Source organism: Salmo trutta, unplaced genomic scaffold, assembly GCF_901001165.1.
Source record: "Salmo trutta unplaced genomic scaffold, fSalTru1.1, whole genome shotgun sequence".
NCBI classification, from domain to species: Eukaryota; Metazoa; Chordata; class Actinopteri; order Salmoniformes; family Salmonidae; genus Salmo; species Salmo trutta.
Window position 1 is genome coordinate 8,201,396 of NW_021822911.1, and position 72,089 is coordinate 8,273,484.

Genomic DNA, 72,089 nt, shown 5'->3' on the forward strand with positions numbered 1-72,089 from the left:
GCTTGAGGCGTCACTACAGACACCCTGGTTCGAGTCCAGGCTGTGTCACAACTGGCCGTGATTGGGAGTTACAGTGAGGGAAAAAAGTATTTGATCCCCTGCTGATTTTGTACATTTGCCCACTGACAAATAAATGATCAGTCTATAATTTTAATGGTAGGTTTATTTGAACAGTGAGAGACAGAATAACAACAAAAAAATCCAGAAAAACGCATGTCAAAAATGTTATAAATTGATTTGCATTCACTGTTTGGGGCATCGCGACTGGTTACCTATTTTGATGTGATATGAAAGTATTATTTGAAATAATTTTGATGTGATATTTAAGTATTGTGTGAAATTATTCTGAATTGATATGAAAGTACAGCGATTTATGTTTCTAGAAACGTATCGCAATTGAGAATCGATTCACATTTAGATGGAATATTTGACTATTTTAGCTGCCAGAGCCAGTCTACCTCTGAAAATAACATACAGTCCTTGGACCTTGAGGAGTAACGGGGGCAGCAATCAGCAGTAGAAACAATAACAAAGCGTACTCCCTGCCCGTTTCGGTAAAAAGCTGAGGGATGGGGATGGAGAAATACAACCATCCATGATATCAACATTATAGTTTTAACCATGTTTTGAGGATATACAGTGTTTGTTTATATTTACTGACAAACATTGGAGTAAATAAATGCTTATATTTTGGGTTCTGATGGGGTACGACAGTTGAACTAAGCTCATGAGGCATTTATAAGTGATTTATTCAGGAAACAGTGGGTACATATCATTAATGTATAAGTCCCAAAATGGATGTAACAACTGCAGATTGTCCCTTTAAGAGAACATATTGGGCTACTCTAATAGGAGATATTGAGGACTACAGTATTTCAGGCATTGTCATTGGATGCATTTGATCAATTGTTAACGTTTTGTTGATGGTCCACTCTTGATGTTCTACACGTTACAGTGTAGCTTCAGCCATTCCTACAGAACAACATTAAAGTGTAGAACCCCTTTACTGCATATTGGTTCAACGACTGCAGAGACGGTACTTACTGGTATTAAACAGATCTCCAACCTCCTCTTCTTCCTCCAATGTGACAGTCATCTCCCCCTCCTCCTCTTTCACTCCAAAAACTGCATCCTCCTCTTCCTCATCTTCTTTTACTGTAACATCCTCCTCCTCTTTCACTGTCTTCCTCTTCTTTCACTGAAACGTCTTTCTCTTCTTCTTTCACGGTAACAGCCTCACCCTCTACTTGTTTTTGTATTGTAACATCTTTCTCTTCCTCCTCCTCTTTCACTAGAACTTCTTTCTCCGTCCAGCAGACCTCCTCTTCTTTAACAGGAGGAGAGTAGCTTAGTGAACTCATGGTCGGGGATGTTAGCTAGCTAGCATTAGCGACTAGCCTAGTTCTAAGCTAACTTAGCAAACCAGCTAGCTGACAAACAACGTAAATATATAATTAAATGGGCCAACAAGTACATACAACAGAAGTGTGTTTAATACACAGCGACTAATAAACACCAAAACAGTGTAAAGAGCGTGAATGTTGTAGCTATGTTTGCTAGAAAGCTACCGAGGTGTCTGACTAGCTGTTGTTGTTGAAGGAGCGTCCCGTCCACTAGATTATACGTCACACTGGCAGCATCGCCTGAACCTAAAAGACGCACATCGCCATCTGCTGACTGGAGGGGGCAACGCAGTTGAGGAACCAAACGTTTATTTTTCATTTATTTCAGAAAAGGTTAATATTATATTAAGTCGTTCAAAGAGAAGCATGTGTTGATTGATTTGTGTTTAATAAGTGAGAATTGAAAACAAACTTTACACCCACTACATATTTGCGTTGAACCATACTTCTGACATGGATCATTTTGACCCCAGAGGCATATCTTTTATCATAGCCAAAATGTGGTTTATTCAATTCTTCCAAATTTTCATGACTTTGTCAATCAACTTGTTCTTAAGAAATCTATATCATGGTTTAGTGTTTCTGTATCAATATGGACTTTTAACAAATTCAAATCCTTTGGAGTCATTTTGACTCCAGCCAAAAGCATCTTTGATAAATAGGACGTTTATTTCAAATCAAAATCACATTTTATTGGTCACATACACGTGTTTAGCAGATGTTATTGTGGGTGTAGTGAAATGCTTGTGTTTCTAGCTCCGACAGTGCAGTAATATCTAATAAGTAATATCTAACAATTTCACGACATATACCCAATACACACAAATCTAAGTATTTGAATCTAGGTTTCTCTGTTGACATGATCCATCCCACCAGAGGGTGGAGGGGCTCCTGTATCAGTGGTTTTGACCAGATAGACACCTGCAGACACACATTATAGTGCCTCTCATGTACTCTCCTAAGATTGGACTCTTCTATACCACGTATCACATGACTGTGTACAAAACTGCAAGGGGTATACAGTGCATTCATTAAGTATTCAGACCCCTTCACTTTTTAAACATTTAGTTACATTACAGCCTTATTCTAAAGTTGAATAATTTTATAATTGAATAATCAATACCCCATAATGACATCACAATAACCCATAATGACAAAACAAAATCATTTTTAAAAACATTTTTACAAATGTATTTACTTAAGTATTCAGACCCTTTGCTATGAGACTCGAAATTGAGCTCAGATGCATCCTGATTCAATTGATCTTCCTTGAAATGTTTCTACAACTTGGAGTCCACTTGTGGTAAATTTAATTGATTGGACATGATTTGGAAAGGCACACTACTGTCTATATAAGGTCCCACAGTTTACAGTGCATGTCAGAGCAAAAACCAAGCCATGAGGTCAAAGGAATTGTCCATATTGCTCTGAGACAGGATTGTGTCGAGGCACAGATCTGGGGAAGGGTACCAAAAAATGTCTTCAGCATTGAAGGTCCCCAAGAACAAAGAGGCCTCCATCATTCTTAAATGGAAGAAGTTTGGAACCACCAAGACTCTTCCAAGAGCTGGCCGCCTGGCCAAACTGAGAAATCGTGGGAGAAGGGCCTTGGTCAGGGAGGTGAACAAGAACCTGATGTTCACTCTGACAGAGCTCCAGAGTTCCTCTGTGGAGATGGGAGAACCTTCCAGAAGGACAACCATCTCTGCAGCACTCCAGCAATCAGGCCTTAGTGTAGCAATGATTAAATTGTCAAAATTTATTTCAATGGACAATTCAGTGAACTGTTCTGTGAAAGGTGTTGGCTAGAGATGACATGCAGGAGCTTGCAGGGATTTGTAGTCTTGCATGTCATCTACTTTGATGCTAATTAGCATTTTAGAATCCGAGAGTAAAGAGACACAAATATATTGATACAAGTATTTGTATTGATTATGGATCCCCATTAGTTCCTGCCAAGGCAGCAGCTACTCTTCCTGGGGTTTATTATGGATCCCCATTAGTTCCTGCCAAGGCAGCAGCTACTCTTCCTGGGGTTTATTATGGATACCCATTAGTTCCTGCCAAGGCAGCAGCTACTCTTCCTGGGGTTTATTATGGATCCCCATGAGTTCCTGCCAAGGCAGCAGATACTCTTCCTGGGGTTTATTATGGATCCCCATTAGTTCCTGTCAAGGCAGCAGCTACTCTTCTTGGGGTTTATTAAGGATACCCATTAGTTCCTGCCAAGGCAGCAGCTACTCTTCCTGGGGTTTATTATGGATCCCCATTAGTTCCTGTCAAGGCAGCAGCTACTCTTCCTGGGGTTTATTATGGATCCCCATGAGTTCCTGCCGAGTATGGTTAGGGAGCGTGCCAGCCTGCCTGAACCGCCCCTGAATTAACAGGTATAAATGATGGGTTATGAATTAACAGGTATAAATGATGGGTTATGAATTAACAGGTATAAATGATGGGTTATGAATTAACAGGTATAAATGATGAGTTATGAACTAACAGGTATAAATGATGGGTTATGAATTAACAGGTATAAATGATGGGTTATGAACTAACAGGTATAAATGATGGGTTATAAATTAACAGGTATAATTGATGGGTTATGAACTAACAGGTATAAATGATGGGTTATGAATTAACAGGTATAAATGATGGGTTATGAACTAACAGGTATAAATGATGGGTTATAAATTAACAGGTATAAATGATGGGTTATGAACTAACAGGTATAAATGATGGGTTATGAATTAACAGGTATAAATGATGGGTTATGAACTAACAGGTATAAATGATGGGTTATGAATTAACAGGTATAAATGATGGGTTATGAACTAACAGGTATAAATGATGGGTTATGAATTAACAGGTATAAATGATGGGTTATGAATTAACAGGTATAAATGATGGGTTATAAATTAACAGGTATGAATGATGGGTTATGAATTACCACATCCCCTGCGAGCCCAGGCATTTCAATACCTTCAGGACTTCTTACGGTCCATGTGCAATGTATATGGTTATCTCTGTCTCTCTCTCCATCTCTTCTTTAACAAGCAGCCATGTTGTTGTCATTCCACTAGGGACCTGTTTTCAGCATTTTAAGTCTCCAGTCAATAACCGGTGCACTGGAATTATCCCTCTACACATGTACTGCACTGGAATTATCCCTCTACACATGTACTGCACTGGAATTATCCCTCAACACCCTCTACACATATACTGCACTGGAATTATCCCTCTACACATGTACTGTACTGGGATTATCCCTCAACACCCTCTACACATGTACTGCACTGGAATTATCCCTCTACACATGTACTGTACTGGGATTATCCCTCAACACCCTTTACACATGTACTGCACTGGAATTATCCCTCTACACATGTACTGTACTGGAATTATCCCTCTACACATGTACTGCACTGGAATTATCCCTCTACACATGTACTGTACTGGAATTATCCCTCTAAACCATTTACACATGTACTGCACTGGGATTATCCCTCTACACATGTACTGTACTGGAATTATCACATTGGCTGGCAGAAACGTACTGTTTTTTTTATTGGGCCATCGAAGCTGTCTCAGTGAGAGACTAGTTGATTATGGACTAACAGTTTAACAGCTTGAAGGTCACAACTCATGTTATTCTGGTTAAACAGAGAGAGACCAGTTGATTAAGGACTGGGGATTTTTTGACAATTAGGAAATAATGTGTCATGTTTTACTTGTACCTCAGCCAGCATTGTGAATGGTTAGGAAATAATATGTCATGTTTTTCTCGTACCTCAGCCAGCATTGTGAATGGTTAGGAAATAATATGTCATGTTTTACTCGTACCTCAGCCAGCATTGTGAACGGTTAGGAAATAATATGTCATGTTTTACTCGTACCTCAGCCAGCATTGTGAACGGTTAGGAAATAATAGGTAATGTTTTACTCGTACCTCAGCCAGCATTGTGAATGGTTAGGAAATAATAGGTAATGTTTTACTCGTACCTCAGCCAGCATTGTGAATGGTTAGGAAATAATATGTCATGTTTTACTCGTACCTCAGCCAGCATTGTGAATGGTTAGGAAATAATATGTCATGTTTTACTCGTACCTCAGCCAGCATTGTGAATGGTTAGGAAATAATAGGTCATGTTTTACTCGTACCTCAGCCAGCATTGTGAATGGTTAGGAAATAATATGTCATGTTTTACTCGTACCTCAGCCAGCATTGTGACTGGTGTCTGATGCAGTGACATACTAGACCATGGTAGTAAATCTAATACTTAGGTGTTTTTAGTGATGCATGAAAGGTCTGGGGTGGTTCTGTGGTTATAAGTTACTGACCTTGGAATACATTTCTGGCCATGCTGGCAGGGTCTGAATCAAACCCAATGTCCACCTGGTACACCGGCAGGGTCTGAATCAAACCCAATGTCCACCTGGTACACTGACAGGGTCTGAATCAAACCCAATGTCCACCTGGTACACTGACAGGGTCTGAATCAAACCCAATGTCCACCTGGTACACTGGCAGGGTCTGAATCAACCCAATGTTAATAAGGGGAGGGAAGATTGGTCAAGAGGGTGATGATTATTGTTGTTCTACTGCCTGATTGTTATGCAACAACACTGTTTACAAAAGCTTTGTTAAATCAGCACAACCATTTCTTTGTGGATGTTGATGTGTCTTGCTGGAAGACCCACTTATGGCCAAGTTTCAGCCTCCTAGCAGAGAGGTAACCAGGTTTTGGGCTAAAATATCCTGGTAGTGGGTAAAGTTTATTTATTTATTTTATACAGTCATTTTTGCTCATCTTTATCAAGGGTATCAATAACTAGGTGCTTATTTTGATATCTAGTTATTTCACTGAATCAGAAATACAGATGTGGAGTAGATGTAGAGTTTAGTTCAGATTTTTTATGAGAATTTAAAACAATCAAACAACACTTGTTGCTCTTTGTACGTGTTGATATAATATTGTTATTTAATGGAGAGGAAAAAAACGTTTCCCTAAACTGCTTTATAATATTATAATTCAATGAAGAAGAAAATAGTTTTCCCTCCTCAACTGCGTTTCCTCCCTCCAGACAGCAGATGGCGATATGTGTCTTTCAGGCGATGTTTCTAGTGTGACGTATAATCTAGTGGACGGAACTCTTCTTCAACAACTGCAGCCACCTCGGTAGCTCGCTAGCCAACAAAGTCGGAACATTCAAGCTGTTTGGACAATTTCGTGGTTTAATTGCCACTGTGATTTAAACATAGTACTACATTTTATGTAATATTTACGTTGTAAGTCAGCTAGCTGGCTGGTTAAGTTAGCACTAGTCTAGTCGCTAATGCTAACTAGCTATTATCCCCGACCATGAGTTCACTAAGCTACTCTCCTCCTGCTAAAGAAGCGGAGGTCTGCTGGACAGAGAAAGAAGGACTGTGGCTGAACGTTGTCGTGAAAGAGGAGAAGGAAGAAGAGGATGTTACAGTAAAACAAGAAGTAGAGGGTGAGGATGTTACAGTGAAAGAAGAAGAGAAAGACGTTTCAGTGAAAGAAGAGGAAGACTCGTTCAGAGTGAAAGAGGAGGAGGATGTTACTGTGAAAGAAGAAGAGGAGGAGGCAGTTTTTGGGGTGGATGATGAAGTGAAAGAAGATGAAGACGTTTTTGGAATGAAGGATGAAGAGGGGGAGATTACTGTCACATTAGAGGAGGACGAAGAAGAGAAGACTGGAGATCAGATTAACACCAGTAAATACAGTGAGTACTATCTAATAAAACAGGGACATTGATCTGATTAACAGCAGTAAATACAGTGAGTACTATCTAATAAAACAGGGACGTTGATCTTTTATTTAATTTTTTCTTTATTTCACCTTTATTTAACCAGGTAGGCAAGTTGAGAACAAGTTGTCATTTACAATTGCGACCTGGCCAAGATAAAGCAAAGCAGTTCGACAACATACAACAACACAGAGTTACACATGGAGTAAAACAAACATACAGTCAATAATACAGTAGAAAAATAAGTCTGTATACAATGTGAGCAAATGAGGATAGATAAGGTAAGTTAAGTGAAATAAGGGAGGTAAAGACAAAAAGGCCATGGTGGCGAAATAAATACAATATAGCAAGTAAAACACTGGAATGGTAGATATGCAGTGGAAGAAAGTGCAAAGTAGAAATAATGGGGTGCAAAGGAGCAAAATAAATAAATACAGTAGGGGAAGAGGTAGTTGTTTGGGCTAAATTATACATGGGCTATGTAAAGGTGTAGTAATCTGTGAGCTGCTCTGACAGCTGGTGCTTAAAGCTAGTGAGGGAGATGAGTGTTTCCAGTTTCAGAGATTTTTGTAGTTCGTTCCAGTCATTGGCAGCAGAGAACTGGAAGAAGAGGCGGCCGAAGGGGGAATTGGCTTTGGGGGTGACCAGAGATATACCTGCTGGAGCGCGTGCTACAGATGGGTGCTGCTATGGTGACCAGCGAGCTGAGATAAGGGGGAACTTTACCTAGCAGGGTCTTGTAGATGACCTGGAGCCAGTGGGTTTGGCGACGAGTATGAAGCGAGGGCCAGCCAACGAGAGTGTACAGGTCACAGTGGTGGGTAGTATATGGGGCTTTGGTGACAAAACGGATGGCACTGTGATAGACTGCAATTTATTGAGTAGGGTATTGGAGGCTATTTTGTAAATGACATCGCCGAAGTCGAGGATCGGTAGGATGGTCAGTTTTATGAGGGTATGTTTGGCAGCATGAGTGAAAGATGCTTTGTTGCGAAATAGGAAGCCAGTTCGAGATTTAACTTTGGATTGGAGATGTTTGACAGTCTAACCAGACACCTAGGTATTTGTAGTTGTCCACATATTCTAAGTCAGGACCGTCCAGAGTAGTGATGCTGGACGGGAGGGCAGGTGCAGGCAGCGATCGGTTGAAGAGCATGCATTTAGTTTTACTTCTATTTAAGAGCAGTTGGTGGCCACGGAAGGAGAGTTGTATGGCATTGAAGCTCGTCTGGAGGGTTGTTAACACAGTGTCCAAAGAAGGGCCAGAAGTATACAGAATGGTGTCGTCTGCGTAGAGGTGGATCAGAGACTCACCAGCAGCAAGAGCGACATCATTGATGTATACAGAGAAGAGAGTCGGCCCAAGAATTGAACCCTATGGCACCCCCATAGAGACTGCCAGAGGTCGGGACAACAGGCCCTCCGATTTGACACACTGAACTCTATCAGAGAAGTAGTTGGTGAACCAGGCGAGGCAATCATTTGAGAAACCAAGGCTATTGAGTCTGCCGATGAGGATGTGGTGATTGACAGAGTCGAAAGCCTTGGCCAGGTCAATGAATACGGCTGCACAGTATTGTTTCTTATCGATGGCGGTTAAGATATCGTTTAGGACCTTGAGCGTGGCTGAGGTGCACTTGCTGTTTGAGGTGAAGAAACATTTGCTTTGAGAACCTCCACAACTCATTAGTGGTGGTGCATTAAGACAATCAGAAATACTATCAGACATCCCCAAATGGGCACATTTTATAGGCCTACATTTGCACACAGGCAAGGTAGACTAGTCCTACTTCTATATGGGTAATTAGGTGTGCTTCCTTACTCAACATTGACAGGAGTGTTTCAAACAAAATAAAATGAATAAATTGACAAAACTGACACGTCTTGAAGAAGTCAGGTCTGGGTGGTCTGCCAGGGGCCGTTTCATTTAGTGTCCGTTTGGGTCAGTTGGGGAATGATTGTATTTCCCCATAGTATGTTGTACCGAAGTTGACCGACTGAAAGGGATGACTATTGTTGGATTCTAAACTTTGAACATATTAAAGACATGATAGATCAGACACAGAGTATATAAAGGAGTGAGATCTGTAGAAAGACAGAGTGGCTGTGGAATGTGCTGGGTGGAGATCACAGGATTGCTGTGGATTAGGCGAAGGAGGGGTTGAGTTCAGGAGGTCAGGCCAGATCCCCTGAAGGGAGTAATAAGGGTTTAGTATCCTGTTACCCTCTTCCTGTTGAACCAGAAGATGTAAGGATTGGAGAGAAGGAGGCCTGTCCAAAGTGGGGTATATATACTTGTGATGGTGAGAACATGTTTTTGTCTGAATTACAGCTGTAACGACCCTTTGGGAAGAATTAAACTTGGTTAAGCTTCTCTAGTGTCCGTGAGTTATTTACTCTGAAAAATTACAACCTAACACTATAATTAGTGTTCCTTGAAGGAGGGAAACGAGGTACAACACCTGTTTGACCCCACCCCTTCCTGGGTCGGTGAAGAGCGGTATTAAATTTAAGGAATAAATCCGAGCCTCACGCTCATCACCTGTGGAAGGCGGGGCTTCCAGCGAGGCGAGGATTTAATAGTATGTTGTACCTAGTTTCCCTCCTTCAGGGAACAGTAGTTATAGTCATAACATGTGGATTTAATAGTATGTTGTACCTAGTTTCCCTCCTTCAGGGAACAGTAGTTATAGTCATAACATGTGGATTTAATAGTATGTTGTACCCAGTTTCCCTCCTTCAGGGAACAGTAGTTATAGTCATAACGTTACGCTTGTCATATGATGAACTTCAACTTAAATACGTGATCTTGCTGTTGGACAGTTTTTTTGTATTCTGAAATGCACTCAACTATGTATAATTTAGTGGCTCCTTATGTTACACTGGAAAAACAGTTTTCGTGGGCACAGAAATACTAAACTCAGTTAAAAACCATTGGATTTAGCAAACTCTAAAATTATTTAGTATTTCTGTGCCCACGAAAACTGTTTTTCCAGTGTAACATTTCAGAGTTTGCTAAATCCAATGGTTTTTAACTGAGTCATCTTGTAATCCAAGATGGCGTAGCAGTAAGACGTGTTTGTTGTTGTAAATGTTTTTTTTGTCTTTTTTTGTATACAGTTGAAGTCGGAAGTTTACATACTCTTATGTTGGCGTCATTAAAACTCGTTTTTCAACCACTCCACACATTTCTTGTTAACAAACTATAGTTTTGGCAAGTCGGTTAGGACATCTACTTTGTGCATGACACAAGTACTTTTTCCAACAATTGTTAAGAGAGATTATTTCACTTATAATTCGCTGTATCACAATTCCAGTGGGTCATTAGTTTACATACACTAAGTTGACTGTGTCTTTAAACAGCTTGGAAAATTCCAGAAAATGTCATCATGGCTTTAGAAGCTTCTGATAGGCTGATTGACATCATTTGATTCAATTGGAGGTGTACCTGTGGATGTATTTTAAGGCCTACCTTCTAACTCAGTGCCTCTTTGCTTGACATCATGGGAAAATCAAAAGAAATCAGCCAAGACGTCAGAAAAAAATTGTAGACCTCCACAAGTCTGGTTCATCCTTGGGAGCAATTTCCAAACGCCTGAACCGAAACAAAATGGCTGTCCAGAGACTTGGTTTGGTAAACAGCTGAGGGATGGGGGCTGGAGAAATGTAACCACTCTCAAATTCATAGAGGAAGCTATTGTATCAACCTTAATCCAAAACCTAGCGACCTTGTCAAGAAGTTCAGACATCTTGGTGTAACAGTTATAAGATGTTGGCTTGACAGTTGCTGGACCCAGGTTTGAGTCCAGCTCAGGGCTACCGCCTGAATTGACTACACTATAAATACAAGGACTGGCCACCCATGAGGTCAAAATTATAGTTTTAACCTGATTTCAAGGCTATATAGTATATTCTATAATTGGCAGTTAAGATTTGCTGTGGGGGTCAAATTGTTGTCAAATTGGAAGTTTACATACACTTATGTTGGCGTCATTAAAACTCGTTTTTCAACCACTCCACACATTTCTTGTTAACTAACTGTAATTTTGGCAAGTCGGTTAGGACATCTACTTTGTGCATGACACAAGTAATTTTTTCAACAGTTGTTTACAGACAGATTATTTCACTTATAATTCACTGAATCACAATTCCAGTGGGTTTGAAGTTTACATACACTAAGTTGACTGTGCCTTTAAACAGCTTGGAGAATTCCAGAGAATTATGCCATGGCTTTAGAAGCTTCTGATAGGCTAATTGACATCATTTGAGTCAATTGGAGGTGTACCTGTGGATGTGTTTCAAGGCCTACCTTCAAACTCAGTGCCTCTTTGCTTGACATCATGGGAATATCAAAATAAATCAGCCAAGACCTCAGTCTGGGTCATCCTTGGGAGCAATTTCCAAACGCCTGAAGGTACCACGTTCCACTGTACAAACAATAGTACGCAAGTATAAACACCATGGGACCATACAGCCATCATACCGCTCAGGATGGAGACACGTTCTGTCTCCTTTTTTGGTGCGAAAAGTGCAAATCGATCCCAGAACAACAGCAAAGGACCTTGTGAAGATGCTGGAGGAAACGGGTACAAAAGTAATCTATATCCACAGTAAAACGAGTTCTATATCGACATAACCTGAAAGGCCGCTCAGCAAGGAAGAAGCCACTGCTCCAAAACCGCCATAAAAAAGCCAGACTACGGTTTGCAACTGCACATGGCGACAAAGATTGTACTTTTTGGAGAAATGTCCTCTGGTCTGATGAAACAAAAATAGAACTGTTTGTCCATAATGACCATTGTTATGTTTGGGGGAAAAAGGGGGAAGCTTGCAAGCCGAAGAACACCATCCCAACCGTGAAGCACTGGGGTGGCAGCAGCATGTTGTGGGGGTGCTTTGCTGCACGAGGGACTGTTGCACTTCACAAAATAGATGGCATCATGAGGAAGGAAAATGATGTGGATATATTGAAGCAACATCTCAAGTCTTCAGTCAGGAAGTTAAATCTTGGTCGAAAATGATTCATCCAGATGGACAGTGACCCCAAGCATACTTCCAAAGTTGTGGCAAAATGGCTTAAGGACAAAAAAGTCAAGGTATTGGAGTGACCATCACAAAGTCCTGACCTCAATCCTATAGAACATTTGTGGGCAGAACTGAAAAAGTGTGTGCGAGCAAGGAGGCCTACATCCTGACTCTGTTACACCAGCTCTGTCAGGAGGAATGGGCCATAATTCACCCAACTTATTGTGGGAAGCTTGTGGAAGGCTTCCCGAAACGTTTGACCCAAGTTAAACAATTTAAAGGCAATGTTACCAAATACTAATTGAGTGTATTTCTGCCTTCTGACCCACTGGGAATGTGATGAAAGAAGTAAAAGCTGAAATAAATCATTCTCTACTATTATTCTGACATTACACATTCTTAAAATAAAGTGGTGATCGTAACTGAGCAAAGACAGGGAATTTTTACTAGGATTAAATGTCCGGAATTGTGAAAAATGTAGTTTAAATGTATTTAGCTAAGGTGTATGAAAACTTCCAACTTCAACTGTATATTGCAATATATTTCAATCTCTTTTTCCATTTTTAAATTAAATATTCCTTCTGGCAACCCGCCTCACCCAATGTGATACGGATCTGCTATTTTTTTAGACCTTATAGCTAGAACCTCCATCAGAAGCTAGCCTTCAGAAGCTAACCAGCTAATTAGCTACTAGCTATTTAGTCATTGTTAACCACTGCTAGCGGCCTTTACCATTTCAGCTCAGACACCAGCCGCTTTTAGCCTGGAAAATACCTGCCAGTCTGCACAGCGCGATATCAGCCCTGAGCATAACGGACTGTTTTTCTCCACTACATCACCATATTCCTGCCGTAAGCTCTGGACCTTTGCACCGGATTGGCTATAGTGGCTAACGCCCTTGTCCCGAAGCTAGCACCAGTTAGCCTCGAGCCAGGCACATCTCCCGGCTAGCATAGTAATGACTACCTAACGGCTTCCCTGGTTCATATATTGCTGTTCACTGGACCCTATGATCACTTGGCTACATAGCTGATGCCTGCTGGACTGATCATTAATCACGGTACTCCATTTTGTTTATCTGTCGGCCCCAGCCTCGAACTCAGGCCCTGTGTGTAGTTAACTGACCCTCTCTGCCCATTCATCACCATTTTACCTGTTGTTGTTGTCTTAGCTGATTAACTGTTGTCTTACCCGATGTTGTCTTAGCTAGCTCTCCCAATCAACACCTGTGATTGCTTTATGCCTCGCTTTATGTCTCTCTAATGTCAATATGCCTTGTATACTGTTGTTTAGGGTAGTTATCATTGTTTTATTTTACTGCAAAGCCCCTAGTCCCACTCAGCATGCCTCAGAGAACTCTTTTGTCCCACCTCCCACACATGCGGTGACCTCAGCTAGCATAACTGGTGCCTCCAGAGATGCAACCTCTCTTATCGTCACTCAATGCCTAGGTTTACCTCCACTGTACTCACACCCTACCATACCCCTGTCTGTACATTATGCCTTGAATCTATCCTACCACGCCCAGAATTCTGCTCCTTTTATTCTCTGTTCCCAACGCACTATACGACCAGTTCTTATAGCCTTTAGCCGTACTGTCATCCTACTCCTCTGTTCCTCAGGTGATGTAGAGGTTAACCCAGGCCCTGCAGCCCCCTGCACCACTCCCATTCCCCAGGTTCTGATAGCCTTTAGCCGTACCCTCATCTTACTCCTCTGTTCCTCGGGTGATGTAGAGGTTAACCCAGGCCCTGCAGCCCCCAGCACCACTCCCATTCCCCAGGTTCTTATAGCCTTTAGCCGTACCCTCATCCTACTCCTCTGTTCCTCAGGTGATGTAGAGGTAAACCCAGGCCCTGCGTGTCCCCAGCACCACTCCCATTCCCCAGGTTCTTATAGCCTTTAGCCGTACCCTCATCCTACTCCTCTGTTCCTCGGGTGATGTAGAGGTTAACCCAGGCCCTGCGTGTCCCCAGGCGCTCTCATTTGCTGACTTCTGTAACCGTAAAAGCCTTGGTTTCATGCATGTTAACATCAGAAGCCTCCTCCCTAAGTTTGTTTTACTCACTGCTTTAGCACACTCTGCCAACCTTGATGTCCTTGCCGTGTCTGAATCCTGGCTTTGGAAGGCCACCAAAAAGTCAGAAATTTCCATCCCCAATTACAACATTTTCTGTCAAAATGAGAGGAGTTGCAATCTACTGCAGAGATGGCCTGCAAAGTTCTATCATACTTTCCAGGTCTAAGCCCAAACAGTTCGAGCTTCTAATTTTAAAAATGTATCTCTCCAGAAATATGTCTCTCACTGTTGCCGCCTGTTATAGACCCCCCTCAGCTCCCAGCTGTGCCCTGGACACCATATGTGAATTGAATGCCCCCCATCTATCTTCAGAGTTCGTTCTGCTAGGTGACCTAAACTGGGATATGCTTAACACCCCGGCCGTCCTACAATCCAAGCTAGATGCCCTCAATCTCACACAAATTATCAAGGAACCCACCAGGTACAACCCTAAATCCATAAACATGGGCACCCTCATAGATATTATCCTGACCAACTTGCCCTCCAAATACACCTCTGCTGTTTTCAATCAGGATCTCAGCGATCATTGCCTGCATCCGTTATGGGTCCGCGGTCAAACGACCAACCCTCATCAGTGTCAATCGCTCCCTAAAACACTTCTGCAAGCAGGCCTTTCTAATCGACCTGGCCCGCGTATCCTGGAAGGATATTGACCTCATCCTGTCAGTAGAGGATGCCTGGTTGTTTTTTAAAAAGTAATTTCCTCACCACCTTAAATAAGCATGCCCCTTTCAAAAAAATGTAGAACTAAGAACAGATATAGCCCTTGGTTCACTCCATACCTGACTGCCCTCGACCAGCACAAAAACATCCTGTGGCGTACTGCACTAGCATTGAATAGTCCCCGCGATATGCAGGAACCAATACACACAGTCAGTTAGGAAAGTCGTCCGGGGTAGGCAGTCATTGTAAATAAGAATTTGTTCTTAACTGACTTGCCTAGTTAAATAAAGGTTACATTTAAATAAATAAAAAGTGTTTTATGACAAACTGTTTTCTACAAATCTGTCAAGGCACCAACTTTGAGAAGGTTTTTAAACAAAGCTTTCAAACCAATTCATGAATGTAATTGAATCTAGGTATGTCTTGCCTATAATGTAATGGCATGAAAAAAATTGGCTGAATATTATACAATGACTTATCAACAGCTCTAATAATTTGCCCCCCACAGGAAATCTTCACTGGCAATTCTAGAATATACTATATAGCCCATGGATGAATTCTAGAATATACTACATATCCTAGAAACCTGGTTAAACTATCATTATGACATCATGGATGAATTCTAGAATATACTATATAGCCTAGAAACCTGGTTAAACTATGATTATGACATAATGGATGGCCAGTCTTTGTATTCATAGTGTAGTGAATTCAGGGGGTAGCCCTGAGCTGAACTCAAACCTGGGCCCAGTGACTGTCAAGTCAACACCTTATAACTGTTATGCCAAGATGTGGGGAACTTCTTGACGAGGTCCCTAGGTTTTGGGTTACGGTTGCTACAATAGCTTTCTCTATGAATGTGAGAGTGGTTACAATTCTCCAGCCCCCATCCCTCAGCTGCTTACCAAACCAAGTCTCTGGGCAGCCATTTTGTTTCTGTTTAAAACCTAGGTTGTCCCTTTAAACAAGCCACACAACAATCAATCAATCTGCAGTTGAAACAATAACAAAGCTGTAATTCCATCACTGTCTTGGTAATAAGATGGTGGATGGGTCTGGAGAAATGTAACTACAGACAGACCTATGGATGCAAGGACTGACCATCCATGATATCAACATTATAGTTTTAACCATGTTGAGGCTATACAGTGTTGATTTACATTGTTTCCTAACATTGGAGCAAAAAAAGCTTATTTGGGGATCTGATGGGGTACAACAGTTGAACTAAGCTCATGAGGCATGTGTTATATTCTTCAAGAATCAATGGCTATAAATAAATCATTTAAAAGTCTAAAAATGGATGTAGCAATTTCAGATTTCCCCTTTAACACCAAACATCAGTTCAACAACTGCAGAGTTTGTGCCTCTGTATTTAAGACAGTACTTACTAGTGTTAATCAGGGAACGGTTTCTCAGAACCATCTTATGGCCAAGTTCACCGTTAGAACCATTGGACGCCTTAAGATGCGTTTGGGAAACCGGGACCAGATATCCAGTTTCCTCCTCTTCTTCCTCCTCTTTCTCTGCCTCCTCCTCTTCTTTTACTGTAACATCCTCCTCCTTCACTCTGAACGCGTCTTCCTCTTCTTTCACTGTAACAGCCTCACCCTCTACTTGTTTTTGTAATTCAACAGCCACCTCTTTGACGAGAGCTTCTTCTTCCTCCGTCCAGCAGATCTCTTCTTTAACAGGAGGAGAGTAGCTTAGTGAACTCATGGTCGGGGATGTTAGCTAGCTAGGCTAATGCTAACTTATCCAGCCCGCTAGCTGAATAATAACAACAAAGCAAATATGAAATTAAATCGGATAACTAACTAGACAACAGAAGTGGGTTTAAAACAAAGTGGCTAAGATACACGAAAGTGTCTAAAGAGCTTTATTGGTTCGGCTATTTTGTCTAGCAAGCTACCGAGGTGGCTGAATAACTGTCACTGCTGTTGAAAGAAGCGTTCCGTCCACTACATTATACGTCACACCATCAGCATTACATTAAAGCCCCACATCGCCATCTATTGACTGGAGTGGGTAACGCAGTTGAGTAAAACTTCTATTTAAAATGTGCAGACAAGTTCAATGTTGGAAGCATGAGTTTTTGGTCCCGGGGATAGAAATGTATAAAGTTGACATTACATCATAAAATCCACCTTTTACATCGTACCTTAGCAATTTATGTTTTAGTAACTTCTGTTGTTGGTTTGGTGTCAAATAAGCCTCTCTTTATATGTTATTTGCCGAATCTGTTTTCCATGTGGGTTTTATGCTAAAGTTCCCTCTTTCAAGTTGGTAGCTAACTGGAAAATCTAATCAAATCAAAAATCTAATTTTATTGGTCACGTACACATGGTTAGCAGATGTTAATGCGAGTGTAGCGAAATGCTTGTGCTTCTAGTTCTGACAGTGCAGTAATATCTAACAAGTAATCTAACAATTCTCCAACATATACCTAATACACACAAATCTAAAGGGGTGAATGAGAATATGTACATAGAAGTATATGGATGAGCGATGGCCGAGCGGCAGTGGCGGACTGGCCGTAGGGAGCACCAAGACATTTCCCAGTGGCCTGAGGGTCGTTTTGGCCTTCCGTGAATAGTCAACTTGACCAGTGATAATATAGCAAGCAGGAATGAGTTGACGGAGAATCCACGTATCAGGCACGACTCTCACTCTCTCGCTGCAGTGTCCCCGCGCAAAAATGACATCAGGTCTCTCCACGACGCACATAGCAACCGTCTACCTGCTTCTCTACCGATAACATTTTAGACAAGTCGCACGGCGAAATGGACGGTCAGAAAATGAAAGATGGAGCAGGTAGGGAGAGAATAAAACAAGAGAAAGGCCCTTGCCACAGACGCAGCTAAATGCTGCAAAATAAGCGACATATTCGCCAGTAAGGGACCAGGTCAGTCAAAAACACACACACGACACCCAGCATGGCTAGCTAAAACACACACACTGATACACACACACACACGACACCCAGCATGGCTAGCTAAAACACACACACGACACCCAGCATGGCTAGCTAAAACACACACACGACACCCAGCATGGCTAGCTAAAACACACACACGACACCCAGCATGGCTAGCTAAAACACACACACTGATACACACACACACGACACCCAGCATGGCTAGCTAAAACACACACACTGATACACACATGACACTCAGCATGGCTAGCTAAAACACACACTGATACACACATGACACTCAGCATGGCTAGCTAAAACACACACACTGATACACACACACACACACACGACACCCAGCATGGCTAGCTAAAACACACACACCGATACACACACACGACACCCAGCATGGCTAGCTAAAACACACACACTGATACACTACACCCAGCATGGCTAGCTAAAACACACACACTGATACACTACACCCAGCATGGCTAGCTAAAACACACACACTGATACACACGACACCCAGCATGGCTAGCTAAAACACACACACTGATACACACGACACCCAGCATGGCTAGCTAAAACACACACACTGATACACACGACACCCAGCATGGCTAGCTAAAACACACACACTGATACACACGACACCCAGCATGGCTAGTTAAAACACACACACCGATACACACACGACACCCAGCATGGCTAGCTAAAACACACACACTGATACACACACACACGACACCCAGCATGGCTAGCTAAAACACACACACTGATACACACACGACACTCAGCATGGCTAGCTAAAACACACACACTGATACACACATGACACTCAGCATGGCTAGCTAAAACACACACACTGATACACACATGACACTCAGCATGGCTAGCTAAAACACACACACTGATACACACGACACCCAGCATGGCTAGCTAAAACACACACACTGATACACTACACCCAGCATGGCTAGCTAAAACACACACACTGATACACTACACCCAGCATGGCTAGCTAAAACACACACACTGATACACTACACCCAGCATGGCTAGCTAAAACACACACACTGATACACTACACCCAGCATGGCTAGCTAAAACACACACACTGATACACTACACCCAGCATGGCTAGCTAAAACACACACACTGATACACTACACCCAGCATGGCTAGCTAAAACACACACACTGATACACACGACACCCAGCATGGCTAGCTAAAACACACACACTGATACACACACACACACGACACCCAGCATGGCTAGCTAAAACACACACACTGATACACACATACGACACCCAGCATGGCTAGCTAAGTAGCCTAGCTAATAATAGTGACACAACGGCCGGTAGACTAAACAGTTTGCACGTCTTACGTCTTCGTGGAGGAATTATATCATAGCAATGAGTGCAACATAGCGATCATAATATGGCATTGAAGGCAATGTTTCAACTAATAGTAAATCTAGACTATGGATTTGCCAGGACTCGGTCATGACTCATGCCACATGAGCTGGGGAAAGTGCACATACACTGTACAGCGAAACAGGCTACAGTAACGTAACCATAATGCATCCATGAACGGAACACAGTAGCCTGTGTGACACAGCACAGGAAATGACAAAGATCATTAACGCCATTAGTACCATCATTACAAGTTACATTAATATAAGGCTCTGGGAAAAATGAACAAACCTGTTCCACTCTGCTGTCCCCTGTTGATTTCCAGTTTTTAAGTATTTAAGATGATTGACGAGAACAGTATCATCCAACCATCGGGTAACTTGTTTCATGCGCATCAAAGGTGAGGGTGAATTTCAGATGTTCACTGCTTGTATTGATGAAGGAGTGGAATCGATGAAGTTCCTCTGCTGTCCCCTGGAATAGATGGGAGACTTTTACAGAGCCTGATGAGGTGCTAGAATGTATTGTTAGGGTTGACAATCACATTCTTCTCTAACAACCCCACATACAGATTGGCAGAATTAGATGCTATTTTTTTAAACTACAATGACCATAATGCACTGCATGCCTACTTGTCTTGTCTGTGTTTCTTTTACACCTGCTATATAAAAGAGACAGAAGAATGCACAATGGTCAATGCTATCTGGGATCCTTGGGACATCCCTACCCTAAACCCTAACCTTAACCCCTACCTAAACCATTTTAAATGTCAACTTCAACGGGCTAGGGACGTCCCAAGGATGTATCTCTACCTGAAAATACATGATCTAAGTGATTGATAGTTGGTATTCAGCCGTCATAAAGCCTTATTTACTTTAATAAACTACTAAAATAGTGATTTTGTCAGACAGCAGCTCTACACTTTATTGACTGACTGATCCATTCATCCTTCCATCCCTCCTCAGCCTTCCTCTCCTCTGAAGACCCAGTGAGGGTGGAGCTCAGTCAGAGAGCTGTTGAGGGACTGGTTAGGAAGAACACTTCTACAGCCAGAGAGGTCACACATGGTTTAGATGGTAAATATTTATGTCCCCTTAGTGGTTCATCACGTCAGCTAAAGGGAATATGTTCCATCATCCATGTTTATTTACATTAGTGCAAATTGTCCACTGATATTGGTGTAATATCTCACCCCTTTTGGCTGTATGAAAGTTAATTTCCCCTCAGACACACACATTTGTTCTTTGATATTATGAAGGTCATTTGTGTCAAATGTACCTTTCCCCACTCCTTCACGCCATCTCTTTACATTGCTGATGCATATTCAGTGGCCTGGCTGCATCCAGACGATGTCAAAGGCCCATCCTGGTAGATCTGAACCTAATGAAGTTTGGAGTTATCAGATGACAGAAGTCACATTTAGGTGCCAGGTGTAACTGAGGCCATAGATGCTCCATATCCATTACTTTGAGTGTTTTATATAATATGACTAAATGTGTTTCTGTGTTGCAGGGACAGTCAAGAAATGGAACAGCAAGGCCACAGAACATGACATAATCAGAGCTGTGGGAGACCACCTCAAGCCCCTGGTAGAGCCGGGGGTGGTGTTTACCACTCCACCACGCCTTCAGCAGGCTGGAAAAGTGGGATTGATACTGTTTATCATACTAAGATGGACATGGTCAGTCATCGGGTTCATTTGTTTTACATCATGTTCAAATCAAATTAAGCTTTATTTATACAGCACATTTCAGACATGGATGCAACGCAATGGCTTCACAGGGAAAAGAAACAATGAAAATAAACAGAAATATTTATTACATTTACATTTTAATCATTTAGCAGACGCTCTTATCCAGAGCGACTTGAATGCATGCATTTTTTTTTGTACTGGCCTCCCGTGGGAATACGAACCCACAACCCTGGCGTTGCACACCAACTGAGCCACAGGGAAGACTTTAGTACACAACAAACATAAGAGGATAAAAAAACAGAAGACTAACAACTGAAAGACTAATGAACATTCTAAGGAAATGCCATTGATTAAAATATTAATTGGACGCAATATCCAACCCAAAATACCAGCTTGTTTTACTACATTGTTTGTTGTTACGTTCCCCAGCAGGAAAAATCTCAAATGTTGCTCAAATAGAAGAGGGAACTAACAAAGAGTCACTGACAACAACCACAACTAAACAGGTGGGGTTTTAGGAGGGGTTCTGATAGACACTATGGGGGTGTCTACTGAAAGTTGACTAGTAACAACAACTGGAACCTAAAAGACACCCACCATGAGACCCACTAAATCTGCCCAAGAAGAGGCAAACAAAAGAAAAACCCACAACAAACTTAAAGACAGGAAGCAAACCAAAAAGGTAGCGCAACTAAAGGTGTTGACTCTCCACATGTATCAAGACAACTGGAGCACTGGACCAGACACTCTTAAATAGAACCTGGACCAGCTCAGGTGAAACACCTTCCCACTAACGAGATGGACAAGCCAGCACAGGTGTAACACATACTGACTAACGAGGTGACACCAATCAGTGCGTCCTATGTGCTAACGAGCTACACGTGCTGACGGGCTAGACGTGCTGACGAGCTAGACGTGCTAACGAGCTAGACGTGCTAACGAGCTAGACGTGCTAAAGTCCAACCTCAAAACATAAATGGAAAAACCAAAGCCTGTAACACCTTCCCCCTTATGACAACAAATATATCCTATATTTTTGATGGACAAGTTTGCTCACCACCAACAGAAAACAACTTCCATTTCACATTATAATCAACTACAACGCTTCACCTTCTTCAATACTAACATGGTGTCTACTGGCTGTCAACAATTAAAAACAACAAAAAACACGTACTTCTAAATAATAATATACAATCATATAATTTTTCTCCTTTTTCTTCAATAGAATCCTAAAACTCACTAGCTTCTAGAACTCTCGTCTTCCTAAAACTCACTAGCTTCTAGAACTCTCCTCTTTCTAAATCCCACTAGCTTCTAGAACTCTCGTCTTCCTAAAACTCACTAGCTTCTAGAACTCTCGTCTTCCTAAAACTCACTAGCTTCTAGAACTCTCGTCTTCCTAAAACTCACTAGCTTCTAGAACTCTCGTCCCGTTGGAACAAGCCCAAACAAAAATCAAATCAAATTGTATTAGTCATGTCTGATTTCAAGAGCAAACTCCTGCAATATCTCGATAGGCATGTTGTTGGATCGGGCCCAGTCCCCAATGTCATGCTCTAGTACATTTGGGTTGGCACATCTGAGAATGAACCCTGATATTCTAAAAGCAGGACAACAATGTCAATATAATTGTACCCAAAAATTGTCAGTTGGTTGCATAAATAATTATGATTACTAAATGTTACATGAATTGTAAATATTAAATATCAAACCAAATGTACACCCCTTTGTTAATATGTATTGGCAATAATTAACAAGGGTGAGGCATGAAATAATAAAACGTATCTCTTGTCAGGCTGGATGTTTGAAATATGAGGTGATTTGAGTCATGCTTCTTCAGTAGTGGAATAAAGACAATTAGCACTTGAATGTTGTGAAGAAATACTGGAGTGATGTAGGATTGTTAATAAAATTGATTATAGACCAATTTATTATACTGCGTCCATGTGTATAGGCTGCAAGCACGTTGAAATGAAGTTGTTTTCAAGTCATTGACAAAACGACCAGAAAAGACATCTTTTCAACTTTCACTTTCAACTACAACCGAACATATATTGGACATCTGGCATAGTCTTATTTTCAACGTCTTTTGAATTACATTTTGCTAAATAGGAATAGCGCAATGTCTAAACAGTTACCGTTGTAAGGTGTCCAAATCAATAACCAAGAGTTTGGGATATACTGAAAACCTAAACATTTTGAAGTGTTGCATTTTGATTCCAGTGGGTCACCAACGTGGTAAGTGTAATACATTTTTTTTGTCACTTTTTATTAAATCTCATAAATAGTAACTCTTCCATTTCAGAGCCTGGATTTTCCCCTGAGGCTAATATCCATATCATGTTGAAATCAATAGAACAGGGGGCAAACGTTTAGGGTTCTACATTGTGACATCATTCAAATACTCCTTCTACAATGTTAAAACATTCTACATTGTGACATCATTAATATACTCCTACTACAATGTTAAAACATTCTACATTGTGACGTTAAATCATTGATATCATGAAACAACTCCTTCATGTATGTATTTTCTGATGTTTAATCAGATATCTTTTATCAGAGTATTTCTTCCCACATTGATTACAGCCATAAGATTTATCTCCTGTGTGTGTTCTCTGGTGTTTAGTTAGACAGCTAGATGTAGTAAAACTCTTCTCACATTGATCACAGCTAAAAGGTTTCTCTCCAGTGTGTATTCTCTGGTGTGATTTCAGGGTTTGTAGCCCAATAAAACTCTTCCCACAGTGATCACAGCCATAAGGTTTCTCTCCTGTGTGTGTTCTCTGGTGTATAGTTAGACAGCTAGATGTAGTAAAACTCTTCCCACAGTGATCACAGCTATAAGGTTTCTCTCCTGTGTGTGTCCGCTGGTGTACTATCAGGTTGCTTAGCTGAGTAAAACTCTTCCCACATTGATCACAGCCATAAGGTTTCTCTCCTGTGTGTATTCTCTGGTGTATAGTTAGACAACTAGATGTAGTAAAACCCTTCCCACATTGATCACAGCTAAAAGGTTTCTCTCCTATGTGTACCCGCTGGTGTCCTATCAGGGTGCTTAGCTGAGAAAAACTCGTCCCACATTGATCACAGCCAAAAGGTTTCTCTCCAGAGTGTATTCTCTGGTGTATAGTTAGATAGCTAGATGTAGTAAAACTCTTCCCACATTGATCACAGCTAAAGGGTTTCTCTCCTGTGTGTGTTCTCTGGTGCATAGTTAGATTGCTAGATGTAGTAAAACTCTTCCAACATTGATCACAGCTATAAGGTTTCTCTCCTGTGTGTGTTCTCTGGTGTGATTTCAGGGTTTGTAGCAGAGTAAAACTCTTCCCACATTGATCACAGCCGTATGATTTCTCTCCTGTGTGAATTCTTTGATGTATTTTAAGGTTTGATGAAGAGTTGAATCTTTTCCCACAGTCAGAGCAGCAGTGAGATTTCTTCCCTGTGGGTCTCTGCTGGTGTTTCTTGAGGAGTTCTGATCTGGAGAGACTCTTCTCTGCCTCGTCAGCATCATGATGTTGTTGAGGCTCCACAGAGGATCCACGATAGTCACGTCTCTCTCCTGTGTGAACAACAAAGTCAGACAGATGGTTAAAGGCCCACAACAGCAGAAATCCACTGTTTATTTGAGGTAAAAGGTGATGTCCAGATCATACCCATGAAGTTGTACAACAATTGACGTCTTTAATTTGAAAATTAAGACAGTCAAGAAATATCAGGGACACCAGGCCTGGTTTTCATAGCTGTTTTTGAAAAGGCTATGGATAGAGTACGACTGGAGTTTATATATAAATGCCTAGAATATTTCAATTTTGGAGAATCTCTTATAAAATGGGTTAAAGTTATGTATAGTAACCCTAGGTGTAAAGTAGTAAATAATGGCTACATCTCAGAAAGTTTTAAACTATCTAGAGGAGTAAAACAAGGTTGTCCACTATCGGCATATTTATTTATTATTGCCATTGAAATGTTAGCTGTTAAGATTAGATCAAACAATAATATTAAGGGATTAGAAATCCGTGGCTTAAAAACCAAGGTGTCATTGTACGCCAATGATTCATGTTCTTTTAAAACCACAATTAGAGTCTCTCTACGGCTTCATAGAGGATCTAGATACTTTTGCTATCCTCTCTGGATTAAAACCAAATTATGATAAGTGATATGATACTACGTATTGGATCACAAAAAAATGCAAATTTTACATTACCATGTAGTCACTCCAATAAATTTTTATAGAAAGTTAGCAAAAACAGATAAGATCTTGCTACCATGGAAAGGAAAATACCTGTCTATTTGTGGAAAAATCACCCTGATTAACTCTTTAATCATATCACAGTTTACCCATTTGCTTATGGTTTTGCCTACACCTAGTGACCTGCTTTTTAAATTATATGAACAAAAAAGATTCCATTTTATTTGGAATGGCAAGCCAGATAAAATTAATAGGGCCTATTTATATAACGAATATGCATTCGGAGGGCAGAAATTATTAAATATTGAAGCATTAGACCTCACTAAAGGCATCAGTCATACCAAAGTTATATTTAAATCCAAACTGGTTTTCTAGTAAATTGGTACAAATGTCTCATCCTATGTTCAAGAAGGGCCTTATTCCCTTTATTCAGATTACACCTGCCCACTTTCGGTTGTTTGAAAAGTAAATAATCTCCAAAATATCTTTATTTTTTTAAACAAGCCTTAGAAAGTTGGTTGCAATTTCAGTTTAATCCACCTGAAACAAATAATACAACAAATAATACAACAAATATTGTGGTTAAATTCAAATACAATAATTTATTTTAAAAAACTGTATTTTTCAAAGACATTTAAAAAAATGTATAATTTTAGTGAATTATATTATAAATAGGACTGGTGGAGTGATGTCACACGTGCAGCTAACACAGACATATGGAAATGTCTGCTCTACCCAAAATTACAACGAATTAATTGCAGCATAACCACAAAAATGGAAGAGGCAAGTAGAAGAGGAAAAAAGTAAGGAACTTGTATGTCGGCCCTGTTTTAAAGAACATAAATGGTTAAAGAAAAGTGTGATAAATAAAAACATAAACCAATTTCATTTAACCTCTCTCGGGAAATCGAACCACGTTGTCCGATTTCCAAAAGACTTTACAGCGAAAGCAAAACATTAGATTATATTAGGAGAGTACGTCGACACAATAACCACACAGCCATTTTCTAAGCAACTAGCATGCATCACAAATACCCAAAACACAGCTAAATGAAGCACTAACCTTTGACGATCTTCCTCAGATGACACTCCTAGGACATTATGTTATACAATGCATGCATTTTTTTGTTCGATAAAGTTCATATTTATATATAAAAACAGCATTTTACATTGGCGCGTGACGTTCAGAAAATATTTTGCCTCCAAAACTGCCGGTGAATCAGCACTACGATTTACAGATATACTATTCAAAAACCTTGATAAAATATTAAACTGTTATTCAAAGAATTATAGATAAACATCTCCTGAATCGAACCACGTTGTCCGATTTCAAAAAGGCTTTACAGGGAAAGCAAAACATTACATTACATTATGTTAGGATACCACCACAGCAACAGAGTAACAAAACAGCCATTTTCTTAGCGTTTTCAAAGCAACGGTAGCCATCCAAAAGCAGAAAACCAGCTAAAATGAAGCACTAACCTTTGACAATCTTCATCAGATGACACTCCTAGGACATCATGTTACACAAAATATGCATTTTTTGTTCTATCAAGTTCATATTTATATCCAAAAACAGCATTTTACAGTGGCGCGTGAAGTTCAGAAAATATTTAGCCTCCAAAACTGCCGGTGAATCAGCGCTACAATTGACAAAAATACTATTCAAAAACCTTCATAAAATATTAAACTGTCATTCAAAGAATTATAGATTAACATTTCCTGAATGCAACCGCATTGCCAGATTTCAAATAACTTTACTGGGAAATAACACTTTGCAATAATCTGAGTACTGTGCTCAGAAAAATACACTAGGCGATACAGATAGCCGCCATGTTGGAGTCAACTAAATTAATAAATAGTATTAGAAATATTCACTTACCTTTGATGATCTTCATCAGAAGGCACTTCCAGGAATCCCAGGTACTCAACAAATGTTGTTTTGTTCGATAAAATCCATAATTTATATGCAAATAGCTCCTTGTTGTTCGCGCGTTCAGTTCAGCTACTCAAAATGTCGGAAGCACGGCGAAAATGTGACGATGAAAGTTAAAAAAAAATGTATTTACGTTTGTTCAAACATGTCAAACATATTACCGGACGGTTCCTGTGTCTTGAAAAAGGTTTTGGAACGGAACATCCTCTCTCGTGAACGCGCCCCAATGAAGTGATGTCATTCTCTGGGTGACAAACTTCCCAGGCTTCTCATTCGGTCTCTGTTCATCGTAGACGCTTCAAACAACTTTCTAAAGACTGTTGACATCTAGTGGAAGCCATAGGAAGTGCAAAATGAACCCTAACTCACCGTGTGTTTGATTGGCAATGACTTGAAAGGACTACAAGCACCAGAATTCTCACTTCCTGGTTAGATTCTTCTCAGGTTTTTGCCTGCCATATGAGTTCTGTTATACTCACAGACATCATTCAAACAGTTTTAGAAACTTCAGAGTGTTTTCTATCCAAATCTACTAATAATATTTATATTCCAGTTCCTGGGCCCGAGTAGTAGGCCGTTTAATTTGGGTACGTTTTTCATCCGGCCGTGAAAATACTGCCCCCTACCCAAGAGAGGTTAAGGACCAAAAAACTGATAGCTGTGCCATATAAATTGGAAAATAGTTGGGAAGAGATTTTCGATGTGCCCATTCCATGGCACATGGTTTATGAATTGATACGCAAAACAACGCCGGATTCAAAACTTTGAATTTTTCCATTTAAATTACTATACAAAATTCTTGCAACTAATAGAATGTTATATATATGGGGGATACAATCTTCCCAGCTCTGCAGATTCTGCTGTGAGGAGGCAGAGTCATTAGATCATTTATTTTAGTATTGTCCATATGTAGCTCGTTTTTGATCACAGGTCCAGGAATGGCTGAAAAATTGCAACATTTGCCTAGAACTAACGCTGCAGATAGCAGTACTGGGTGATTTGAAAAGCCATAGTCAATCAATCAATAATATAATAATTATTTTAGCAAAAAAATGTATTTGTAATTTACAATCTGTAGAAGCTATGTGAATAGAAAGGTTCAATTGTTTTGTGAAGCATCATAGCACAGTTGAAAAATATATGGCAAATAGAAATCCGAAATGGATGATGTTGATGGATAGATGGGAGGGGTTGAATGGAGCTGAAGGGTGGGACTAATAACAAGATAAACAATGTAAAACATACGGGGTCTGTAAAATATATATATAGGTTCAGAACCTTTGTGATATAGCACAGTTACAAATATAAATCAAACTGGATGGACATCAGAAATAGAGGAAGGACTAAAAACAAACAAAAAATAACTATTGTAAATTAGACTGTGTCTGTAAAATGTGTATAAGATGAATAAATTGAAGGTAAAAGCCGATGTGTTTCTTAGTTTACTCCAATTGGGCGATCGGTGGTAGGGTTTGCAGGGAATAAGAATAAAGGTATATTCTTTAAAAAAGTATCTATGTCTATATAGGTATGTGTATGTAAATATGTGTATATGTATGCATGCGTGTATGGATATATATACAGTGGGGCAAAAAAGTATTTAGTCAGCCACCAATTGTGCAAGTCCTCCCACTTAAAAAGATGAGAGAGGCCTGTAATTTTCATCATAGGTACACTTCAACTATGACAGACAAAATGAGAAAGAAAATCCAGAAAATCACATTGTAGGATTTTTTATGAATTTATATGCAAATTATAGCACACACAATTTGGTTACAGAAACTCCTCCCTGCTAATGAGGAAACCACTAGTTATGGATGTAGTATATCTGGTAATGAGGAAACCACTAGTTATGGATGTAGTATATCTGGTAATGAGGAAACCACTAGTTATGGATGTAGTATATCTGCTAATGAGGAAACCACTAGTTATGGATGTACTATATCTGCCTGGAGCAAAAATGGTGAGCAAAGATTTGAGTTTTTCACAACGTATTCTGAATGTGAAAAAACCCAGGTTGGTTATGAGTTCATTTCACACTACTTTGGATTATAATTGTAAGGCTCGTTTTAATGTTCTGTTTAATATAATGGTTGTGTCATCATCGCAAATCAACCGCTTTATACTTAAAAAACACTTCAAACAGTAAAATGCTCTTTGGCTTTTCCATCAGCCTGACAATGAGGGGTTTGTACACTAAGTGTTTGCCAAATTGGCCCATAACTTCACCTAACAATAACATAGACCTACTGTAGTACCCAAACCTCACATATGTCGTGATGTTTGTCATTTGACTGGCATTCAGAAAATTATTTCCTGGATCAGCTGATGATAGTTGAACATGTGACTATTATTCACCTTTATTTAACCAGGTGGCCAGTTGAGAACAAGTTCTCATTTACAACTGCGACCTGGCCAAGATAAAGCAAAGCAGTGTGACACATAGTTAGAAACACATAGTTAGAAATACTGGTGTGAGCAAGAAAAGTAAATAAAAACATGGGGATGAGGTAGGCAGTTGGATGGGCTATTTACAGATGGGCTGTGTACAGCTGCAGCGATCGGTAAGATGCTCAGATAGCTGATGCTTAAAGTTAGCGAGGGAGATATAAGTCTCCAACTTCAGACATTTTTGCAATTCGTTCCAGTGATTGGCAGCAGAGAACTGGAAGGAAAGGCGGCCAATGTAGGTGTTGGCTTTGGGGATGACCAGTGAGATATACCTCCTGGAGCGCGTGCTATGGGTGGGTGTTGCTATGGTGACCAGTGAGTGAAGGCGGCCTAGCAAAGACTTATAGATGACCTGGAGCCAGTGGGTTTGGCGACTAATATGTAGCGAGGGCCAGCCGACGAGAGCATACAGGGCCCAGTGGTGGGTGCTACATGGGGCTTTGGTGACAAAACGGATGTCACTGTGATAGACTGCATCCAGTTTGCTGAGTCGAGTGTTGGAGGCTATTTTGAAAATGACATCACTGAAGTCAAGGATCGGTAGGATGGTCAGTTTTACGAGGGTATGTTTGGCAGCGTGAGTGAAGGTAGCTTTGTTGCGAAATAGGAAGCCGATTCTAGATTTAATTTTGGATTGGAGATGCTTAATATGAGTCTGGAAGGAGAGTTTCAGTCTAACCAGATACCTAGGTATTTGTAGTTGTCCACATATTCTAAATCAGAATCGTCCAGAGTAGTGATGCTAGTCGGGCGGGCGGGTGCGGGCAGCGATTGGTTGAAGAGCATACATTTAGTTTTACTAGTGTTTAAGAGCAGTTGGAGGCCACGGAAGGAGAGTTGTATGGCAATGAAGCTCGTTTGGAGGTTTGTTAACAGTGTCCAAAGAAGGGCCAGATGTATACAGAATGGTGTCGTCTGCGTAGAGGTGGATCAAGGAATCACCCGCAGCGAGAGCAACATCGTGGGTATATACAGAGAAAAGAGTCGGTCCGAGAATTGAACCCTGTGGTACCCCCATAGAGACTGCCAGAGGTCCGGACAACAGGCCCTCCGATTTGACACACTGAACTCTGAGAAGTAGTTGGTGAACCAGGCGAGTCAGTCATTTGAGATACCAAGGCTGTTGAGTCTGCCGATAAGAATATGGTGATTGACAGAGTCGAAAGCCTTGGCCAGGTCGATGAAGACGGCTGCACAGTACTGTCTTTTATCGATGGCGGTTATGATATCGTTTAGTACCTTGAGCGTGGCTGAGGTGCACCCGTGACCAGCTCGGAAACCGGATCAGCGGAGAAGGTGCGGTGGGATTCAAAATGGTCAGTGATCTGTTTATTAACTTTTTGGTGACAGGGGGTAGTATTCGGAAATTCAGATGAATAACGTGCCCAAATTAAACTGCCTGCTACTCGGGCCCAGAAGGTAGGATATGCATATTATTAGTAGATTTGAATAGAAAACACTCTGACGTTTCTAAACTGTTTGAATGATGTCTATGAGTATAACAGAACTCATATGGCAGGCAAAAACCTGAGAAAAAATCCAACCAGGAAGTGGTTTGTAGTTTTTCAAGACTGGGCCTATTTGATATACAGTGACTTAGGGTTAATTTTGCACTTCCTAAGGCTTCCACTAGATGTCAACAGTCTTTAGAACGTTGTTTCAGGCTTTTGCAGTGAACAGAGAATGAACAAGAGCTCCTGGAGTGATATGACTGAGAGAATGACTTGGCCTCAGTTGTGCGCTTTCACGTGAGAGGTAGCTGTGTTCCATTACATTTTTGAAGACATTTTGAATCGTCCGGTTGGAATATTATTGAAGATTTATGTTAAAAAGGCCTTAAAGATTGATGCTATACATCGTTTGACATGTTTCTACGAACGTAAATATAACTTTTTTTGACTTTTCGTCGTGAAATTTTCTGCGCGCTTCCTACATTTGGAGTAGCTTACTGAACGCGTTAACAAAAAGGACTTAAATGATGGACTTTATCGAACAAAACAACATTTATTGTGGACCTGGGATTCCTGGGAGTGCATTCTGATGAAGATCATCAAAGGTAAGTGAATATTTATAATGCTATTTATGATTTTAGATGACTCCAAAATGGCGGGTATCTGTATTGCCTGATGTTTTTTGAGCGCTGTACTCAGATTATTGCAAAGTGTGCTTTCCCGTGAAGCTTTTTTAAAATCTGTCACAGCGGTTGCATTAAGGAGATGTTTATCTATAATTCTTTGAATAACAGTTTAATATTTTATCAACGCTTATGATGAGTATTTCTATAAATTGATGTGCTCATTCACCGGAAGTTTTCGGAGGAAAAGCATTTCTGAACATTACGGGCCAATGTAAAATGGGTTTTTTGGATATAAATATGAACTTTATCGAGCAAAAAATACATGTATTGTGTAACATGAAGTCCTATGAGTGCCATCTGATGAAGATCTTCAAAGGGTAGTGCTTAAATTTAGCTGTATTTCTGGTTTTTGTGACGCCTGTCCTTGCTTGGAAAATGGCTGTGTGGCTTTTATTTTTTAGGAACTGTCCTAACATAATCGAATGTTTTGCTTTCGCCGTAAAAACTTTTTTTGAAATCGGACAACGTGGTTGGATTAAGGAGAAGTGTATCTTTAAAATGGTGTAAATATATATACTATATATATATATATATATATACTATATATATATATATATCATATACTATATAGCCTCAATCTGTTTAAAACAATAATTTTGACATCATGGATGAATTCTAGAATATACTATATAGCCTAGAAACCTGGTTAAACTATCATAATGACATCATGGATGAATTCTAGTATATACTATATAGCCTAGTAACCTGGTTAAACTATCATTATGACGTCATGGATGAATTCTAGAATATACTAAATAGCCTAGAAACCTGGTTAAACTATCATTATGACATCATGGATGAATTCTAGAATATACTATTTATCCTAGAAACCTGGTTAAACTATCATTATGACATCATGGATGAATTCTAGAATATACTATATAGCCTAGAAACCTGGTTAAACTATCATTATGACATCATGGATGAATTCTAGAATATACTATATAGTCTAGAAACCTGGTTAAACCATCATTATGACATCATGGATGAATTCTAGAATATACTATATATCCTAGTAACCTGGTTAAACTATCATTATGACATCATGGATGAATTCTAGAATATACTATATATCCTAGTAACCTGGTTAAACTATCATTATGACATCATGGATGGCCAGTCTTTGTATTCATAGTGTAGTGAATTCAGTGGGTAGCCCTGAGCTGAACTCAAACCTGGGTCCAGCGACTGTCAAGCCAACACCTTATAACTGTTACGCCAAGATGTCTGAACTTCTTGAAGAGGTCGCTAGGTGTTGGGTTACGGTTGCTACAATAGCTTTCTCTATGAATTTGAGAGTGGTTACACTTCTTCCCCCATCCCTCAGCTGTTTACCAAACCAAGCCTCTGGGCAGCCATTTTGTTGCTGTTTAAAAAACCCACACAACCCAGCAATCTGCAGTTCAAACAATAACAAAGTTGTCATTCCACCACTAGTTTGATTATAAGATGATTATGGGGTTGGAGAAATGTAACTACAGACAGACCTATGGATGCAAGGACTGACCATCCATGAAATCAACATTATAGTTTTAACCATGTTGAGGCTATACAGTGTTTTTACATTTACATTCTTTCTAGACGTTGGAGTAAAAAAAGCTTATTTGTGGTTCTGATGGGGAACAACAGTTGAACTAAGCTCATGAGACATGTGTTATATTCTTCAAGAATCAATGGCTATAAATAAATAATTTAAAAGTCACAATATGGATATAGCTATTGCATATTTCCCCTTTAACACCACACATCAGTTCAACAACTGCAGAGTTTGTGCCTCTGTTTTGAAGGCAGTACTTACTAGTGTTAATCAGGGCCCGTTCATCGTTAGAACCATTTGATGCCTTAACATGCGTTTGGGAAACCGAGCCCATATATCCAGATTCTTCCTCTTCTTCCTTCTTCGATGTGACAGTCATCTCCCCCTCCTCTTTCACTCCAAAAACTGCATCCTCCTCCTCCTTCACTCTGAACGTGTCTTCCTCTTCTTTTACTGTAACATCCTCCTCCTCTTTCACTCTGAACGCGTCTTCCTCTTCTTTCACTGAAACGTCTTTCTCTTCTTCTTTCACGTTAACAGCCTCACCCTCTACTTGTTTTTGTATTGAAACAGCCTCCTCTTCCTCCTCCTCTTTGACGAGAGCTTCTTTCTCCGTCCAGCAGACCTCTTCTTTAACAGGAGGAGAGTAGCTTAGTGAACTCATGGTCGGAGATGTTAGCTAGCTAGGCTAATGCTAACTTAACCAGCCCGCTAGCTGAATAATAACAACAACACCGTAAATATGAAATTAAATCTGATAACTAACTAGACGACAGAAGTGGTTTTAAAACACAGTGTCTAATATACACTAAAGCGTCTAAAGAGCTTTATTGGTTTGGCTATTTTGTCTAGCAAGCTACCGAGGTGGCTGAATAACTGTTGCTGCTGTTGAAAGAAGCGTTCCGTCCACTACATTATACGTCACACCAACAGCATCGCTTTAAAGCCCCACATTATGTATTGTTACACCATGTAGGAACAGTATAGACCTAGTCTGTTCATTATATACATCTACATGATGTATTGTTACACCATGTAGGAGCAGTATAGACCTAGTCTGTTCATTATATACATCTACATGATGTATTGTTACACCATGTAGGAGCAGTATAGACCTAGTCTGTTCATTATATACATCTACATGATGTATTGTTACACCATGTAGGAGCAGTATAGACCTAGTCTGTTCATTATATACATCTACATGATGTATTGTTACACCATGTAAGAGCAGTATAGACCTTGTCTGTTCATTATATACATCAACATGATGTATTGTTACACCATGTAGGAGCAGTATAGACCTAGTCTGTTCATTATATACATCTACATTATGTATTGTTACACCATGTAGGAGCAGTATAGACCTAGTCTGTTCATTATATACATCTACATGATGTATTGTTACACCATGTAGGAGCAGTATAGACCTAGTCTGTTCATTATATACATCTACATGATGTATTGTTACACCATGTAGGAGCAGTATAGACCTAGTCTGTTCATTATATACATCTACATGATGTATTGTTACACCATGTAGCAGCAGTATAGACCTAGTCTGTTCATTATATACATCTACATGATGTATTGTTACACCATGTAGGAGCAGTATAGACCTAGTCTGTTCATTATATACATCTACATGATGTATTGTTACACCATGTAGGAGCAGTATAGACCTACAGTACCTGGCTACTTATTTCTATGTTGTTTGACTGAATGAAACTGCCTTAAATGTGCTGTAGTAAACATTTTTTATTCTCACTAATCAATCACCACATTCCTGTCTTTGTATGTCTCAATAGTATTATTTAATTAAATCCATGTAAGATAATCTTTGTCTGAAAATAAAATGTGATCCTCAACTGCGTTTCCCTCCAGTCAGCAGACGGCGATGTGCGTCTTTCAGGCGATGCTGCAGCGTGACGTATAATCTAGTGGACGGTTCTTCATAAACAGCTCGTCAACCACCTCGGTAGCTTGCTAGCCAACATAGCCGAAAGATTCAAGCTGTTTATACGCTTTCGGTGTATATTACCTACTGTGTTTTAGACACACTTCTGTCGTATCTATTTGTTAACCTATTTAATTTAATATTACGTTATTTTTTATTAGTCAGCTATAGTAGCTGGCTGGTTAAGTTAGCATTAGCCTGGTTGCTAATGATAGCTAGCTAGCTAACATCCCCGAACATGAGCTCCCTAAACTACTCCCCTCCTGTTAAAGAAGAGGAGGTCTGTTGGACGGAGAAAGAAGCTCTGGGGCTGAACATTGTCGTGAAAGAGGAGAAGGAAGAGGAGGATGTTACAGTAAAACAAGGAGTAGAGGGTGAGGCTGTTACAGTGAAAGAAGAAGAGAAAGACGTTTCAGTGAAGAAAGAAGATGCGTTCAGAGTGAAAGAGGAGGAGGATGCAGTTTATGGAGTGAAAGAGGAAGGAGAGGAGGCAAAAGGTCAGATTAACACCAGTAAATACTAATATTTAATAACGGGGCACAAACCCTGCAGTTGTTGAACTGATGAACACACACGTGGTTTTAAAGCAGCAGTGGTTTTGTTTTCCATACATTTTAACATGCAACAATTTAAAAGATTTTACTGAGTTACAGTTCATAAAAGTCAATTGGGGCACAAGACCCAGCCAAACAGAATGAGTTTTCCACACAAAAGGGCTTCATTACAGACAGAAATACTCCTCCGCACCCCCCTCCCTCAGACGATCCCGCATGAAACATGGGACCAACACTTTCCATGTTGCGTTTCTATTTTTGTTCAGTATATAAACTTAGGAACACATATCAGTGTAGAGCCCTGAACTATAATAATAAGGCAGCAGTTTATCTGGCAGGACAGTGTGGTGTGTAGTGATCAGCAGTTTATCTGGCAGGACAGTGTGGTGTGTAGTGATCAGCAGTTTATCTGGCAGGACAGTGTGGTGTGTAGTGATCAGCAGTTTATCTGGCAGGACAGTGTGGTGTGTAGTGATCAGCAGTTTATCTGGCAGGACAGTGTGGTGTGTAGTGATCAGCAGTTTATCTGGCAGGACAGTGTGGTGTGTAGTGATCAGCAGTTTATCTGGCAGGACAGTGTGGTGTGTAGTGATCAGCAGTTTATCTGGCAGGACAGTGTGTGTAGTGATCAGCAGTTTATCTGGCAGGACAGTGTGGTGTGTAGTGATCAGCAGTTTATCTGGCAGGACAGTGTGGTGTGTAGTGATCAGCAGTTTATCTGGCAGGACAGTGTGGTGTGTAGTGATCAGCAGTTTATCTGGCAGGACAGTGTGGTGTGTAGTGATCAGCAGTTTATCTGGCAGGACAGTGTGGTGTGTAGTGATAAGCAGTTTATCTGGCAGGACAGTATGGTGTGTAGTGATCAGTTTATCTGGCAGGACAGTGTGGTGTGTAGTGATCAGCAGTTTATCTGTCAGGACAGTGTGGTGTGTAGTGATCAGCAGTTTATCTGTCAGGACAGTGTGGTGTGTAGTGATCAGCAGTTTATCTGTCAGGACAGTGTGGTGTGTAGTGATGTGTTGTGTTATGGAGGCACTTTGTTGATTCTTGATGTTCACTTGTACAACTGTTCATCATTACTATTGTATCTAAATGAATTATTTTAACACATTGGTTAAAAGACTCTTGTCACAAAAATGTAAATTACATTGAGCAATATACCACATTACTTCTTACTTACATTTCTTGTTTAACAAACATTGCCAAGCTGCTCATTAGTTTCTTGTTGTTGTGATTTTTGGTGTGATCAGTCATGGCAAAACAATATTTGGTCTGGTAAAAAATCAGTGGCTGGTATATTCTATCATCTGCCTGCTACAGTGGCTGGTATATTCTATCGTCTGCCTGTTACAGTGGCTGGTATATTCTATCATCTGCCTGCTACAGTGGCTGGTATATTCTATCATCTGCCTGCTACAGTGGCTGGTATATTCTATCATCTGCCTGTTACAGTGGCTGGTATATTCTATCATCTGCCTGCTACAGTGGCTGGTATATTCTATCATCTGCCTGCTACAGTGGCTGGTATATTCTATCATCTGCCTGTTACAGTGGCTGGTATATTCTATCATCTGCCTGCTACAGTGGCTGGTATATTCTATCATCTGCCTGCTACAGTGGCTGGTATATTCTATCATCTGCCTGCTACAGTGGCTGGTATATTCTATCATCTGCCTGCTACAGTGGCTGGTATATTCTATCATCTGCCTGTTACAGTGGCTGGTATATTCTATCATCTGCCTGTTACAGTGGCTGGTATATTCTATCATCTGCCTGCTACAGTGGCTGGTGGACCAAAATCAAACTAAAACAAGACATTTGTCAAAGTTTGTAAAAACATTTAAATATTCACTACATTGACTTTCTGACTTTGACGTTCATACAGGAGAGAGACGGGACTATCAAGGATCCTCTGGGGAGCCTCAACAACATCATGAAGCTGACGAGGCAGAGAAGAGTCTCTCCACATCAGGACACCTCAAGAAACACCAGCAGAGACGCACAGAAAGGAAACCTCACTGCTGCTCTGACTGTGGGAAACGTTTCAAATCTTCATCAGAACTTAAAAAACACCAGCGAGTACACACAGGAGAAAAACCTTATAGATGTAATCAATGTGGGAAGAGTTTTACTCATTCAAGTAATCTGAAAACACACCAGAGAACACACACAAGAGAGAAGCCTTACACCTGTGATCAATGTGGGAAGAGTTTTACTCAGGCAAGCAACCTGGTATCACACCAGAGAACACACACAGGAGAGCAGCCATATAGCTGTGAGCAATGTGGCAAGAGTTTTACTCAGTCAAGCAACCTGGTATCACACCAGAGAATACACACAGGAGAGCAGCCATATAGCTGTGAGCAATGTGGGAAAAACTTTTCTCGGGGAGAACGCCTCAAAGAGCACCAGAGAACACACACAGGAGAGAAACCTTATAGCTGTGATCAGTGTGGGAAGAGTTTTACTCAGTCACGCAACCTGGTATCACACCAGAGAACACACACAGGAGAGCAGCCATATAGCTGTGAGCAATGTGGCAAGAGTTTTACTCAGTCAAGCAACCTGGTATCACACCAGAGAACACACACAGGAGAGCAGCCATATAGCTGTGAGCAATGTGGGAAAAGGTTTTCTCGGATAGAACACCTTAAAGGACACCAGAGAACACACACAGGAGAGAAACCTTATAACTGTGATCAGTGTGGGAAGAGTTTTACTCAGTCAAACAGCCTGAATAGACACCAGAGAACACACACATGATAGAAACCTTATAGCTGTAATCAGTGTGGGAAGAGTTTTACTCAGTCAAACAGCCTGGTATCACCAGAGAGCACACACAGGAGAGACACCTTACCACTGCTCTGACTTTGAAGAGCTTTGTTTCCCTAAGAAACCTGACAACACCAGAGAACACACACAGGAGACAAATCTTACCACTGCTCTGACTTTGAAGAGCTTTGCTTCCCTAAGAAACCTGACACAACACCAGAGAACACACAGGAGAGAAGCCTTATAGCTGTGATCAATGTGACAAGAGATACTCTCATTCATGGGGTCTGATTAAACATCAGAAAATACATGTAAGGAGATCCACAGAGTGTAGAATGATCTCCAACACCAGACCTGGGTAGTAGAACACAGAGTGTGGAATGATCTCCAACACCAGACCTGGGTAGTAGAACACAGAGTGTGGAATGATCTCCAACACCAGACCTGGGTAGTAGAACACAGAGTGTGGAATGATCTCCAACACCAGACCTGGGTAGGAGAACACAGAGTGTGGAATGTAGTGAACATTTTTTTATTCGCACTAATCAATCAACACATTCAGGTCTTTGTAAATGTAAGTATTTAGTTAATATTGTCTGCTAACATGAATTTATTTTAACCCTCTCATGCGTGAGTTCCAAATATCTCTAACGGTCGCCTCAGCGTGAGATTTTTTTATGCACGTGATGTCCGAACGTTCTCTCCATTCCAGAATGTGATTGTTACATAAACAACAACACTGAACGGTTCAGAGTGGAGTGAGAGGGGACGTGATTGATTGCCTGCACCGCCATTTGTATCAATAAATCACTGTCAGAAAATGTTTTGTGTGGTAATTATTTGTGTATTTACTGTTTTATTCACGTTTTCAATTCTAGGTGACAAATCATGCATTCTGATTCTTGCGTAGATTGTAATGGGCACATATTATGTGTGTAAAATACTTTTTTGAAGGTTGTACTGATTATGATGAGCTAAGCTGTTTCCAGCAGTGCAGCAATGTTTGTTGACATACAATGCATTCTGGGTTTCACGTAATCGTCTGTTTGACCAAAAAATTTTATAACAAAATGAGGTGAGTAAGAGTTCACTCATTTTTTGAGGACTTCTGGAAATGAATGGTGGGATGTGAACGACGGTAGATGACACACCCCTTCAACATGCATACTATAAACAGACCAAACTCATCTTGTCTTCGGTTTCTGTGAGGGGGAAAAATGCATGGCTGCGTGCTGAAACTAATCGACGGATTACTTTCGATTTCTAGAAAGTGTTTTACCTAATGAGTTTGATCAATGGTGAGCTCACCCGTGATGTGATTAATTATACATAGTAATTGCTATTAGCTAATTCATATTGTAGTTTATGTCAGCCCAGAGTTAGATAAATATGACCGCTTGTGTTGGGTCAATCTTTCCTCAGTTAGCGCTAGGACAAATGTAGCCTACATTTTTCCGGTTAGGATGATCGTGTTGTGCTATAGATACTTCTGTGAATATCTAAACATTGCATCCAAAAATAAACTGCTCACATTCTGGACATAACTTTGTAAGGACTGTGTTTGTGTAAATAGTTTCTGAAAAAAAGTGTGGCCAGCTCAAATGTTGATTGTTGCGTCATTCGAAACTGGCCGTTCTAAATGAGTGTTCTAATCACACGGGGTGTGATCGTACGCTTCAGGGACCACTGTAGAATGATCACACCCCGTGTGATGGTACGTGTGAAAGAGTTAACTAGGGAAAATGTGTCACCTCTGCAACAGTCAGGGTATATGCAGCAGTTTGGGCCGCCTGGCTCGTTGCGAACTGTGTGAATACTATTTCTTCCTAACAAAGACAGCCAACTTCGCCAAACGGGGGATGATTTAACAAAAGCCATTTGCGAAAAAGCACAATCGTTGCACGACTGTACCTAACCATAAACATCAATGACTTTCTTAAAATCAATACACAGAAGTATATATTTTTAAACCTGCATATTTAGTTAAAAGAAATCCAGGTTAGCAGGCAATATTAACCAGGTGAAATTGTGTCACTTCTCTTCCGTTCATTGCACGCAGAGTCAGGGTATATGCAACAGTTTGGGCCGCCTGGCTCGTTGCAAACTAATTTGCCAGAATGTTACGTAATTATGACATAACATTGAAGGTTGTGCAATGTAACAGCAATATTTAGACTTAGGGATGCCACCGTTAGATAAAATACGGAACAGTTCTGTATTTCACTGAAAGAAAAAAAAGTTTTTTTTTTCAAGATTATAGTTTCTGGATTCGACCATATTAATGACCAAAGGCTCGTATTTCTATGTGTTATTATATTATAATTAAGTCTATGATTTGATAGAGCAGTCTGACTGAGCGGTGGTAGGCAGCAGCAGGCTCGTAAGCATTAATTCAAACAGCACTTTCGTGCGTTTTGCCAGCAGCTTTCGCAATGCATTGCGCTGGTTTTGACTTCAAGCCTGTCAACTCCCAAGACAAGGCTGGTGTAACCCATGTGAAATGGCTAGCTCGTTAGCCGGGTGCGCGCTAATAGCGTTTCAAACGTCACTCGCTCTGAGACTTGGGAGTAGTTGTTCCCCTTGCTCTGCATGGGTAACGCTGCTTCGAGGGTGGCTGTTGTCGATGTGTTGCTGGTTCGAGCCCAGGTAGGAGCGAGGAGAGGGACAGAAGCTATACTGTTACACTGGCAATACTAAAGTGCCTAAAAGAACATCCAATAGTCAAAGGTATATGAAATACAAATTGTATATAGAGAAATAGTCCTATAATTCCTATAATAACTACAACCTAAAACTTCTTACCTGGGAATATTGAAGACTCATGTTAAAAGGAACCACCAGCTTTCATATGTTCTCATGTTCTGAGCAAGGAACTTAAACGTTAGCTTTCTTACATGGCACATATTGCACTTTTACTTTCTTCTCCAACACTTTGTTTTTGCATTATTTAAACCAAATTGAACATGTTTCATTATTTATTTGAGAGTAAATAGATTTTATTGATGTATTATATTAAGTTAAAATAAGTGTTCATTCAGTATTGTTGTAATTGTCATTATTACAAAGACATTTTTCAAAAATGTCCGATTAATCGGTATCGGCTTTTTTGGGCCTCCAATAATCGGTATCGGCGTTGAAAAATCATAATCGGTCGACCTCTAGACTGTAACTAAACAGCTACAGTATTATGTGTAATTATTGAAGAACTGCGTTAATGACAGTATCCATTTGGGTGTTGTCAATAAAGTTAAGATGACTCTCGGATAGAACCATTGGATTTAGCAAACTCTGAAATGATTTAGCATTTCAGTGCCCATGAAAACTGTTTCCCAGCGTAACATAAGCAGCCACTAAAAGTTACATAGTTCGAGTGCATTTTTTTAACTTAGAAATTGCACTGTTGGTTAGAGCCTGTAAGTCAGCATTTCACTGTAAGGTCTACACCTGTTGTATTTGGCGCACGTGACAAATACATTTTGATTTGATAGCAGTAGGACTAGTCTACCTGTCCTGCTCGCAAATGTAGGTCTATAAATGTGCCCATTTGGGGATGTCTGATAGTATTTCTGATTGTCTTAATGCACCACCACTAATGAGCTGTGGAGCTTCTCAAAGTAATTTTTTCTTCACCTCAAACAACACGTAAACAAAGTCTAATCAAAATCATTTGCCGATGACAATAGTTCCTCAAAGTATTTTCGTAAAATATTTCCAGCTCTCGTCCTTTAAATAACCACTCAGCATAAAAAGGGAAAAATGTAACGCTCTGATCCAGTGGAAATGTCATAAAATACCTGATTAATTCTTATCCTTTGCACAAATAGCCTACAGCTGTGTCTGTCCAGAACTCACTGGAGCAGGAAACTGAAGGCCCAGAATATTTTATACAATGTTGCCAGCTGCTATCTGAGTTTTGCTGACCCAGTTGATACAATGTTTCAAGTTTGTTGTAGACAGGCCATGTGCAGCCAATGTGATTTATAAGATATTTATTTTTATCAGGATATTTTCTACCTGCAGGCTGCAATGTTAAATGTTTTTAGCTTTATGTAGGTTATTTAATAAAAATCTAGCAATGGCAATAAAAATATTTATTTATAATTTTCATTTAAATAGAATGTAGATTAACCACAGAGAATTATGTTGAGATACAAAGAATATTATAAATTAAATGAAACTGTTCCAGTAAAATGTGAATATGAAAATCATAACTGGCACCAGATCAGTAGAAATGGTCAGATAAATTGTCACCAAATGGAAAAGGTTGCTGACTGCTGGTGTAGCCTATTACCAGAAACTATAGGAGCATAACGACTGCTGGTGTAGTCTATTACCAGAAACTATAGGCCCATAACGACTGCTGGTGTAGCCTATTACCAGAAACTATAGGAGCATAACGACTGCTGGTGTAGTCTATTACCAGAAACTATAGGAGCATAACGACTGCTGGTGTAGTCTATTACCAGAAACTATAGGAGCATAATGACTGCTGGTGTAGCCTATTACCAGAAACTATAGGAGCATAATGACTGCTGGTGTAGTCTATTACCAGAAACTATAGGAGCAAAGCGACTGCTGGTGTAGCCTATTACCAGAAACTATAGGAGCATAACGACTGCTGGTGTAGCCTATTACCAGAAACTATAGGAGCATAACGACTGCTGGTGCAGTCTATTACCAGAAACTATAGGAGCATAACGACTGCTGGTGTAGCCTATTACCAGAAACTATAGGAGCATAACGACTGCTGGTGTAGCCTATTACCAGAAACTATAGGAGCATAACGACTGCTGGTGTAGCCTATTACCAGAAACTATAGGAGCATAACGACTGCTGGTGTAGTCTATTACCAGAAACTATAGGAGCATAACGACTGCTGGTGTAGTCTATTACCAGAAACTATAGGAGCATAACGACTGCTGGTGTAGTCTATTACCAGAAACTATAGGAGCATAACGACTGCTGGTGTAGTCTATTACCAGAAACTATAGGAGCATAACGACTGCTGGTGTAGTCTATTACCAGAAACTATAGGAGCATAACGACTGCTGGTGTAGTCTATTACCAGAAACTATAGGAGCATAACGACTGCTGGTGTAGCCTATTACCAGAAACTATAGGAGCATAACGACTGCTGGTGTAGCCTATTACCAGAAACTATAGGAGCATAACGACTGCTGGTGTAGCCTATTACCAGAAACTATAGGAGCATAACGACTGCTGGTGTAGTCTATTACCAGAAACTATAGGAGCATAACGACTGCTGGTGTAGCCTATTACCAGAAACTATAGGAGCATAACGACTGCTGGTGTAGCCTATTACCAGAAACTATAGGAGCATAACGACTGCTGGTGTAGCCTATTACCAGAAACTATAGGAGCATAACGACTGCTGGTGTAGCCTATTACCAGAAACTATAGGAGCATAACGACTGCTGGTGTAGTCTATTACCAGAAACTATAGGAGCATAACGACTGCTGGTGTAGTCTATTACCAGAAACTATAGGAGCATAACGACTGCTGGTGTAGCCTATTACCAGAAACTATAGGAGCATAACGACTGCTGGTGTAGCCTATTACCAGAAACTATAGGAGCAGAACATCAGAATTTACGAAGGCAAGCAGCAGCGGGAAGAGTACACTAAGGAAGAGGTTTTTCTGATGGTTAGGCTATCTTGTTTCAGAGGGGTGTCATCAATAGCCCATAATGACAAAGTGAAAACAGGTAAAAAACAGAAATACCTAATTTACTTAAGTATTCAGACCCTTTGCTATGAGACTCGAAATTGCTTTCAGGTGCATCTTGTTTCCATTAATCATCCTTGAGATGTATCTACAACTTGTTCGGAGTCCACCTTTGGTAAATTCAATTGATTGGATATGATTTGGAGGGCACACACCAGTCTATATAACGTCCCAGAGTTGACAGTGCATGTCAGAGCAAAAACCAAGCCATGAGGTCGAAGGAACTGTCCGTAGAGCTCCAGGACAAGCTTGTGTCGAGGCACAGATCTGGGGAAGGGTACCAAAAACAAATTCTGCAGCATTGAAGGTCCCCAAGAACACAGTGACCTCCATCATTCTTAAATGGAATACTCTTCTTAGAGCTGGTCACCCGGCCAAACTGAGCAATTGGGGAAGAAGGGCCTTGGTCAGGGAGGTGACCACAAACCTGATGGTCACTCTGACAGAGCTCCAAAGTTCCTCTGTGGAGATGGGAGAACCTTCCAGAAGGACAACCATATCTGCAGCACTCCAACAATCAGAACTTTATGGTAGTGGCCAGACAGAAGCCACTCCTCAGTATAAAGCATAAGATAGCCTGCTTGGAGTTTGACAAAAGGCACCTTAAGGACTCTAAGACCATGAGAAACAAGATTCTCTGGCTTGATGAAACCAAGATCTAACTCATTGGCCTGAATGCCAAGAGTCAGGTCTGGAGGAAACCTGGCACCATCCCTACGGTGAAGCATGGTGGTGGCAGCATCATGCTGTGGGGATGTTTTTCAGCAGCAGGGACTGGGAGACTAGTCCGGAAAGTATTATGTGAAATTATTTTGATGTGATACTTAAATATTGTGTGAAATTATTCTGAATTGATATGAAAGTATTGTGTGAAATTATTTTGATGTGATATGAAACTACAGCAATTTATGTTTCTAGAAACGTATTGCAATTGAGAATCGATTCACATTTAGATGGAATATTTGGCTATTTTGTTTACCAGAGCCAGTCTACCTCTGAAAATAACATACAGTCCTTGGACCTTGAGGAGAAACGGGGGCAGAAATCAGCAGTAGAAACAATAACAAAGCGTACTCCCTGCCCGTTTCTGTAAAAAGCTGAGGGATGGGGCTGGAGAAATGCAACCATCCATGATATCAACATTCTAGTTTTAACCATGTTTTGAGGATATACAATGGTTGTTTATATTTACTGACAAACATTGGAGTAAAAAAAAGCTTATATTTTGGTTTCTGATGGGGTACAACAGTTGAACTAAGCTCATGAGGCATTTATAAGTGATTTCTTCAAGAAACAATGGGTACATATCATTAATGTATAAGTCCCAAAATGGATGTAACAACTGCTGATTGCCCCTTTAAGAGAACATCTTGGGCTAATATAATAGGAGATATTGAGGACTACAGTATTTCAGGCATTGTCATTGGATGCATTTGATCAATTGTTAACGTTTTGTTGATGGTCCACTCTTGATGTTCTACACGTTACAGTGAAGCTTCAGCCATTCCTACAGAACAACATTAAAGTGTAGAACCCCTTTACTGCATATTGGTTCAACGACTGCAGAGACGGTACTTACTGGTGTTAAACAGATCTCCAACCTCCTCTTCTTCCTCCAATGTGACAGTCTTCTCCCCCTCCTCCTCTTTCACTCCAAAAACTGCATCCTCCTCTTTCTCTTTCTCCTCTTCTTTTACTGTAACATCCTCTTCCTCTTTCACTCTGAACTCGTCTTCCTCTTCTTTCACTGAAACGTCTTTCTCTTCTTCTTTCACGGTAACAGCCTCACCATCTACTTGTTTTTGTATTGTAACATCCTTCTCTTCCTCCTCCTCTTTCACTAGAGCTTCTTTCTCCGTCCAGCAGACCTCCTCTTCTTTAACAGGAGGAGAATAGCTTAGTGAACTCATGGTCGGTATGTTAGCTAGTTAGCATTAGCGACTAGCCTAGTTCTAAGCTAACTTAGCAAACCAGCTAGCTGACAAACAACGTAAATATAGAATTAAATGGGCCAACAAGTACATACAACAGAAGTGTGTTTAATACACAGCGACTAATATACACCAAAACAGTGTAAAGAGCGTGAATGTTGTAGCTATGTTTGCTAGAAAGCTACCGAGGTGTCTGACTAGCTGTTGTTGTTGAAGGAGCGTCCCGTCCACTAGATTATACGTCACACTGGCAGCATCGCCTGAACCTAAAAGACGCACATCGCCATCTGCTGACTGGAGTGGGCAACGCAGTTGAGGAACCAAACGTTTATTTTTCATTTATTTCATAAAAGGTTAATATTATATTAAGTCGTTCAAAGAGAAGCATGTGTTGATTGATTCGTGTTTAATGAGTGAGAATTTAAAACAAACTTTACACCCACTACATATTTGCATTGAACCATACTTCTGACATCGATCATTTTGACCCCAGAGGCATATCTTTTATCACAGCCAAAATGTATTTTATTCAATTCTTCCAAATTTTCATGACTTTGTCAATCAACTTGTTCTTAATAAATCTATATCATGGTGTAGTGTTTCTGTATCAATATGGACTTTTAACAAATTAAAATCCTTTAGAGTCATTTGACCCCAGCCAAAAGCACCTTTGATAAATAGGACATTTATTTCAAATCAAAATCACATTTTATTGGTCGCATACACATGTTTAGCAGATGTTATTGTGGGTGTAGCGAAATGCTTGTCTTTCTAGCTGCGACAGTGCAGTAATATCTAACAAGTAATATTTAACAATTTCACAACATATACCCAATACACACAAATCTAAGTATTTGAATCTAGGTTTCTCTGTAGACATGATCCATTCCACCAGAGGGTGGAGGGGCACCTGTATCAGTGATTTTGACCAGATAGACACCTGCAGACACACAGTATAGTGCCTCCCATGTACTCTCCTAAGATTGGACTTTTCTGTATCACGTGACTGTGTACAAAACTGCCAATGGTAGAAAACTCTGCCAGTGGTATACAGTGCATTCGTTAAGTATTCAGACCCCTTCCCCTTTTCCAGATTGTGTTACGTTACAGCCTTATTCTAAAATTGAATCATTTCCCCCTCATCAATCTACACACAATACCCCATAATGACATCACAATAACCCATAATGACATCACAATACCCCATAATGACAAACCAAAAACATTTTTTTAAACATTTTTTTAAATGTATTTACTTAAGTATTCAGACCCTTTGCTATGAGACTCGAAATTGAGCTCAGATGCATCCTGATTCCATTGATGATCCTTGAGATGTTTCTACAACTTGATTGGAGTCTACTTGTGGTACATTCAATTGATTGGACATGATTTGGAAAGGCACACACCTGTCTATATAAAGTCCAACAGTTCACAGTGCATGTCAGAACAAAAAAACAAGCATTGAGGTCAAAGGAATTGTCAGTAGAGCTTTGAGACAGGATTGTGTCGAGGCACAGATCTGGGGAAAGGTACCAAAAAATGTCTGCAGCATTGAAGGTCCCCAAGAACACAGTGGCCTCCATCATTCTTTAATGGAAGAAGTTTGGAACCACCAAGACTCTTCCTAGAGCTGGCCACCCGGCCAAACTGAGAAATCGGGGGAGAAGGGCCTTGGACAGGGAGGTGAACAAGAACCCGATGTTCACTCTGACAGAGCTCCAGAGTTCCTCTGTGGAGATGGGAGAACCTTCCAGAAGGACGATCATCTCTGCAGCACTCCACCAATCAGGCCTTACTGTAGCAATGATTAAATTGTCAAAATGTATTTCAATGGACAATTCAGTGAACTGTTCTGTGAAAGGTGTTGGCTAGAGATGACATGCAGGAGCTTGCAGGGATTTGTAGTCTTGCATGTCATCTACTTTGATGCTAATTAGCATTTTAGAATCCGAGAGTAAAGAGACACAAATATATTGATAAAGTATTTGTATTTATTATGGATCCCCATTAGTTCCTGCCAAGGCAGCAGCTACTCTTCCTGGGGTTTATTATGAATCCCCATTAGTTCCTGCCAAGTTAGCAGCTGCTCTTCCTGGGGTTTATTATGGATCCCCATTAGTTCCTGCCAAGTTAGGTCAGGGAGCTCCGTCCCTTTCAAGCAAAAGGTATAAATGATGGGTTATGAACAAACAGGTATAAATGATGGGTTATGAATTAACAGGTATAAATGATGGGTTATGAATTAACAGGTATAAATGCTGGGTTATGAATTAACAGGTATAAATGATGGGTTATGAACTAACAGGTATAAATGATGGGTTATGAATTAACAGGTATAAATGATGGGTTATGAATTAACAGGTATAAATGATGGGTTATGAACTAACAGGTATAAATGATGGGTTATGAATTAACAGGTATAAATGATGGGTTATGAATTAACAGGTATAAATGATGGGTTATAAATTAACAGGTATAAATGATGGGTTATAAATTAACAGGTATAAATGATGGGTTATGAATTAACAGGTATAAATGATGGGTTATGAATTAACAGGTATAAATGATGGGATATGAATTAACAGGTATACATGATGGGTTAGGAATTAACACATCCCCTCCAGGCATTAAAATACATTCAGGACTTCTTATAGTGAGCATAACATGACAATACATAACATCTAAGTAGCTGAATATGATTATGGACTAACAGTTTGAAGGACACAACTCATTTTATTCTAGTTAAACAGTGGGAGACTAGTTGATTAAGGAGTGGGGATATTTTTACAATTAAGAAATAATATGTCATGTCTTACTCGTACCTCAGCCAGCATTGTGAATGGTTAGGAAATAATATGTCATGTTTTACTCGTACCTCAGCCAGCATTGTGAACGGTTAGGAAATAATATGTCATGTTTCACTCGTACCTCAGCCAGCATTGTGAATGGTTAGGAAATAATATGTCATGTTTTACTCGTACCTCAGCCAGCATTGTGAACGGTTAGGAAATAATAGGTCATGTTTTACTCGTACCTCAGCCAGCATTGTGAATGGTTAGGAAATAATAGGTCATGTTTTACTCGTACCTCAGCCAGCATTGTGAATGGTTAGGAAATAATATGTTCCTGTGGCTCAGTTGGTAGAGCATGGTGTGTGCAACGCCAGGGTTGTGGGTTCGATTCCCAAGGGGGGCCAGTACAAAAAAAATGCATGAAATGAAATATATGTATTCACTACTGTAAGTCGCTCTGGATAAGAGTGTCTGCTAAATTACTAAAATGTAAAATGTCTTACTCGTACCTCAGCCAGCATTGTGAATGGTTAGGAAATAATATGTCATGTTTTACTCGTACCTCAGCCAGCATTGTGAATGGTTAGGAAATAATATGTCATGTTTTACTCGTACCTCAGCCAGCATTGTGAATGGTTAGGAAATAATATATCATGTTTTACTTGTACCTCAGCCAGCATTGTGAATGGTTAGGAAATAATATGTCATGTTTTACTCGTACCTCAGCCAGCATTGTGAATGGTCTCTGATGCAGTGACATACTAGACCATGGCAGTAAATCTAATACTTAGGTGTTTTTAGTCAGGCATGAAAGGTCTGGGGTGGTTCTGTGGTTATAAGTTACTGACCTTGGAATACATTTCTGGCCATGCTGGCAGGGTCTGAATTAAACCCAATGTCCACCTGGTACACTGGCAGGGTCTGAATCAAACCCAATGTCCACCTGGTACACACTGGGCTAAACTTTGCTATCTCTTTCCATGAAACATGGACACCAAATTAAAGTGCTTGGGAACCAAACAAGTCTTCAGGCAGGTTACTCATGTGGTCAACCAAACCACCTCTATTAGACGTCACCTCTTTGGACCTCGTCTCAGTGAGTTTAGGTTGGGGAAACCATGGAGGAGAGAGCAGCTGTAACACAGTACCTGGTCTAGTTCATGACATTGAGAGAGCAGCTGTAACACAGTACCTGGTCTAGTTCATGGCATTGAGGAGGAGAGAGCAGCTGTAACACAGTACCTGGTCTAGTTCATGGCATTGAGGAGGAGAGAGCAGCTGTAACACAGTACCTGGTCTAGTTCATGGCATTGAGGAGGAGAGAGCAGCTGTAACACAGTACCTGGTCTAGTTCATGGCATTGAGGAGGAGAGGGCAGCTGTAACACAGTACCTGGTCTAGTTCATGGCATTGAGGAGGAGAGAGCAGCTGTAACACAGTACCTGGTCTAGTTCATGACATTGAGAGAGCAGCTGTAACACAGTACCTGGTCTAGTTCATGGCATTGAGGAGGAGAGAGCAGCTGTAACACAGTACCTGGTCTAGTTCATGGCATTGAGGAGGAGAGAGCAGCTGTAACACAGTACCTGGTCTAGTTCATGGCATTGAGGAGGAGAGAGCAGCTGTAACACAGTACCTGGTCTAGTTCATGGCATTGAGGAGGAGAGAGCAGCTGTAACACAGTACCTGGTCTAGTTCATGGCATTGAGGAGGAGAGAGCAGCTGTAACACAGTACCTGGTCTAGTTCATGACATTGAGAGAGCAGCTGTAACACAGTACCTGGTCTAGTTCATGGCATTGAGGAGGAGAGAGCAGCTGTAACACAGTACCTGGTCTAGTTCATGGCATTGAGGAGGAGAGAGCAGCTGTAACACAGTACCTGGTCTAGTTCATGGCATTGAGGAGGAGAGAGCAGCTGTAACACAGTACCTGGTCTAGTTTATGGCATTGAGGAGGAGAGAGCAGCTGTAACACAGTACCTGGTCTAGTTCATGGCATTGAGGAGAGAGCAGCTGTAACACAGTACCTGGTCTAGTTCATGGCATGGAGGAGGAGAGAGCAGCTGTAACACAGTACCTGGTCTAGTTCATGACATGGAGGAGGAAAGAGCAGCTGTAACACAGTACCTGGTCTAGTTCATGACATGGAGGAGGAGAGCAGCTGTAACACAGTACCTGGTCTAGTTCATGGCATTGAGGAGGAGAGAGCAGCTGTAACACAGTACCTGGTCTAGTTCATGACATTGAGGAGGAGAGAGCAGCTGTAACACAGTACCTGGTCTAGTTCATGACATGGAGGAGGAGAGAGCAGCTGTAACACAGTACCTGGTCTAGTTCATGACATTGAGGAGAGAGCAGCTGTAACACAGTACCTGGTCTAGTTCATGACATTCAGGAGGAGAGAGCAGCTGTAACACAGTACCTGGTCTAGTTCATGACATGGAGGAGGAGAGAGCAGCTGTAACACAGTACCTGGTCTAGTTCATGACATGGAGGAGGAGAGCAGCTGTAACACAGTACCTGGTCTAGTTCATGACATGGAGGAGGAGAGAGCAGCTGTAACACAGTACCTGGTCTAGTTCATGGCATTGAGGAGGAGAGAGCAGCTGTAACACAGTACCTGGTCTAGTTCATGACATTGAGGAGAGAGCAGCTGTAACACAGTACCTGGTCTAGTTCATGACATGGAGGAGGAGAGAGCAGCTGTAACACAGTACCTGGTCTAGTTCATGGCATTGAGGAGGAGAGAGCAGCTGTAACACAGTCCCTGGTCTAGTTCATGACATTGAGGAGAGAGCAGCTGTAACACAGTACCTGGTCTAGTTCATGACATGGAGGAGGAGAGAGCAGCTGTAACAGTACCTGGTCTAGTTCATGACATTGGGAAAGGGACAAGGGGGATACTAAGAGGGACCAAGAGTCTGTTGATTGGTCAGTCATTGGGTTCATTTGTTTCGCAATATGTTCAAATCAAATCAAGCTTTATTTATACAGCACATTTCAGACATGGATGCAACACAATGGATTCACAGGAAACAACTAATAAAAAACAAAGAAAATAAACAAATATTTAGTATACAACAAACATAAGACTAACAACTGAAAGACTAATGAACATTCTAAGGAAATGCCATTGATTAAAATATTCCTTGGATGTATCATCCAACCCAAAATAGAACTTGTTTTTTAGGATGGGCTCTGAAAGACACTATGGGGGTGTCCACTGGAAGTTGACTAGTAACAACAACTGGGACCTAAAAGACACCCACCATGAGACCCCACTAAATCTGCCAAAGAAGAGGAAAACAAAATAAAAACCCACACCAAACTTAAAGACAGGAAGCAAACCAAAAAGGTGGAGCAACTAAAGGTGTTGACTCTCCACATGTATCAAGACAACTGGAGCACTGGGCCAGACACTCTTAAATAGAACCTGGACCAGCTCAGGTGAAACACCTTCCCACTAACGAGATGGACAAGCCAGCACAGGTGTAACACATACTGACTAACGAGGTGACACCAATCAGTGCGTCCTACGTGCTAACGAGCTAGACGTGCTAACGAGCTAGACGCGCTAACGAGCTAGACGCGCTAACGAGCTATACGTGCTAACGAGCTAGACGTGCTAAATGTGCTAACGAGCTATACGTGCTAACGAGCTATACGTGCTAACAAGCTATACGTGCTAACGAGCTAGACGTGCTAACGAGCTAGACGTGCTAACAAGCTATACGTGCTAACGAGCTATACGTGCTAAAGTCCAACCTCAAAACATAAATGGAAAAACCAAAGCCTGTAACACCTTAAGACAACAAATATATCCTATATTTTTGTTGGAAAAGTTTGCTCACCACCAACAGAAAACAACTTCCATTTCACATTATAATCAACTACAATGCTTCACCTTTACCAATATAAACATGGGGTCTACTGGCTGTCAACAATTAAAAACAAGGAAAAAACACGTATTTCTAAATAATAATATACAATTTTCTCATTTTTCTTTCTATAGAATCCTAAAACTCACTAGCTTCTAGAACACTCGTCTACCTAAAACTCACTAGCTTCTAGAACTCAAGTCTTCCTAAAACTCACTAGCTTCTAGAACTCTCCTCTTTCTAAATCCCACTAGCTTCTAGAATTCTCGTCCCCTTGGAACGAGCCCAAACAAAATTCATCTCCAATATGGAAAAACATGTAGTAAAAATAAATAAAGATCCATGGCAAAGCAGGTTGTACGTGCTGTTGAAACTAACACAACCAAAAAAACACATGGAAATGGGAGATATATTTCACCTCACTGGTTAGAGGACAACCTGCAGAAGACAGTCAGCTACATTTTGGAGTGATGCAGTTAAATTTAGGGGTCCCTAAACAAAGGAACACAACACTTATTTGTCATAACTCATCGATATCATATTGAAATCAATTGTGCCGAGAGGAGGGAGATGAGGTTGCACGTCCTGTTAAAACGAACAGCTCAAAAACCACATGGAATCTGGGAATAATGTGTACATCACTGGTTAGAGGACAATTTGTAGAAAACAGCTAGCTACATTTTGAAGTGTTGCGTTGTGATTCAAGTGACCAACGTGGTAAGTGTAACACAACTCTTTTTTTGTTAATCACTTTTTGTTAAATCTCATAAATAGTAACTCTTCCATTTCAGAGCCTGGATTTTCCCCCTGAGGCTAATATCCATATCATGTTGAAATCAATAGAACAGGGGACAAACGTTTAGGGTTCTACATTGTGACATCATTAACATACTCCTACTACAATGTTAAAACATTCTACATTGTGACATCATTAATATACTCCTTCTACAATGTTAAAACATTCTACATTGTGACATTATTTCATTGATATCATGAAACAACTCCTTCATGTATTTTCTGATGTTTAATCAGAGGTCTTTTACTAGAGTATCTCTTCCCACATTGATCACAGCTATAAGGTTTCTCTCCTGTGTGTGTTCTCTGGTGTCGAGTCAGACAGCCAGATGTAGTAAAACTCTTCCCACATTGACCACAGCTATAAGGTTTCTCTCCTGTGTGTCTTCTCTGGTGTCGAGTCAGAGAGCCAGATGCAGCAAAATTCTTCCCACATTGATCACAGCTATAAGGTTTCTCTCCTGTGTGTATTCTCTGGTGTAGAGTCAGATGGCTAGATGAAGTAAAACTCTTCCCACATTGAGTACAGCTATAAGGTTTCTCTCCTGTGTGGATTCTCTGATTAATTTTACTGCCTGATGAAGATGTGAATCTCTTCCCACAGTCAGAGGAGCAGTGAGTTCTCTTCCCTGTGGATCTCTGCAGGTGTTTCTTGAGGTGTTTTGATCTGGAGAGACAGCCAGATGTAGTAAAACTCTTCCCACATTGACCACAGCTATAAGGTTTCTCTCCTGTGTGTCTTCTCTGGTGTCGAGTCAGAGAGCCAGATGTAGTAAAACTCTTCCCACATTGACCACAACTATAAGGTTTCTCTCCTGTGTGTGTTCTTTGGTGTAGAGTAAGATAGCCAGATGTAGTAAAACTCTTCTCACATTGATCACAGCTAAAAGGTTTCTCTCCTGTGTGTCTTCTCTGGTGTAGAGTCAGAGAGCCAGATGTAGTAAAACTCTTCTCACATTGATCACAGCTAAAAGGTTTCTCTCCTGTGTGTCTTCTCTGGTGTAGAGTCAGAGAGCCAGATGTAGCAAAACTCTTCCCACATTGATCACAGCTATAAAGTTTCTCTCCTGTGTGTGTTCTTTGGTGTAGAGTAAGATAGCCAGATGTAGTAAAACTCTTCCCACATTGATTACAGCTATAAGGTTTCTCTCCTGTGTGTACTCGCTGGTGTCTAGTCAGATGGCAAGATGAAATAAAAGTCTTCCCACATTGATCACAGCTATAAGGTTTCTCTCCTGTGTGTGTTCTCTGTTGTACAGTCAGGTAACTAGATGAAATAAAACTTTTCACACATTGATTACAACTAAAAGATTTCTCTCCTGTGTGTATCCTCTGGTGTGATAACAGGTTGCTTGACTGAGTAAAACTCTTCCCACATTGAGTACAGCTGTACGGTTTCTCTCCTGTGTGTATTCTCTGGTGTAGAGTCAGAGAGAAATATGTAGTAAAACTCCTCCCACATTGATCACAGCTGTAAGGTTTCTCTCCAGTGTGAATTCTCAGGTGTACTTTTAGTGCTTTTAATCTTAAGTAACTCTTCCCACAATCAAAACAGTGGTGAGATTTCTCTCCTGTGTGTGTTCGCTGGTGTATTTTAAGTTCTGATGAAGATTTGCAATGTTTTCCACAGTCAGAGCAGCAGATAGATTTCTTCCCTGTGGGTCTCTGCTGGTGTTTCTTGAGGTGATAGAATCTGGACAGACTCTTCTCTGACTCGTTAGCATCATGATGTTGAGGCTCCCCAGAGGATCCATGATAGTCACGTCTCTCTCCTGTGTGAACAAGTCAGACAGATAGTTAAAGTCTCACAACAGCAGAAATCCACTGAAAAAGGTGATGCCAACAGCGTAGCCATGATACTGTACAACAATTGACGTCTGTAATGAATGTTAAAATTACTTGACAATTGTCTTAAGACAGTCAAGTGAGCAACAATAGTCATATTTAGTCTTGTTTTCACATTAGTAGTAACTAGAAATAAGTAAAAGATGTTGAACTCCTAAGCAGTGTGCCAGGCCACTTTTGTTCTCAAATATAGGCACCTTTCTGTGTTTGCTAAAATTGCGACAAGGGCGATGCGCTCACAATTTGATTGCAGAAACACCTCCCTGCTAATGCAGAAACCGCTAGTTATGGATGTAGTATATCTGCCTGGAGCAAAAATGGTGAGCAATTGGCCTAAGCTGTGCCATTAGAGATTCTGAGTTGGGTTGTGTTTCGGAGGACGCATGGCTCTCGACCTTCGCCTCTCCAGAGTCCGTATGGGAGTTGCAGCGATGAGACAAGACTGTAAGTACCAATTGGGGAGAAAAAAGGGGTGAAAAAATATATATATTTAAAAAATGGTGAGCAAAGATTAGTTTTCACAATGTATTCTGAATATTACAGCACAAGATCAGGAGTGCTACTCAAGGAAACTCACATTAAGCTCTGTGTCTATTCACTAATTCACCACCGTGGGGGAAAACTCAGGGGAGTTCTCATAGGTTGACAGCAAATAAAGCCTCCATTTCCAGGTTGATTATGATTATTATTATCATCATTCGACACTACTTTGGATTATAATTGTAAGGCTCGTTTGAATGTCCTGATTTAATATAATGTTTGTGTTATTGTCGAAAATGTACTACATTATATTTAAAAACTATTTCAACCAGTAAAATGATCATTGGCTAGTTTTCCATCAGCCTGACATCAGCCTGACAATGAGATTTTGTCCACTAAGTGTATGCCAAAATGGTCTATAATCTCACCTAACAACAACATAGACCTAGGACTATAAATCATTTAATATTTTAGGTGAAACAAAGAGACTAAAATGTCTTTGTCATGACAATTCATAACCTGATCACCAGATAATTTTGTGAATAATCCCACTAGGCTACTCTGTAATGTGTTGTCATTCTAAATGTCCTGAATAAAGGAAAATAGCTCTGTGTGTTGTACAATAGCCTATCCATCAAGGAACAGTTCTCTACACATTATGAGCTAAGTATCTCCGTTTCCAAACGGACTAACGAGACCCTACTGTAAATCAAGTAGACAATAACACATTATAAACATCAATATAAATATTGATTTGTTTGGGATGTTGGATCCAACGTGGAGCACGGCATAACTGTCTTTACCGGTGTAATGAATGAAGAACTACATTTGACTGGCATGCAGAAAATGATTTCCTGGATCAGCTGATGATAGTTGAACATGTGACTGTAACTAAACAGCTACAGTATTAAGAATTATGCGTAATTATTTAAGAACCGCATTAATGACAGTATCCATTTGGGTGTCAATAAAGTTAAGGTGACTCTCGGTTAGAACCATTGGATTTAGTAAACTGAAATGATTTAGGATTTCTGTGCCCATGAAAACTGTTTTCCCAGCGTAACATAAGGAGACACTAAATGTTACGTAGTTAGAGAGCATTTCAGAGATCTGAATACAAAAAAACTGTCCGACAGCAGATCCAGTATTTAAGTTAAAGTTCATCATATGACAAGCTTAACGTTATGACTATAACTACTGTTCCCTGAAGGAGGGAAACTAGGTACAACATACTATTAAATCCACACTTTATGACTATAACTACTGCTCCCTGAAGGAGGGAAACTAGGTACAACATACTATTAAATCCACACCTCGCTGGAAGCCCCGCCTTCCACAGGTGATGAGCGTGAGACTCGGATATATTCCTTAAATGATTTTACAGGAAGTGGCGGAGCCAAACAGGTGTTGTAACTCGTTCATAACTGGCACACAGATCGGTAGAAATGGTAAGATAAATTGGCACTTCAAACAGAAATGGAAAAAGTTTGCCTATTTTACCGGAAACTCCAGGAGCATAACGTCAGAATTAACGAAGACCAGCAGCAGGTCGGGAATTGGTTATTTTCTTCTGGTTATATTGACCTCTGGCTTCCTCAAGTCATTTGTGTGTGTTAATTATTTAATCAAACGCTTGAAGCATCAGTTCAGTTCAAGTTCTGCACATACAGTTGATTTTATTAAACACATGGGGTGTGTCCATATGGAAAAATACACGTCATAACATTTCAACCAATCAATTGGTGGAAAGAAAATACTATTTAAAAAAAAAATCTGCCCTAGAACATATAACATACATGCATTCAGACCCCTTCCCTTTTTACACATTTAGTTATTATAAAAATTATTTTCATTTTTTCAATTATCAATTTTCAGACAATACCTCATAAAGACATCACAATACCCCATAAAAGTGAGAAAAAAAAAGTTTAGAAATGCTTGTATATATATATCTAGGTCATGCCAGTAGGTTGTAACTCTCTAGGTCATGCCAGTAGGCTACAGTAGGTTGTAACGCTCTAGGTCATGCCAGTAGGTTGTAACTCTCTAGGTCATGCCAGTAGGCTACAGTAGGTTGTAACTCTCTAGGTCATGCCAGTAGGTTACAGTAGGTTGTATCTCTCTAGGTCATGCCAGTAGGTGACAGCAGGTTGTATCTCTCTAGGTCATGCCAGTAGGTTACAGTAGGTTGTAACTCTCTAGGTCATGCCAGTAGGCTACAGTAGGTTGTAACTCTCTTGGTCATACCAGTAGGTTACAGCAGGTTGTATCTCTCTAGGTCATGCCAGTAGGTTACAGTAGGTTGTAACTCTCTAGGTCATGCCAGTAGGCTACAGTAGGTTGTATCTCTCTAGGTCATGCCAGTAGGTTACAGTAGGTTGTATCTCTCTAGGTCATGCCAGTAGGCTACAGTAGGTTGTATCTCTCTAGGTCATGCCAGTAGGTTACAGTAGGTTGTAACTCTCTAGGTCATGCCAGTAGGCTACAGTAGGTTGTATCTCTCTAGGTCATGCCAGTAGGCTACAGTAGGTTGTATCTCTCTAGGTCATGCCAGTAGGTTACAGTAGGTTGTAACTCTCTAGGTCATGCCAGTAGGCTACAGTAGGTTGTAACTCTCTTGGTCATACCAGTAGGTTACAGCAGGTTGTATCTCTCTAGGTCATGCCAGTAGGTTACAGTAGGTTGTAACTCTCTAGGTCATGCCAGTAGGCTACAGTAGGTTGTATCTCTCTAGGTCATGCCAGTAGGTTACAGTAGGTTGTATCTCTCTAGGTCATGCCAGCCTCCTCTTTCACTCTGAACACGTCTTCCTCTTCTTCTTTCACTGTAACAGCCTCACCCTCTACTTGTTGTTTTACTGTAACATCCTCCTCTTCCTTCTCATCTTTCACGACAATGTTCAGCCACAGACCCTCTTTCTCCGTCCAACAGACCTCTTCTTTAGCAGGCGAGGAATACATCAGTGAGCTCATGGTCGGGGATGTTAGCTAGCTAGTTAGCATGAGCGACTAGTTTAGTACTAGGCTAACTTATCAAGCCAGCTAGTTGACTAACAATGTACCTATAACATTTAAATGGGGGCAATTAACTAGACGTCAGAAGTATATTTAAAACACAGAGACAAATATGCACAGAAAAAGTCTAAATGTTTCGGCTGTTGGCTACCAAGGTGGGTGACTCGTTGTTGTTGATCCGTTCCGTCCACTAGATTATACGTCACGCTGCAGCATCGCCTGAAAGACGCACATCGCCGTCTGCTGACTGGAGGGAAACGCAGTTATGATACGTTTTTTTAAATTTTCATTTGCAGACAAATGTATTTTCATTCCTTTCATTAAATAATAATATTATATTGAGACGTTCAAATAGAGCAGTGCATATTTTGAGTGAGAATTTAAAACATACTGTCCTTCACATCTGTATTTAAGGCAGTTTCATATTCATTCATTTAAAGAAACCCACTGGTCACACACTGGTTGAATTATCTGTCAAACTAGGAACTCTGCAGCCTAGTATGACATTTTCCAGTTTGCTGGGAGCAAACTGGAAAATAGCTAGAGGAAAACAAACCTAACTGCATCCCCAGTCCCTGGTATATCACCAGACTGTATACAAACCTAACTACATCCCCAGTCCCTGGTATATCATCAGACTGTACAAACCTAACAACATCCCCAGGCCCTGGTAAATCACCAGACTGCATACAAACCTAACTACATCCCCAGTCCCTGGTATATCATCAGACTGTATACAAACCTAACTACATCCCCAGTCCCTGGTAAATCACCAGACTGCATACAAACCTAACTGCCTCCCCAGTCCCTGGTATATCACCAGACTGTAAAAACCTAACTACATCCCCAGTCCCTGGTATATCATCAGACTGTACAAACCTAACAACATCCCCAGTCCCTGGTATATCACCAGACTGCATACAAACCTAACTGCATCCCCAGTCCCTGGTATATCACCAGACTGTACAAACCTAACTACATCCCCAGGCCCTGGTATATCACCAGACTGCATACAAACCTAACTGCATCCCCAGTCCCTGGTATATCACCAGACTGTACAAACCTAACTGCATCCCCAGTCCCTGGTATATCATCAGACTGTACAAACCTAACTACATCCCCAGTCCCTGGTATATCATCAGACTGTACAAACCTAACTGCATCCCCAGTCCCTGGTATATCACCAGACTGTATACAAGCCTAACTACATCCCCAGTCCCTGGTATATCACCAGACTGTACAAACCTAACTACATCCCCAGTCCCTGGTATATCATCAGACTGTACAAACCTAACTGCATCCCCAGTCCCTGGTATATCATCAGACTGTATACAAACCTAACTACATCCCCAGTCCCTGGTATATCACCAGACTGTACAAACCTAACTGCATCCCCAGTCCCTGGTATATCATCAGACTGTACAAACCTAACTACATCCCAGTCCCTGGTATATCACCAGACTGTATACAAACCTAACTACATCCCCAGTCCCTGGTATATCACCAGACTGTACAAACCTAACTGCATCCCCAGTCCCTGGTATATCACCAGACTGTACAAACCTAACTACATCCCCAGTCCCTGGTATATCACCAGACTGTACAAACCTAACTACATCCCCAGTCCCTGGTATATCACCAGACTGTACAAACCTAACTACATCCCCAGTCCCTGGTATATCATCAGACTGCATACAAACCTAACTACATCCCCAGTCCCTGGTATATCATCAGACTGCATACAAACCTAACTGCATCCCCAGTCCCTGGTATATCATCAGACTGCATACAAACCTAACTGCATCCCCAGTCCCTGGTATATCATCAGACTGCATACAAACCTAACTACATCCCCAGTCCCTGGTATATCACCAGACTGCATACAAACCTAACTACATCCCCAGTCCCTGGTATATCAACAGACTGCATACAAACCTAACTACATCCCCAGTCCCTGGTATATCATCAGACTGCATACAAACCTAACTGCATCCCCAGTCCCTGGTATATCATCAGACTACATACAAAGAGGCACTGAACACTGCACACAAGTTATACTTGACCAATCTCGTTGCAAGTGTTGGGCTTTATAAATGAATAAAATGCAGTTTTTCAACCTACGTGAGGTCAAAGAGAGTCATCCTACTTTCTGATAGAGCGAGCGGTGGAGTGCAAAACCTGTCACCTGTGATGAAACGAAGAGCGCTACGATAAACTGCATCTAACGGCTTTAATGAAGTGGAAGCTGCATTCATGTAGATCAGGTTGTCATACCTGTGGTATACGGGCCTTATTGCTTAAACTATTTATACTCCCCTACGTATTTATCTGGACAGGGAAGATAAACCGTTTAATGTGGCTCTGTACTCCTCTACGTATTTATCTGGACAGGGAAGATAAACCGTTTAATGTGGCTCTGTACTCCCCTACGTATTTATCTGGACAAGGAAGATAAACCGTTTAATGTGGCTCTGTTCTCCTCTACGTATTTATCTGGACAGGGAAGATAAACCGTTTAATGTGGCTCTGTACTCCTCTACGTATTTATCTGGACAGGGAAGATAAACCGTTTAATGTGGCTCTGTACTCCTCTACGTATTTATCTGGACAGGGAAGATAAACCGTTTAATGTGGCTCTCTACTCCAGCATTTTAGATCAAATGTTTCATATGAGACAGTACAGAACATCACCTTTTATTTGAGGGTATTTTCAGGGCATCTGTTTTACCATTTAGAAATAAAATCACTTCATGTATCTAGTCCCCCCATTTGAATGCGTCATAAGTATTTGGATAAATTCACTTTTATGTGAATTAAAGTATTTGGTCCCATATTCCTAGAACGCAATGACTACATCAAGCTTGTGACTCTACAAACTTGTTGGATACATTTGCAGTTTGTTTTAGTTGTGTTTCAGATGATGTTGTACCCAATAGAAATGAATGGTGTTGGGTTCTGAGAATATGAAATATACTTATTCATGAACATGAGGGCGAGAGGGTAATGTATAATGTTTACATTATATCAGGGATCCTATTGAAAGACTGAGTGCAGGGAAGCGGTCACATGTGGCAGGCATTGATAAGGGGAGAGAGCCACGGATTAGTGATGAAGGGGGGTCGAGGTCAGGTCACGTTAAGGGAGGAAGTAATGTATAATGTTTACATTATATCAGGGATCCTATTGAAAGACTGAGTGCAGGGAAGCGGTCACATGTGGCAGGCATTGATAAGGGGAGAGAGCCACGGATTAGTGATGAAGGGGGGTCGAGGTCAGGTCACGTTAAGGGAGGAAGTAATGTATAATGTTTACATTATATCAGGGATCCTATTGAAAGACTGAGTGCAGGGAAGCGGTCACATGTGGCAGGCATTGATAAGGGGAGAGAGCCACGGATTAGTGATGAAGGGGGGTCGAGGTCAGGTCACGTTAAGGGAGGAAGAAAAGTTTATGGCCCGTATTATTTAGTGTCCAGTAAAGTGAAGTAAAGTGCAGTAAAAATACAATGTTTGTACAGATGTGCAGGAGGAGGTTTTTTTGTCTAATCCAACTGGACTGACCCTCTGGGAAGAATAAACTGGTTCAGCTTTTTCCGTTGGGTTTTCACTCTGAGAATTAGAACCTAACAACGGTAAATAATGTATTGTGTCATACGAGTCACACAAGAATAGAATATGTTTCTTAACACTTTGTGGATGCTAACATGATGGGTTCGGTAGGTAGCTTAGTGGTTAGAGCGTTGGGCCAGTAACCGAAATATTGCTGGGTCGAATCCCCGAGTTGACAAGTTAAAAATCTGTCGTTCTGCCCGCCCTTCTGCCCTTGAACAACCCACTGTTCCCCGGTAGGCCGTCATTGTAAATAACAATCTGTTCTTAACTGACTTGCCTGGTTAAATAAAATACAAATATTTTTTGGGGGGGGATAATCATGAATGGATCATGAATAATAATGAGTGAGAAAGGTAGAGCCATAAATATCATACACCTTATTGGTACTTAAACGTTTTATATCTCCACTGTCCTAATAAACAGATAGGGGAGAGTAGATGAGGATGTGAAGAAATGGAACAACTCTAATTCATAGACAGAGCTGTGATGCAAGGACCAATAATGAGATCAAAATGATTGTTTTAACCACGTTTTGAGTCAAATACAGTGTTTGTTTACATTTGCATTGTTTACACACAACGGGAGTTTTACAAGCTTATATTTGGGGTTCTGGTGAGGAGCACATTTCAGTGCAATGACCCTCTGGCTTTCAAACCACACATTAGTTCAACAACTGCAGAGTTTCTGGCTGTGTTTTTAAGACAGTACTTACTGGTGTTAATCAGATCTTCAGTCTCCTCTTCCTCTCCTTCATCTCCCAAAACATCCTCCTCTTCTTCTATCAATGTGATGGCCTCCTTTTCCATCCTGAAAGCTTCTACCTCCTCTTCTTTCAATCTTATGGCCTCCTCTTCCTCCTCTTCCATTCTGAAAGCTTCTTCCTCTCCTTTCACTGTAATATCCTCCTCCTCTTCTTCCACTGTGACAGCCTCTATCCTCTCTTCCTCTTTCACTCTAAAAGGTTCTTCCTCTTCTTTCACTGTAACATCCTCCTCATCCTCCTCTTTCATTCTGAAAGCTTCTTCCTCTCCTTTTACTGTAATATCCTCCTCATCTTCTTTCATGACAATGTTCAGCCCCATAGCTTCTTTCTCCGTGCAGCAGACCTCTTCTTCATCAGGAGGCGAGTAGCTTAGCGACCTCATGGCCGGGCTAGCTAGCATTAGCGATAAGCTTAGTGCTAGACTTAGTATAATCAACACATTTGTACATTTAACAAGCAAATTACTTTAAGTTAAATAGTAGATACGTAAAGAGGATTGTGTTAAAAACACCGAGATCAATATACACAAAAATGGTCCAAAGAGCTTGTTTTCGGTTGTATGTTGGCTACCAGGCTACGGAGGTGGTTGAATGAGTCAGTATCCGTGTTGTTGAAACAGCATCCGGTGTCGATTAGTCCACTAGATATGACGTCACCATCTGAAGACGCATATCGCCGTCAGCTGATTGGAATGGGTAACGCAGTTTAGAAAAAATATTCACTACATTGTTTATTAATTTAAAGAATTTAAAGATGAGGAAAGGAAATATGTTTTGTCTGACTTCTTACAGCCAAAACTTTCGTCTATGCAGACCTGTTGCTATATGTGAATATGAACATTATGAATACATACTGTTAGAATAGTTTAATGCAGACCTGTAGCTACATGTGAATATGTACATTATGAATACATACTGTTATAATAGTTTAATAATGCAGACCTGTAGCTACATGTGAATATGAACATTATGAATACATACTGTTAGAATAGTTTAATGCAGACCTGTAGCTACATGTGAATATGAACATTATGAATACATACTGTTAGAATAGTTTAATGCAGACCTGTTGCTATATGTGAATATGAACATTATGAATACATACTGTTAGAATAGTTTAATGCAGACCTGTAGCTACATGTGAATATGAACATTATGAATACATACTGTTAGAATAGTTTAATGCAGACCTGTAGCTTCATGTGAATATGAACATTATGAATACATACTGTTAGAATAGTTTAATGCAGACCTGTAGCTACATGTGAATATGTACATTATGAATACATACTGTTAGAATAGTTTAATGCAGACCTGTAGCTACATGTGAATATGTACATTATGAATACATACTGTTAGAATAGTTTAATGCAGACCTGTAGCTACATGTGAATATGAACATTATGAATACATACTGTTAGAATAGTTTAATGCAGACCTGTAGCTACATGTGAATATGTACATTATGAATACATACTGTTAGAATAGTTTAATGCAGACCTGTAGCTACATGTGAATATGAACATTATGAATACATACTGTTAGAATAGTTTAATGCAGACCTGTAGCTACATGTGAATATGAACATTATGAATACATACTGTTGGAATAGTTTAATGCAGACCTGTAGCTACATGTGAATATGAACATTATGAATACATACTGTTAGAATAGTTCTGTGTAGCTCAGTTGGTAAAGCATGGCGCACACAACGCGAGGGTTGTTGGTTTGATACTCACGGGGGACCAGTACGAAAATGTATGCACACACTAATGTAAGTCGATCTGCGTCTGCTTAATTAATAAAATGTTAATAAATTCAGATTTTTTTTTTTAGTGTCCTAGCTAAGGACTTAACTCAAATCTTGACAATATAATGTCAATTGTCAGATCTGGCTGCTTTGTGTGATGTATTGTTGTCTCTACCTTCTTGACCTTTGTGCTGTTGACTGTGCCCAATAATGTTTATACCATGTTTTTGTGCTGCTGTCATGTTGTGTTACTACCATGATATGTTGTCATGTGTTGCTGCCATGCTATGTTGTTGTCTTATGTCTCTCTTTATGTAGTGTTGTGTTGCCTCTCTTGTCGAGATGTGTGTTTTGTCCTATATTTTTATTTTATCTCGTTTATTTTTAATCCCAGCCCCCGTCCCGAAGGAGGCCTTTTGGTAGGCCGCCTTGGTAAATAAGAATTTGTTCTTAACCGACTTGCCTAGTTAAAGGTTAAATATATATGTTTAAATTGCAAGCTACTGGATGGAGGTGGCTGACTAGCTGCTGTTGTTGAAGAAGCGTCCCGTCTTCTAGATTACACGTCACGCTGGTAGCGTCGCCTCAAAGAAGCACATCGTCATCTGCTGACTGGTGTCATACGTTTATTTAATTTTCAGAACGTTTTTTTTCATATATATCATTTATTTCATTAGATACTAATATTATATTGACATGTACAAAGAGAAGCAAGCAGGTGTTGATTGATTAGACTTCATGACAATTTAAAACATACTATACCACTTCACATCTGCAATATTTCGTCACTCAGTCAAACAAACAGATAATTGTTTTTTAATTTATTAAGAAAATCTGCGAAATGGAGAGTTGAAAATAAAGAAGGGAGGACCACAAAAGTAATGTTTGAGAAAGATTTGCTGAAGTGCTGAAAGAGCAAGATGGTAGCTATGTCATGTGTGATGAATGTGAGGCACGATACAACTTCTCTCATTGGAAACAATGCCAATGACACATCTGGGATTAATTATCAGTACGCTGCATTCATAACCAAGTGGGAATTTACCACATACGACTGTGAAAAATTCACATGAACGGCCATTCAACTGGTATTTACGACTTCACAACTGGAAAATCCCGACCTCCCACTTGGTTACGAACACAGCATTTTTGGTTGCCACACCTCAATCAACCTGAAAGGGGCAGTCTAGGCGCGTTTCTCTGCTCAGACGTTGCTGACGCCTGACAGATATTACAACGCTTGGACAGATATTTGCACGTTATAGCAATGGGCTCGTTCGAGTGGGCCACTTTTGTCAAGTCACCGGCTTTCAAATTGTGACGCATTATGGGGATAAAAAGTGTCCAACTTGCGCCTACATGTTGACTACATGAACTTTAAATCAACCATTTGATCAAAGATCATAAAGTCAACTGCAGACAGTTCCTCATCACCAGCTGTAACTTACAGCCATTGGCTGCATTGTGGAAGGTTCTATTGTCAACCAATCATCAGGGTGTTTGTTTGACCCGCACGAACAGGACCAAACACTTTAACAGAAACCAACTTTGCAAAACAATGGATAGTTAAATTTGGTTTTAAATATACAGTAAATTCGGAAAGTATTCATACCCCTTCCCTTTTTCCAACATTTTGTTACATTACAGCCTTATTCTAAAATGGATTAAATACATTTTTCTCCTCATCAATCTACACACAATGCCCCATAACGACCCAATACCCCATAACGACCCAATACCCCATAACGACCAATACCCCATAACGACCCAATACCCCATAACGACCCAATACCCCATAACGACCCAATACCCCATAACGACCCAATACCCCATAACGACCCAATACCCCATAACGACCCAATACCCCATAACGACCCAATACCCCATAACGACCCAATACCCCATAACGACCCAATACCCCATAACGACCCAATACCCCATAACGACCCAATACCCCATAACGACCCAATACCCCATAACGACCCAATACCCCATACGACCCAATACCCCATAACGACCCAATACCCCATAACGACCCATACCCCATAACGACCCATACCCCATAACGACCCAATACCCCATAACGACCCAATACCCCATAACGACCCAATACCCCATAACGACCCAATACCCCATAACGACCCAATACCCCATAACGACCCAATACCCCATAACGACCCAATACCCCATAACGACCCAATACCCCATAACGACCCAATACCCCATAACGACCCAATACCCCATAACGACCCAAAGTCTCATAATGAAAGTTGTAAATTCTTGGTTATCCTCACGAACCCTGGCTAACAACTTGAATCAGCAATCCAAAATTGGGTTTAATTATTTATTTACTAAATACCCAACCATTCACACAGAATTACATATACACAGAATACAAATGATGTCATACAGAAAACGTCCCTGGTGGACGGAGCCGACATGGCGGCTTGTAACACAAAGAAAGGGGGTTGGGCTTAAATGAAAGAGCGGGAAGACTGAGGAACACAGAAACAGCTATGCTATCGTAAATACTGAATTTTATGCATTCTAAATTACCACCCATTTGGAAAAGGAAAATGCAATAAATATTTACTCTGAGCTGCGCTTCGGTAGATTGGTCGTAGATGCTGGCCGGGTTGGACAACAGATCTTCCTGTCCTCAGAAGAATGTCAATGGTGTTAAAGTGGATACGTTGTAGTATCTTTGTCTGTGGTAGACTGGATCCGTCGTCCGTCCTTTCCTAGCCCACGTCTACAGCGGCCGCTGCTAACTCAACGGCTAGGAAGTATCACATCTGTAGTTGTTACGCACGCCTCTAGAAAGAGGGAACGCAACACCCTGCTACAACTCAACTCTCCTTGTTGTGAATAAGGTAGGGAAGTGTAGGTGTGAACAAGTATGACGAATAGGCAGAGAATACCGTTAACAGGGAATTTATTCCTTCACGTGGTAAGGTTTGGGAAAAGGGGCTGGACGGAACCAAAGCAAAGAAAGTAAATATCAAAGCCCCCTCTCCTACCTTACCTGCCTACCCACTACTTACCTATCTAGCACCACCTGGTGCACTAACCAAAATACAGGGGATGGTCCGCCCAGGTCTTTCCTAGTGTGCATAGACAGCAAACTACTACGGGTATATGTATGCCCGCGGGCCTCTTGCCTAAACACTCCCTAGGTGCCTTCCCCTTCCCCCCTGGGAACAAATGAAACAGAATTACACAAATGTAAGTCAATAATCAAAACACTGCATCCTATTGACACACACAACCAATCAGCTCCCTCAGCAACAACGGACACAGTACATACCAAAATTCTTGGAAACAACCAACATGCTATAACCCTCAGCCATTAGCCTTGTCTCTCAGCAATCATCTCCCTTCTGAGCAACAGAACTGGGGCTTATATAGCTTCAGAAGAAGTTAGTAATTGGAGACAGCTGCGTCCTGATGAGGGGGCGGGGTCAGCTCTCCAAACAATCAATGTTGATTGACCAATCAGCTGCTCGTAGAGAATTTCAGGAATCCATCTCCTGAAATACATACATGATAATACACAAACCACAACAGAAACTGGGGAACGTAACACGCCCAACACAAAAAATGCAAACATACAGTTTGCAATAACAAAAATCAACGCTTCCCCAGTTACTAAACCCGTGATAGAGCGTCGGCAACCACATTTGCCGAGCCCTTCACATAGGCTATCTGTACATTATATCCTTGTACAATCAGAGCCCACCGCATAAGGCGGCGGTTCTGATTGTACATTTGCTTTAAGAACACCAAAGGATTATGGTCCGTGAAGACCATTACAGGCAAGGCACTGGAACCCACATATACCTCAAAGAACTGTAATGCTAGCAATAAAGCCAGCGTTTCCTGTTCAATTGTGGAGTACCTTGACTGACACGAGTTGAACTTACGGGAGAAGAAACTGACGGGTCGATCCACTCCATCTTCATCTTCCTGCAAGAGAACCGCACCCACCCCCACTATACTAGCGTCTACCTCCAACTTAAAAGGTTTGTCAAAGTTGGGGGCGGCAAGCACTGGGGCACTACAAAGTAGCGCTTTAGCGGACTCAAAAGCATAGTTACAGTCCTGGGACCGCTTAAATGGTACCTTCGGACTAATCAGAGATGAAAGGGGAGCTACTACCGTCGAGAAATTCTTACAGAAAGTACGATAGTAACCTACCATCCCCAGGAATCTGCGCAACTGGCGGCGAGTCGTGGGAGCAGGAAAAGCAACAATTGCTTCCACTTTGCCAGTTACTGGGCGCACTTGACCTCGTCCCACTTGTTTCCCTAAGTAAGTCACTGTAGCCTTCCCAAACTCACACTTGGCCAAATTGAGGGTTAAAGAAGCATTCGCCAACCGCTGAAACACACTTTTCAAGGTGGCGAAATGATCAGACCAAGTAGACGAATGTATTACCACATCGTCAAGATAAGCAGTACAATTTGGTACATCGGCAAAAACAATGTTAACTAACCGCTGAAAAGTAGCAGGTGCATTACACATTCCAAAGGGCATCACAGAATATTGTACGAAGTTATCTGGCGTAACGAAAGCCGAGATGTCAGAAGCTCGAGAGGTCAAAGGCACCTGCCAATAAACTTTTAGCAAATCTAATTTACTAACGTAAGCAGCAGAGCCAATTCTATCAATGCAGTCATCTAAGCGAGGTAGAGGAAAAGAATCAGACTTTGTAACGGCATTTACTCGACGATAGTCCGTACATAAGCGAGACGTACCGTCAGGCTTAGGAACAAGAATACACGGGGAACTCCAGGAGCTGTTACTGGGTTTTGCCATGTCATTCTGTAATAAATAAGCTACCTCACTTTTCATTACCTCCCTTTTCTTTGCATTAACCCGGTACGGATGCTGACTTCTAGGAACAGCGTCCCCTACATCCACGTCATGTTCCAAGATGGACGTGCGACTTGGAACATCCTGAAACACAGTGAGAAAACTGTTTATCAATAAGATAAGATCCTTAGTTTGGTCTTTATCCAAATGTTCCATTTGAGATGGTAACTTTTTCAGCATCTCTGAATTACATAAGCGTTCACACTGCTGTAACGTATGGCGTAACTCCAACCCATCCTCCTTATCCTCCTCTAGATACCAGCCAGGCTTCAGCAACACCGCAGCCACACTGGAAACGGCGGGCTGGACAGGCTTTCTTGAGGAGCTGTTGGGAGAATCACGCATATAATATGCTTTCAGCATGTTAACATGACACATTCGGGACGAACGCCTCCGATCTGGGGTCTTTATCACATAATTGGTGTCACTGAGTTTCTTTTCCACAAGATATGGTCCAGAAAAACGTGCTGACAGAGATGAGCCAGGGATTGGCAACAAAACTAAAACTTGATCACCTGGTGCAAAAGAACGGCCAACAGCCTTTTTGTCATAATGCAACTTCATGCGTTTTTGAGTAGAGGAGAGAGACTTTTGGGCTAATGCACATGCAGCGTGCAGTCTCTCCCGCATCTTACTGACATAATCCAACACATTTTTAGGGGCGCTACTGGGTGTAGGAGATAAGATATGCTCCTTCAAAACCTTTAGCGGACCCCGTGGGGTGTGTCCAAACACAAGGTCAGCAGGGGTGTGAGAGGTCCTGGGTTCAAATCCCGGATGAGCCCCCATTATGTTACGCACGCCTCTAGAAAGAGGGAACGCAACACCCTGCTACAACTTAACTCTCCTTGTTGTGAATAAGGTAGGGAAGTGTAGGTGTGAAGTATGACAAATAGGCAGAGAATACCGTTAACAGGGAATTTATTCCTTCACGTGGTAAGGTTTGGGAAAAGGGGCTGGACGGAACCAAAGCAAAGAAAGTAAATATCAAAGCCCCCTCTCCTACCTTACCTGCCTACCCACTACTGACCTAACTAGCACCACCTGGTGCACTAACCAAAATACAGGGGATGATCCGCCCAGGTCTTTCCTAGTGTGCATAGACAGCAAACTACTACGGGTATATGTATGCCCGCGGGCCTCTTGCCTAAACACTCCCTAGGTGCCTTCCCCTTCCCCCCTGGGAACAAATGAAACAGAATTACACAAATGTAAGTCAATAATCAAAACACTGCATCCTATTGACACACACAACCAATCAGCTCCCTCAGCAACAACGGACACAGTACATACCAAAATTCTTGGAAACAACCAACATGCTATAACCCTCAGCCATTAGCCTTGTCTCTCAGCAATCATCTCCCTTCTGAGCAACAGAACTGGGGCTTATATAGCTTCAGAAGAAGTTAGTAATTGGAGACAGCTGCGTCCTGATGAGGGGGCGGGGTCAGCTCTCCAAACAATCAATGTTGATTGACCAATCAGCTGCTCGTAGAGAATTTCAGGAATCCATCTCCTGAAATACATACATGATAATACACAAACCACAACAGAAACTGGGGAACGTAACAGTAGTGAATAAGTTCAAAGTTCATACCATTCACAACCAAAGCTCACGTTGGCTTAGTTCTGTACTTGACATGTGTGTTCTTGTAACGCAGAGGCTGCAGACCTCACGTAGTGGAACCCACTGGTTACATTGTGTCATTGTCTTATATAGTGGCGAGGGGAGGAGGGTGTGTTTCATCGTTTATAACCCCTGTCTCTTCACAGGGGCGGGCCACTGATCAAGCAGGGCACTTTCCTTATGAAAACCCAATTCTCTCAATTGGAAGCTAAAATTACATTTAATCTCCTAACAAACTATTTCAATATCAAACATTTCAATTGCATAACAATTCCATGTGACTCTGATAACTAGAGGGTGTATACTTTCCCAGGTACAGTTTATGTCGTCCTGTCATCAGTCATAATGTCTCAGATGACAACTGAACTGACATCCATACTCATTAAGTTCCAAAGCATATTTCCAGCTGGTTTTATTACCAAAATATGGTTCCTTTTCCCCATTTGTTTGATGTTCCCAGACTCTCTATATTCAAC

At 40.9% G+C, this 72,089-nt stretch overlaps 1 protein-coding gene across 1 annotated transcript; it reads left to right on the forward strand.

The window, feature by feature from the left end:
* The first annotated feature begins 20,947 nt into the window (after positions 1–20,947).
* LOC115186450 (gastrula zinc finger protein XlCGF7.1-like) lies at positions 20,948–38,772 on the forward strand. The gene is given in 2 exon segments (XM_029746077.1): positions 20,948–20,956; positions 37,719–38,772. Coding segments are annotated over 2 exon segments (894 nt in total). The 3' UTR covers positions 38,604–38,772.
* Positions 38,773–72,089: the final 33,317 nt, after the last annotated feature.